We start from the raw sequence: 70,078 nt of genomic DNA, 5'->3' as shown, positions 1-70,078 counted from the left end.
GAAAGAGAGGGGGACAGAGAATCTGAAGCAGGCTTTACACTATCAGCACAAAGCCCAATGCAGGGCTCAAATCCATGAACTGTGAGACCATGACCTGAGCCATTTGGACGCTCAACCAACTGAGCGACCCACACAGAAGCAATAGTATAGGACTTTCAAGGATTAATTACAAATATGTTGTGTCTTGCTCCTTCTGGGATCACTCACTCTGGGAGAAGCTAGTTGCCATATTATGAAAACACTCATGCAGTTCTCTTGGGCAAGGAGCTGAGGTGTCCTGAAAACAGCCATATGAGTGCGCCATCTTGGAAGCAGATCCTCCAGGCCAGTCCAGCCTTCAGATGAGTATAGAGTCTTGGCCAACATCTTGACCACAACTTCACGAAAGAGATGCCCTGAGCCAAAACCACCCAGATAAGCCACTCTCAGATTCGTGATTCTCAGGAAGTATGAGGTAATAATTGCTTGATGCTTTTAGCTGGGGGAATTTGTTATGCTGTGATATCTAATATAGTTGGACCACACTTGCCTGGGACCAATGTCTGCAGCCAATTCAGTCTTCATTTATTTACTCAATCACTCATTCACTCATATACCAAATATTTACCATAAGCCGACCATTTGTCACATACTACATTTGGGCACCAGGTCATTCTGCGCTGAATAAAACAGACCACAGATGCTGCTATGATATAAGCTATATCCTAGTGGGGCGGGGGCTGGGGGTTGGAAAGAAAATTTGGTGAACTATGGAGGAAATAAACAGGGACCAGTGATTCAGACAACAGGGTGACCCCTAGGAAGGGTGATTAGGGAAGGCTTTCTGAAGGGGTGACATCCAAGGTGAAATCTAAAGGGTAAGCAGGAACAAGCAATGAGAAAAGGTGGGCAAAGGATCCAAGGAGAGGGACAAGCAGGTGCTAAGGCCCTGGGGCAGGACAGGTACTATGGCTGGAGCACAGGGCACACGGGGGCAGGGGGAGCAAGATGGAACTGCAGAACCCAGCAGTGGCTGAGCCCTCTTGGGCTATGTAGACCAACCAAGAAGAGTGGGTTTCATCTGAAGGGGATGGGACGGCGTACTAGCTACTGTTGACTTTTGTTGAAGTGCTCTCTTGCTGATGAGTGGAAAAGAGGAAAGACAAGGCACTGGGGGACCAGGAGGAACAGGGATGTCACCATCACACTGAGAGGAGAGAGGGTGGTTGCAATGTCAGGGGGAAGAGGGAAAGTAAGCAGATGGAAAGTGCTAGAATAAGCATTAAGTGACAGAGAGAGGATCCCTGGTGACATGGTCTGGTTGCAATAATCCTGGGAATATTGTTGCCTTTGATCAGAATAAGATAGTGGGGGGGAGTGGAGGGGAGGGGGGAGATGGGCATGGAGGAGGGCACTTGTGGGGATGAGCACTGGGTGTTATATGGAAACCAATTGACAATAAACTATTTGTAAAAAAAAAAAAAGAAAGAAAGAAAAGAAAAAAGAAGAAAAAAAAAGATAGTGTGGGAGAAGAGCAGGTCTGGGAAGACAGTGTTTAGGGGGAAGTTGATAGACCTAGTTGTGCATGATGAAGCTGAAAAGCTGGCATAGCCCAGGCAAGATGTTGGGTCCCGAACCTTGACCTGCCTTACTACTGTTTCCAAGGTAAACTCAACCCAAACCCATCACATCAGAAAAACAAGCCACTCTGAGTTAAGACAGACTTGCCTCCCTACCTCCAGACAAGGACCTTCCCTCATTTCTGCACCTTGAAGAGGCCCCCAGTCACCACTGTGAACCCAAAGGAGATGCTAGCAGCTTGTGTTTTGGAGGACCACCATCTTGTTACACAACCATCCCTTCTGCACCACTGGATGGAGAGCAGAGGCCCAACTTCACCTTTACATTTCCCCAGCATCTCTCAGTACCTCCAATCTCTGCACCCTCTTGCCATCCTCAGTACTCTGCCCTGCAAGTCACAGCAGAGTGGACTTGCCAAAGAAGAAAGTAAAAAGTGAGGTCCTTGTGTTGGTGATGGCTGCTTCATGTCTATGCCTGGAGAACAAAGAAACACAGCCTGAGGGATTTGTGCCCTGGTTGGGAACCCAGAGTCAAAATGAGATGTTTGAAGGCATCTGAGGTCACAGTGCCAACTTATGTGGCCAGAGGAGAGCAGGGGTCCCATGGGGAGAGTGTGTGGAGCGGCAAGTTGGGGAGGGGGTTCCTAAAATTACTGTGGTCACCACTGATGGGTGCTGTGGCCTCCACCCCAGAGATGATACATCCTAACTGCAAGGAAGTGACATGTCACAGGGGTGTGGGTGGCCCCCTGAAGAGGAAATGTTCTGATGTGGTTCCACAGTGTGAGGGTGAATGTGGATAGTGAGAGGAGCAGCTGTGGGCTGTGGAGAGGGACGGCAATCTCACACCAACACCAGACCTGGATTGGGACCTGTCCCCAGATTGAGAAGAGCCCAGGGCACCAGGTCGTGGGCTCTGCTCCGGCCCGTGCTCTTCTCTCCCCAAGCTTCCTCCACCATGACCAGCTCGAGTGACCATGGAAGAAGACTGTGGGGACCAAAGCCAGGCTGGACAAGGAACCAAAGAAGCCTAGGAAAGCAGAAGTGGGACGCGGAGACCAGAACTTCTGTGAGAGGCTTGAAATTGTTTCCCCTCAAGAGCCTGACATTGCTGTGGGTGACGTCTGTGCCGTAGGAATGACCCCAGGGGACGGGAGGGCATGGCTGCCTGCAGCTCTGCTCCTTCTGCAAGTCCCAGGTGAGTGGAGCCGAGCCTGGGCAGGGAAGTCGACCCTGGGTGGGAGGGAGGGTAGGGAGAGGTGGGGAGGAGACGCCCAAGGGGAAGGAAGAAGGATGTGGGAGGAAAGAGGGAGAGCAGAGAAAATTCCAGGAGTGGCCAGCTCCTGCCTCAGCAGCGACCAGGAGGATTCAGCGTGAGTCTTGTCCATTGTGCTGGACAGAGCAGCACTGACGAGAGGGGAACCTGGGCTCGCCATTACCTTCATTGTCATGGTCAGAAGTGATGTCTTGGAGCATCACACACACACACACACACACACACACACACACACACACACACACACACACCATGGACACCCTCTCCTTATCCACTTTGCGAGGAAGAAGCTCCTTCCCCTTCATCTTCTCCCTTGAGTCCCGCCAAGGCCTCCTCCAGGTCACGAGGGCCTTTGAGGGACCCAGGGGGTATCTTGACCCCAAAGCCCGTGACCCAGGCCCATCTGGTGAGGGGCCTGCACTCGGCTGTGTTTTCCAGGCTGTTTGTCTATAAGTGGCCCCACCTCCGTGTCAGGCCCCATGGGGGGATCCCTGAGCGTGCGGTGTTCATATGAAGAGCGGTTAAGAGGATATCCCAAATACTGGTGCAAACCAGCATGTTTCCGGAAGATTGTGGAGACCAAAGAGTCAGACAGAGAAGTGAGGAGTGGCCGCGTGTCCATCAGGGACCATCCTGCAAACCTCACCTTCACAGTGACCTTGGAGAACCTCGTAGAGGATGATGCAGGAACATATCGGTGTGGGGTCGATACATCCTGGTTAGGATTCTCTGGAGAGCCCACCCTCACCATCGAGGTATCTGTGACCCCAGGTGAGCTGTATGCACCCCTCCCCCAGCGCCAGCACCAGGGCCCCTGAGACTGGGGCTTATCACCCCAAACCTTCAGGAAAGCAGTGACACGTGGGACAGAAGAGTGAGGAGAGGATGGTGCTGGTGACGGGGACACCGGGGATGTGTACGCATGTGCTCTCATGAGTGTGTCCACATGTGTGTGTTGAGATGTGTGTACATTCGGGTGTACACTCCCACTCACACAAGCACATGCACACCCCTGGCTGTCGGAGACGCCTCTGTGTGCCACACCCTGACACGCTGTCATGCCTAAAGCTCTCCCAGGGAGGGGTCAAGGAGTGGTCCTGAGTCTGGGGACAGCTGCCTTCTTGTCCTGACAAGGGTCCTGTTCACTCTGAGGGGGACCTCGAGTCTCCTCCTGGACTCTCTCTCCTCCCAGTGGGGAACAGAACTCCTTCAGGTATTTCCTCCTCACCCTTACAGGCTGCCCATGACCCCGGGGCCCTAGAGAACATCACATGTCATGGATGGTTCCTGGGGCACCAGCCTCACTGCTGTGACTCTGAAGGTCTGCAGCAACCTTGAGGGGGGCCCAAGAACAAGCCTGAAACCCTGATCTGGGGCTTCTGTGACCATTTGGGAACCACCCTGCCTTCCAGCTTGACCCTCCCCCTCTTCCTCTGGCACCTTGTCCCCACAGGAGGGAACCCAGAAAAACCCTTGAAAGTGCTCCCCTCAGACAAAGGAGAAGGATGGGAAAATATGTTCTCAGGTCTTATGGCCCCAAATACACCAAATAATTCTTCTTTAATAGAACCTTGTTTTTGTTTCCGAAGAATCAAATGAAGGTCATCCTTCTAAGTGTGTAGATTTTTTTAATTAAAAAAAAAAAAAGGTTATTATTTTTGAAGGAGAGAGAGAGATAGCATGAATAAGGGAGAGGCAGAGAGAGACACACACACAGACTCTGAAGCAGGCTCCAGGCTCTGAGCTGTCAGCAGAGAGTCTGACGCGGGGCTGGAACTCACAAACCATGAGATCATGACCTGAGACAAAGTTGGACGCTTAACCGACTGAGCCACCCAGGCGCCCCTAAGTATGTGGATTTTTATCTCGTGCTCTTATTCTGATGTTGTCTCTGGTTCCTCTGAGGTCCTTCTTGTAGGTCTTAGTTTCTCTCTCTCACACATGGGGTATTTCCCTCCCATGCCCTCTGTGGGTTCCTCCTATTCAACAGCGAGGAGCTAAGCATCCACAGATGTCCCTGGGGACATGAGGGAAAGACCTTTTCCCCATTGGCCTCAGGACAGGCCACTTTCTATGGGGTCCACCGGCTGTGTGTCTGCCTCCCTAGATCTTTCTTTCTGGTCATTCCGTCCCCCAGAGAGGACTGTGCTGACAGTTCGGGGACCAAGAGCTTTGAGTGCCATGGTTTCCGTCACTCAGTGCAGACTGTTTCATGATCCTCACCCCAGACGTCAGCCCTACCTAAGGACCCTGGTTCCCTCAATCTGGATCTATCTCTACAGAGTAAACATCAGCCCGTCCTCTGCTGGGGTGCACACGGTGTGGCTGTGGCTGAGCCTGGAGCTATGTGTTCGTTCTTTCCACACACTCAAATCCCTGGTGAGCAGGATGACCCACCACGTGAAGGTGCCCACCTGGCCAGGATGCACCTGCAGCGCAGGCCAAGGGAGGACCAGAGACCCAGTCAGGCCTGGGTGTGCTAGGGGGGATGTGGAGCCAGGACATCTGTCCAGATGGCCTGAGTGACCAGGTCAATGTGAGTCAGAGCCACATAGCTGACCGAGTGGGAGACGGGGGTGAGGGTGGGAGGCCTGACATGCGCTTCCTTCTCAGGCAGCACTAAAGCCCCCAGCATCGTGAGGTCCACCAGCCCCCCAAGTCTTCACACGACCCTGCCAGCACCCATGGGGAGCACTGCGATCCGGCAAGAGACCCCCAGTCCCAGCCAACATCCTGGGTAAGGGGCTTGCATGTGGAGATCTGTGACACCTGGCTGACCTCTAGACCACCCGGGGAGCCGAGGAATGAGGCCCTGCACCCTCGTTATTTACCAAGTCCACACCTAACCGGGAAGGTCCTTCTGTGGACACAGCCCTGAGCCACTGAGCCACAATCCTGCTCTGACAAAAGCAGAATTCACACAAGGACTAGGTCAACACACTCATCGAGATAAGTGTGCGAGCTTGTGATGAGTGCTTGGAGAAAATCCGTCAGAGGGGTCGGGAGGGCCCCTGCGGGAGGGGGACGGGAGCGCTATCCAATACACAACCTCCAGGGAAAGGACATTTCACTGGAGAACTGCAGGATTTGGGGAGCCCGCGCTCAGGTGTCTGCAGAAATGGGGCTCCGGGAAGGGGGAAGGGCAAGTGTCAAGAATTTTACAAAAGGCGCCTTCAGGACTTGGCCCAGGCCAGGTGCTCTGGGAGCCGGTGGCCTCTGCACTGTTCCCCTGTGCCCTCCCCCCAGCCCTGGCCAGAGTGGCATCCTGTTGATCACCAGGCCTCTGAAGAAAGTGAAAGCTGAGCCATGTCATTCGTCCCTTCTATCATCAGCCACTGAATTAGGTGCCGCACAGGCACCAGATTAAAGCTAACGTTTCTGATCCCTCGTGGGAGATACTATTTATGGGAGAACAGACACCAGACAAATAACCCCGATACCGATTTCTAGCCCACAGACAGGGTAACCCCCAAACGCAGAAGGCTGAGGTAGAACCCTCTTCCCTGCCCAGGATCCACGTCACTCCCTGCGGCCTCCCTCACATCACTCCAGTGGCCGGGCCCTTTTCCGTGTCCACCAACCTGTCTCAAGGGCACCTGTTATCCCGATGGGCACGGGACTGGTCTGCTGTGTGGGGCTGCCCCGCCCATGGACCCACCTGGGACTGATTTCGGTATAGTTTGTTGGGGCCTCAGGACATGGGCACAGGGACAGAAGGAAAGCGGAGGGTATCAGGGCCTCTCCCTGAGGATGTGGCTCACCGTCCGTCACCGTGTCCCCCACAGGTCCCCGCTCAGCAGCGTCTACTTCCTGCTCCTGGTCTTCCTGGAGGTGCCCCTGCTTCTGAGCATGCTCAGTGTGGTCCTCTGGGTAACCAGACCTCAGAGGGGCTCTGGGGGGCAGGCGGAGTCAGCCGGATTATGAAAACCAGTAACACCTATTGCCCATGGATGATCTGCTCCGGAGAACACAGCACCTTTCATGGATGAGAACGGCCTTCTGATAACACATCCAGCTGTTATCCACATTTCCATCAGAACACTCTGTAAACACTTTTGGTAACTTTTTTCTTGCAATGTATCATAGACACAAAGGAATAGATCCAATAAATGCATACTCCTTTAAATACATTTTAATGTTTATTTATTTTTGAGAGAGGCAGAATGTGAGGGAGGGAGGGGCAGAGAGACAGGGAGACACAGAGTCTGAAGCAGGCTCCAGTTTCTGAGCCGTCAGCACAGAGCCTGACGCGGGGCTCGAACCCACAAACCATGAGATTGTGACCTGAGCCGAAGTTGGAGTTGGTGTGCTTAACCAACTGAGCCACCCAGGGGCCCCTCCCACATTTTTTTTTTAAAAAACGAACTGAACTCAGTCGCATTATAGGAGTTGTTATTCTTGTTGTTATTGAGCTGCATGAGCTCTTTATATATTTGGGATATTAACCCCTTATCTGATACATCATTTGCAAATATGTTCTCCCATTCTTTTGGCTATCTTTTCATTTTATTGACTGTTTCTTTTGCTGTGCACAAGTTTCTAATTTGAGGGGTGCCTGGGTGGCTCAGTTGGTTAAGCATCCAACGCTCGGTTTCAGCTGAGGTCCTGATCTCACAGTCGATGAGCTGGATTCTGCGTCTTCCTCTCTCTCTGTCCCTCCCCTTCTTATACTCTGTCTTTCAAAAAATAAAATAAAATGTTAAAAATTTTTTTTTCATATTTTAAAAACTAAGCTGTTCTTCAAGAGTTTTAGCTACTGGGTTATAAATCAGGTTCCCAATTAAATTACATCAGGTTAAGGCTAGAATTTGCTTTATTACTAATGAGGAAACCCAGTCCATCAGGCTTGTCTCAGCCTCCTGCCCTGGGCTTATTTTGGTCGACTGTCTATCTAGCATCTGAAGCTTTACTCAGGGCACTAATAATAACGTAGAGTGCTGGCCACATCCTAGGATTGTATCCTCAGAACTTCGCATGTCTTTCTCACTTAATTCCTATAACAATTCTTATGAGCCCAGTTTACAGATAAAAAACTGAGGCTCAGAAAGGTTTAATAAGTTGCCTGTGGTCACACAGCTTGTAAGCGGCGCTTGGGGTTAGAGCCCAGGTGTGTCTGATCCTACAGGCTGCACTTTTATGCCCTTGGCTGTAATGTCTGAGCAAATGCATCCCTAGGTGTGCCAAGGTTGCTCACCTGACACCTGACTAAGAAGGAGGCACTGCTCTCTGCTGCCGGGGCCCACTGCTGGGGTAGAGAAACATTTCTGGAGCTGACACCCAGGCTATTGTACCCCTTGGACCCAAAGCCCAATAGGTTCAACGCATCCTGCTCTGACTCTTCTGCAGACACATCTCATCCTGCCCCTCCTCATTCCATACAGCCGTCTCCTCTCTCCTACATAGTGGGGAATTTTGTGCCCTGTGACCAGGCCCTTCTAAGAAATTACACCCACTTTGCTGAATAATTAAAAGCAGGAAATACTCTATAAAAGGAAGTGAATGGGTAAGAAACGCAAAGGCGGTCCAGTCAAACAAAGCGCAAGCTGGGGCTCAGGCAGAGCTCCGAGAGTCCAGCTTGGATCCGAGTGTGAGCTCCAGTGGTGGGTGCAGAGGGGCAAGGCGCCGGGGAGGCAAGACCATGCGGCTGCCGCTAGTTCTTCTCCTTCTCAGGCTCCCAGGTGAGTGCAACTGGGGCCATGGGGACTTTGTACTACTAGGGCAGGGCAGGGGATGGAGAGCTATCCCAGGCTGAAGGGGAAGTGTCAGATTGGGGGAAATGAGTAGTGGCTTTTTTCGTGTATTCAGCAAAAGCATGCTGGGGTCTTACTTTGTGGCACACATACACCAGGCCCTGAGGAAGTGAAGGGAAAAGGGAAACAGGGCTGGCCATTAAAAAGAGAACCCCATGGGATGCCTGGGTGGCTTAGTTGGTTAAGCATCCAACTTCGGCTCAGGTCGGCTCAGATCATGATCTCGCGGTCTGTGAGTTCAAGCCCCGCGTCGGGCTCTGTGCTGACAGCTCAGAGCCTGGAGCCTGCTTCCGATTCTGTGCCTCCCTCTCTTTCTGCCCCTCCCTTACTCTCACTCTGTCTCTCTCCCTCTCAAAAATAAACATTAAAAAATTAAAAAGAGGACCCCCAACACTCAGTGGATGAGGCATACAGATTAACAGCAAACAATGGCAGGACAGTGAGGCATTGATGGTACTATGCTCAGAGGTCCAAGCAAGTCTGGCTGAAGGAGACACGGAAAGCCATATAGACAGCACTCGTTTGATGAGCCTTGAAGAAAGGGATCAGCCAATCAAGCAGAGAATGGAAAAGAGCATGCCAGGGAGAGGGAACTGCTTCGCCAAGACATGGAGGCTTGAGAAAACATGGTGCATTCCTGCACTGGGGGACCCACGGTGGGCAGGGGGCCTTGGGGCGGCTGGTTGGTCATGAGGTTGGAAATGCACAAGACAAGATTACAAAGGCCCTTGGAGGTCATGCCCAGGAACCAAGGCTTTCAAAGAGAAAATTGCTCAGGAACCCAGGTGGGATGATGGGAGATAAGTTGTGTGTTTTTTTCCTCTGTGGAAAGCCACTGCACAATGAAAAGACATGAGGGACAGTCCAGACGTTTGCAAAACATATGCTGTATGTGTGGGTCACACAGTCTTCTCTCTGGGCCAGTAGGCTGACAATCTGGCAAAACAAGACTGGTCCACAGGGGTCCCCCACAAAGGGCATAGCTAGGGAGTTGGGAGATTGGAGTTCCAGTCCTGACAGGGGTGTGTGACACAGGCAAGTCCCTCATTGCTCTAAGACCTGGATTTCTGGTATGAATAGAAAGTCCCTGAAGCCCTTCCTAGCTGTAATGTTGTGGGACTCTGCTATTCGGATCAGATATAAATAGATGAAGGCTGTCATTCTCAAAGTATTTCTGTCATTGTGGATTTTATCAGTGACGTAGAAGCCCTGTGATGATACCTGTAGATGAGTGAGGAAGGCAGTGGCTTCTCTGTGACTTTTACGCTCCTTAGGCAGGACTCCAAATGGCCCAGAATTCCCAAAAGACAGCAATTCAGAACGCCCGTATTTCCCCCTGGACTCTACCTGTACATTTGAGTTCAGAGACCTCCATCTGCTCCCTCTCTTAATCCCAACATCCAGCTCAGCAGGAGGCCAAGGGGAAGGGTGAGCTACCTGGGCTTGCACACACAATACACTCATGCAATGAAGTCAGATGCACACACTCCCATTCACATCTGTATTCTCACACACTCACACAGAGTTACACACACTCATGTGCACACACAGGCTCACATAGTGTGTCTTATATGCACACACCCACACAAACTGTCTTCTCCCCCAGATGAAGGCTGGAAGCACAGTGGCTGCTCTATGGCTCAGGCAGGGTGGGTGCTGCAGAGGTGAGGCAGGGTGTCCCTAGTCCTCCTTCAACTTTCCGAGTTAATGAGGGAAGGGGGTGAAGTAGCCAATGATACAAGAAAAGCCACCCCATTAGCAGATGGCCATTAGACACTCTGGGGTTACTTCTGTGAAATGAAGAACAAAAGTGGATGGGGTGAAGTCAGAATGACCCAACTTCCGGTAGGACGTTCTTGTCTGCTGAGTTTCATGGTTCTGCAGCAACCTAAAGGGGAAGGCAGGGTGCTGGCATAGTTGGGTGCTCAGTAAGCATTTGCAAGTGGAAGAACAAGACCACAGACTTGTAGCCCAGAAATTACTCTTTGGAGCCTGAGATGATGCAGTTGCAGGGGGACATGAGCAGGGACGCCTACTCCATCAGTGCAAGGCAAGGTGGGATCCACTCCCTTTGCACATCCCAGACCCTCATGAGCCCCTCTGCTCTGAGCCCTGCCCTTGGCTGCCTTTGGCCCATTTTGTGTGTCATTTGGCATTTGCTCTCAACCCAGAGAGCTCAACTATTGTCTCGATTTTGACACAAGACTATTCACCAAGGATTGTGCATACGGGGCCAACTTCCCCCAAGGATTGATATGAAGGGTGAGGATTTCTATCTCAGGGTCAGGGGAAGGAAAATTGGAGATTCAAACAGCTTAGGCTTTGAAAACCCGTCAGCCCTGCTCCTGAGTCCTGCTCCGAGCTGACTGCTCTCCTACCATCTCCTCCTTCTTTCAGACCAACTCTCGACAAAACACAAAGACTTGATGAATAGTTCCACCCATTACGGTCTGTGTTTATAAAAACCCCCCACATATTTCTTTTTCAAACAAGCCCAATCACATTATGGATGCTTCACTGCCAGATTAAGTTAGCAAAGCTACAGTAGGAATAGTATCTCTCTTCCATTGTTTGTGATTATTGGCAAATACCATCTATACTGAGTCTCAGCGCTCCAGGCTCCAAGCTGTCAGCACAGAGCCCAACGGAGGGCTCAAACCCACGAACCGTGAGATCATGATCTGAGCTGTAGTCAGACACTTAACTGACTGAGCCACCCAGGGGCCCTTTCTGCTGACTCTTGCATTTGATTTTAATTTACATCATTGCTGTCTCTTAGCAACCTTGTTCCTAATCGAGTCCTTCTGATTATTACCATTTTTTCTTAGTTGTTTTGTTAATGATATAAACATTTTCACATAATAGAATGTATGATTTAGAAAGGGAAATTCGGGGGCCGCCTGGGTGACTCGGTTAAGCATCTGACTTTCAGCTCAGGTCATGATCTCACAGTTTGTGGGTTTGAGCCCCGTGTCGGGCTCTGTGCTGACAGCTCAGAGGCTGGAGGTTGCTTCGGATTCTGTGTCTCCCTCTCTTTCTGCCCCTCTTCTGCTCACACTCTGTCTCTGTCTCCCTCTCTCTCAAAAATAAATAAACTTAAAAAAAAAAAGAAAATGAAATTCTGCCCTCCACCCCAATTCCAGCACTGACCACTGATAAGAGTTTGCAACAACTACGGTCCTTTTTTTTCCCTACGCATGCGCTATAGGAAAACCACAGAAATAGGAGCCTACACACTCTGTTAGGCAACTTTTCAAAAACCTGATAATATCATATCTGGGACATCTTCCCTGTTATTACCTGTGATTTGTCTTCTTCTCTTAAACGTGGTATGGGTGGACCATAATTTATTAGCCTAATGTCCCAGGAATTGCATTTGAATTGAATTTGCTTCCAAGGTTTACCGTTTGTTATGTTAGCACTGCAATTAGAAGCCTTATACTTCAGTGCCCACTGGTGTGGAAATTATAGTTCATGCCAGAATCAAAATGATTATGGCCAAAAATCTTGACGGCCAGGTCCTTTGTAAAAACAATCATAAGCTTAGGGCACCTGGGTGGCTCAGTCGGTTAAGCATCTGACTTCAGCTCAGGTCATGAGCTCACCATTTATGGGTCTGAGTCCTGCATTGGGCTCTGTGCCGACAGCTCAGAGCCTGGAGCCTCCTTCAGATTCTGTGTCTCCCTCTCTCCCTGCTCCTCCCCTACTTATGCTCTATCTCTCAAAAAGTGAATAAACATTTAAAAAAAAATCATAAACTTTATTGGTACCTTCCAGTATCCAAATACTACACAAGGCATGGGGATTGGGAGGGAGGAAGAGAGAAAAAACACAAACACAAAATCTCTGCTCCTCAGGACAGGGTGTCTAGTAAGGGAGACAATGAGAGAGGCTGGTAATGGTAACAAAATACCAGTGCAGCACTCAAGTTCCGATAAAGGTATGGGAACAATGGGAGGAACCAGTTCTGATTGGGAAGGGGAATAAAGTGACCAGTAGGCGGGCTGGGCTCGAAGAAGGGTTTCCAGGTGGAAGGTAGGATGTGAGCCACAACGTGGTCCCCGAGAGAGCACATCAGAGTCAGAGGAAGGGAAAAGTGGGGGCACCAGGTTATAGGATCCAGTGGAGGCAGGGAGGGGCAGGAAATGGTGCTGGACAGAGAGAACTTGGATCTAGATGGAAGAAAAAACACTTGAGTGCCCAACTAGAGTTTTAAATCATTCTGAGACAGTGGCGAGTGGCTACAGTGGAGATCATGAGATGTTGCTCATGACAAGTGTAGTTGAGGATGGGCTAGGGAGAGTTTTAGCACGTAACTCCAGCAGTGATATGCAGAGGGCATAGCAGAAGGGGGTGCAGCAGGCGCTGGAGAAACCTCTCTGGATGCCGCAGCCATGATCTAGGCACCAGATGAGCTCCTGACCTGGTGACAGGCTCCCGCTGATGGGGCAACCTCTGAAAGAAGGTCTGCGGTTTGACATGTACCCTAGTGTTACAACAATCCACAGAATGGAAAGTAGCACAGCCATTTTGCAAACCGAGAAACAAGACCCAGGGAGGTTAAGTAGCTTGCTCAAGATTTCCCAGGGAGCGTGTGGGAGACGTGTCTTTCTGTGTCCAAATTCACTCTCTTTCTGCCGTGTCATGCTGTCATCACGAAGGGTAAGAGTAGGGGAGGAAAGAAGAGAATCATTTTGAAAAACATTTTTGAGGCAGAGTTGACTACATTGTTTACCAATCAGTTGTGGAGGATAAGGGTAAGGCAGGGTCAATGAAGATGCCAAGATCTCTTCCAAATGCGCTAGTAACACAGTTGGGTTTTTGTTTTTTTTTAATGTTTATTTTTGAGAGAGAGAGAGAGAGAGAGCAAGGGAAGGGCAGAGAGAGAGAGGGAGACACAGAATCTGAAGCAGCCTCCAGGCTCTGAGCTGTCAGCACAGAGCCCAACGCAGGGCTCGAACTCACAAACTGAGATCATGATGTGAGTTGAAGTCAGGCAACCGACTGAGCCACCCAGGCGCCCCATGACGCAGTTGATTTGAAGAGCATAGAGTTTGTTCTGCTGATTGAATACTACTTTTATTTCCAAAGGCTGCTGTAACAAATTACCACACACTTAGTGGCTTGAAACGACAACATTTGCTACCTTACAATTCCGAAAGTCAGAAGTCCAAAATAGTCTGACTGGCTGAAATCAAGGTGCAGGCTAAGTTGGATTCCTTCCAGAGGTTCTGGGGAAGGCCCCTCTTCCTCACCCTGTTTGGCTTTGAGAGGCCACCTACATTCTTTGGTTTATGATCCTTTTATCTTTCTTTAGAGCTGACAATGTAGCATCTTCCAATCTCCCCCCTGACTCTGACACACTCTTTTTCATCTTATAAGGACCCTGGTGACTACATCAGACCCGACTGAATAATGCAGGATAATCGCCCCACCTCAAGGTTGTTAACTTAATCACATCTGCAAATTCCCTTTGGCCCTGTAAGGTGACACATTCAGACATTATTGGGATTAGGACGTCATTGTCTTTGGGGGGTATAATTCTGCCAACCACAAATGCAAACCTTGAGCCAACTACAATGGCATCAGGGAGAACGTTCAAAGTGTGAGAAAATGCATCTTCCTGGTACAACAGACCTGACTCTCTCTGCCTCATGTAGATGTGCCCACCTCCCTGGCCTGGTCCTGAGGCTCTCAGGCTAAGACAGTCAGGAGAGGCTTCCATTGTGTTTCTCTGCTTCTCTTGCTTGTTCACTCCCATGTGATCAAGGCACAAGTGGTCATGGCCAAGGACAGAGTATCTGCCCGGCCACATACGGTCAGCTTAACTAGAATCAGTCCCCAGAGCAGCAGAATGCCCTTTCCACTTGTGCTTGTCCTTAACCCGTCCCACTCTGAGTAGACCTTTGCTAGCTAGCATGCTCTGTGAGTCCTCCACTGGAGAGAATACTGAAGAAGACCAAATTCAGGGTGGATTTAGTTCTGTGACTATTGACTTTGGGGTAGACATGTACAGTGTGTGTATGGAAATGGTAGACTAGTGCTAAGGGGAGAATTTGGGAAACAAATATGGGATTTGGGGGACCATCAGCATATCAGCAATAACCGAAATCATAGAAATGGAGAATCCCTCCATGCGGGTGTAATAAAGTGGGACAACATGAGACCCAGAAAGGGGACCCTGAGCAACCCCTGAGGTGTTCTCAGGCTGGTTCATACCGACTCACAAGAACTGACTCGGGGCCTCTCCTCAGCTGTGTGGCCAGTCACATTGCCTCGACTGTCCGAAACCAGCCAGGACGGGAATAGTTACACTAAAGAAATTGGGGAACAGCTACAGATGGAGATTTCCTTCCCCAGAGGCTTAGTTGTTACGTATTAATTTACCAACACACCATTGTCTGCACCAAGATTTAAAGAGGGAAGAAGAGAAATCAGTAGAGGCCTCTGAGATGAGCGGTCAGAGAAGAGGTTAGAGAGGGCCGAGTCAGGAAGACAAGGAAAGACCGTGTCAGAGAGTCAGGAGTTTCGCTGCTGAGAGCAGGGTCTGGAAGATGAAGGACCCAAGAGGTTGGGACATCATTACCAAGAGAGCTGATGGGGAAGCTGGATGGAGGAGGCGGATGTTCAGGACGAGGTGGGGGCATGGCCGAGAAGGCAAAGACGCTGGCTCAGTCTCTGGACACCAGCCTGGGGCCACTTGAGCCCAATGGCTCCAGGTAGCAGTAAATGTTTCTTGGGATTCTGTTTTCTAGGCTGCTTCTCCATCGAAGGCCCAGAGTCTGTGAGGGGCCTAGAGAGGGAATCTGTAACCGTGCGGTGTGACTATGAACCAGGATGGGAGACCTACAGGAAGTGGTGGTGTCGTGGAGCATACTGGGATTTGTGCAGGATTCTCGTTCAAACCACAGGATCCCAGCAAGAAGTGAAGGAAGACCGTGTGTCCATCAGGGACAACCAGAGTCACCGCTTCCTTACAGTGACTATGGAGAAAGTCAGGCAAGATGACACAGACACTTATTGGTGTGGGATCAGAAAGAGTGGACCTGACCTCGGGGCACGTATCAGAGTGACCATTGAGCCAGGTAAGAACTTTCTTCTGTACGCAGTGAGGCCTTCGTGCTCAGGACAGGAAGACAGAGTGCTCCTGCTTCCTCCTCCCCGAGGGCAGAAGGGAAATAGCTGAGTGCCTGAAAACAGTCTCCATCAGTCGCTGAGGTTCCCTGAGGCATCTGTTGATGCAGAGCAGGGCTGGCTGGCCCTGGGGTGGGGGTGAGGACATGGACCCTGCCTTGGATGTCCATGGCCCAGGCCTGCTCTCCTGGGGACTGGACAACCCTGGCCACCCCACATTATCTGATCAGAAGCCTGGCTGGACCTTAGACCCCCACAGGCATTACTCTAGGAAAAGGTCAGTCTCTGATAGTCACACTCCAGACCTGCCAATACACAGAGAGGGGCAGAGGGGCCACCTGGGGAAGCCAAGAGGGTCCCAGCACTGAACCCCAGAAACTTGGCCAGCCCAGCGTGGCTGCGGGCCCCCAGCCTCTCTCTTCTCTACTTTTTCTCAGCTGCATAAGAACAAGCAGGGAGTTAGAGGGACCCAGGAAGGGGCTGGTGTACCAGTGGATGCTTTAAGGGGAAAGGAAGACTTTGACCATTCAGCTCATGTCAGGGGACGCTGCTGGTTTTTCTGGAGTCTCCTCAGGCCTGGGACTCAACTAAAAAACAGGTCATGGATACTCAGTGCCAGGCTGGTCTCAGGAATCCATGACCAAACAGGCCACCATAAATTGTCTTCATAGCATCTCATGAAGATGTTTGATTTATCACAACCTTTGCTCATGATTGAGCCAGACGTGCCCTCTTGTTCACCAGCCCTCCTCCCCCTTACCACCCCAATAACTGGGGCACCTCATTTCCAGAACCACCTGTCCCTGAGCTCATCTCAGGCACCACTTGAGCAGAAAAGACCAGGGACTTCCCCTCCCTGCGGAAAGTCCCACCTAAGAGAGATAAGCAGAGAAGAGGTGGGAAGATTTATGTCTCTCCCCACAACCCAGTAGAGTGCTTCTTCCTGCTTCATGTTTATTTCTTCTTGCCACACTTGAAAGTGATGGAAAGTGGCGGTGCTGCGATTCAGATGACTCAACAGCAGGGAAGAAGCATGGAGACTGTATCCAGAGACCCAATGCCCCAGTGCAGGGGCAGGGCAGCTCCCGGGGAGGGCTGGCAGAGCACTGTGAGCTGCGCATGAGTCCCTGTCTGTGCCCATAACCTGTGGCCGACTCTGCCTGTGTCTAGAGGGAACGCTCCTGACCACCTTGGCGAGCATGCTATCCAGGACGACTGCCAATGGCCGTGCTGGGGTGTCGTCCGTCTCCCACAGCAGGTAAGTGGTTGCTATCCTTACCCTGCCTCTACTTGGGGCGTTCCTGCCCATCTCACCCCTCACCCCTGTCTCCCAAGGCCAGCCCTCCCTGGAAAGCCACTCTGTAGAAGCTTTCTCTATGAGCATCATCCTCACATTTAGTTGTCAGCAAAAAAGACCTGATGATCTAGTACGGGCCAAGGGGAGATAATACAGGATCTCCACCGTGCAAGGCACCAGGGGCCACCAGGCAGGAATGTGGGTCAGCAGCCTGGAGCTGGTATTTTCAGGAGCAGCGAAGTCACAGAGGCAGGCACACAGCCTGTCATGAGGGACCCTACTGTGCCCATAGGCACTCTGGGAAAGGGGAACCACAGGAGGGACAATTAGAAAGAAACATGGGCTCATGGGTCGCCTGGGTGGCTCAGTCAGCTAAGCATCAGATTCCGTGTCTCCCCCTCTCTCTCTGCTCCTCCCCCCCAAAATAAATAAACATTAGAAAAAAATAGGGGCGCCTGGGTGGCTTAGTCGGTTCAGCGTCCGACTTTCGCTTAGGTCATGATCTCGCGGTTCGTGGGTTCGAGCCCCGCGTCAGGCTCTGTGCTGTCTGCCAGCTCAGAGCCTGGAGCCTGTTTCAGAGTCTGTGATTCCCTCTCTCTCTGACCCTCCCCTGCTCATGCTGTCTCTCTCCTAGAAATAAAATAAAACAAATATATATATAAAGAAAAAAATAGAGGGGCTCCTGGGTGACCCAGTTGGTTAAGCATTAGACATCAGCTCAGGTCATGATCTCACAGTTCATGAGTTCAAGCCCTGCATCAGGCTCTGTGCTGGCAGCTCAGAGCCGGGAGCCTGTTTTGGATTCTGTCTTCGTCTTCTCTCTGCCCCTACCCTGCTCTCATTCTGTGTCTCTCTCTCTCAAAAAAATAAACATTAAAAAAATTTTAATAAAGACAAAAAGAAAAGAAAGAAAGAAAAGAAGGTGGTTCCGAAACAAAGCAAAACCAAAAAGTTGAAGTTACTTCTGAGATGCCCTCAAGGTTGGACCATTGAGAAGGTTCACAACGGCCTTCAGAGTGGGGTTGCGGGGGCCCAGGGTCACAGTCTTGGCCATGCTGGCCAGTGCCCCTCTGTGTCAGGGCATCGAGCATGACGGTGCCTGAGGGGCCTGGGGCTCTGATGGCTCTCTCCCCTCTTGCAGGACCCACTACATCCTCCTGGTGTTCGTGAAGGTGCCCATCTTGCTCATACTAGTCGGTGTTCTCCTTTGGTTGAAGGGGCCTCAGTAACAACAGTCTAACTACATGAACTTGTCCTTGATCTTCTCACCAAAGACACAGCCGCTCAGACAGAAGGATGAGCAGAACCTTCCGACCCCTGGGCCCCATTTCCAGAGGAGACATGGGCTGTGGAAGAAATACTTCTGAGTCCTTAGGACGCGGTGACTGGGCACTAAGGGGCTGGCCAGGCACCCTCCCTGCTCTGTACAGCTCAAGGTCACAGCTCGGGGCCCTCCTGAGGAGTCAGGGGGTGCTGGAGAGCCAGTGTCTGTTCCACTCCTTCGGGTAGCAAATGCCCCCACCCCACGGGGGCTTATGGTCAGAGCTGCTGGGATGAAGCCTAAGCCCTGTCCTCTCTGCTGGAGAGAGCCGGGACAGAGCCAGAGACTGAAGCACAGAGAGAAGAAACAGGGGTGTGGGACAGAGACTGAGAGATGGAGCCCGGCCCAGGTGCTGCTCTGCTTCCTTCCTGAGATCAGCTCAGCACACCTTGTGTGTTTTTCTTAAGAAAACAAGGGTGTTTTCTTAAGCCAGCCACGTTGGGTTTGGATGACTTGTGCCCACAAGAACCCTAACTGATGCACGTGCACATGCACACACACACTCACACCCCAAAAAGGTGGTGGGTTCCTGGTTCTGGGGCATCCCCTCTGCCCCGGGGGGACACTCTGAGTGCACCGAGCAGAAGAGGGACCAGGAGTCTCTCTGGGCCCAGCTCCAGTGCTGACCTTCCGCCCTCCCCCACTCCTCCTCTGTCCCGGCTCCCCGAGCTCCCTGCCCCTCACCCCTCTGGGCCTGGGGCTTCCTGGGTGCTGCCTCTGTTCCTCGGGGCTGCTAGGCCTCAGAAACTACCTCAAGGTTGGGAATGGCAGTCAGGAAAACTGTCTGGGGGAAACAACGTTGCCTCTCCTAAATGACAATGTTTAAATAATCTTAATAATTACTTTCTTTAAATAATCTTAATGATTAAAAACGTCTGAAATAGGGCACCTGCCTGGCTCAGTCAGTGGAGTGTGAAACTCTTGATCTCAGGGTTGTGAGTTCAAGCTTCACATTGAGTGTAGAGACTACTTAAAAATAAAATCTTCAAGGGGTGCCTGGGTGGCTCAGTCGGTTAAGCATCCGACTCTTGGTTTCAGCTCAGGTCACGATCTCACAGTTTGTGAGTTCAAGCCCCATGTCAGGCTCTGCGCTGACAGTGCAGAGCCTGGTTGGGATTCTCTTTCTCGTCCCTCCCCTTCTCATACTGTCTTTGTGTCTCTCAAAATAAACAAATAAACTTAAATAAAATAAAATAAAATCTTTTAAAAAATGTCTGAGATAAACGATGTTTTTTTTCATTTGTCCATTTGGATGGATTTGGTCACTTTGTGCCTGATGGGTCATGGGTTGGTTAAGCATTTGACTCTTGATTTTGGCTCAGGCTGTGATCTCATGGTTTGTGAGTTCGAGCCCTATACTGGCTCTGTGCTGACAGTCCAGAGCTTGTTTGGGATTCTCTCTCTCTTTCTCTGCCTCATCTGTGCACTCTCTCAAAATAAATAAATAAAGTTTAAAAATAGATCTACCATCAGCAAATTTCAAGTAGACCGCACAGTATTACTATTTTTTAATACAGCACAGTGTTATTAACTACAGTCATCATACTATACATTAGAACCCAGAATTTATCTTGTAACTAACACTTTGTGCCCTCTGAGCAGCATCTCACCATTTTCCCCGTGCCCCAGCCTTTACTTCTCTGTGGAATGTTTCCTTCTGAACACCCAGGGCACATGTCCACCCTGCCCTTTGTTCTAATAGGTAGGCCCTGACTCTCAGCCTCAGGAGACTATGGGAAGATGCCTCACCAGTGGATAAAGGAGAAGTGAATCCCTGAATCCCTGTACCCAGTCTGGAAGATGGGACACTGTCCCCTATTTGGAAGCTATAGTGCCCTCTCTTTGCCCTTCGGCTGATGAGAAACCTTCTCCCACTTTATACTTGGTTTCGGGCTCTGGTCAGTGGCAGGCCTGAAATTCCCCTGGGCCCAGAGAAAATAGACTTAGAGTCAGACTGAGACCCATTGAGTCACTCTTTTGCGGACCAAGGTACACAGTCCACCAGCTCCAAAGGTCCACCTCTGTGAATACTTCCCTGGACCCAGCCTCCTAAAGATACGACCAGACTCAGGTGACAAGCATATCCTGGGAGGCAAAGCCAGCTGGCCCCCATGGATGCAAGGCTACTGGCAGTTGCTGCCCTGATGCCGGGTTTGCCCACAGTGTCTCATTGTTGATATTCAACAACCCTTATGTCTTTGTGAAGATTCTGTGGTTGGATTGCTACTCTCGTGACGTCATCAAAGAGAATACATTGGAGTAGGTGTCTGTCATCTGTCCTGAACACCTCCCCCAACTGCACACACACACACACACACACACACACACACACACACACACACACCACAAACTTCTGGGAACCGCCCCTTTGTTTCCCATGAGAACTGTCAAGCAAAACTTGTCTCTTACACCCACTGTCCAGGGTAGAGAGAAAGACAGAAATTATAAATTAGGCATTGGGGCAGGGTAGCATTTTCTAGTAAGTGTGTTTCCACTAGGAGCCTGGTGTCAAAGCCCCTGTGCCCTTCAACAGCTCTAGACAGGCACAGCTCCTCATATGCTCACTTCACCCAGAGTTAGGGGAGGCAGAGAAATGGAGAGAGTGGGAACACATTGCTCTTTTAAGAAGCAAACACGGTTGGGGCGCCTGGGTGACTCAGTAAGTTTAGAGCCCAACTCTTGCTTTCAGCTCAGGTCATGATCTCATGGTTTGCAGGTTCAAGCCCTGCATCAGGCTCTGTGCTAGCAGTGTGGGGTTGCTTGGGATTGTCTCTCACTCTCTCTCTCTCTCTCTCTGCCTCTCCCTCTACCTCTCTCTCTCTCAGAATAAAAAATAAACGTAACAATATATATATCTTGGGGCGCCTGGGTGGCTCAGTCAGTTAAGCATCCGACTTCGGCTCAGGTCATGATCTCATGATTTGTGAGTTCAAGCCCCTCATTGGGCTCTGTGCTGACAGCCAGCTCAGAGCCTGGAGCCTGCTTCGGATTCTGTGTCTCCCTCTCTCTCAGCCCCTCCCTTTCTCATGCTGTCTCTCTCTCTCTCTCTCTCTCTCTCTCAAAAATAAACACTAAAAAATAAAATAAAATGAAACAATATATGTATCTATATTTAAAAAACATATTAGAAAAAAAGAAAGAAACACAACTTCTCCTTCCTCATGAGTCTCCTTCTCCGTGAGTCCTTACTTCTTCTCTCTCTCTCTCTCTCTCTCTCTCTCTCTGGAGGGTCTGTACTTCTGAGCAGCTTTGCAACCACAGAGGAAGTTCACCAAGTGCAGGGCAGAGCTGGGCAGGGCAGGAGAAGCAGTGGCGGGAAGGACACCACGGTGGAAAGGGCCCTTCCCAGCACCTGGGGCACTGGATTCATTCTACTTGATGCCAGATACGTCCTGATGTGGAGCAAGAGGAACGTTCCGTCATTGCTGACGGGCATGTAAAACAGTTACAGGCACTTTTAACCGTTGGGAAATTTCTCACAAAACTCTCAAAAACATACTAGAACCATATGACCCAGAAATCCTTCGTATTGACTCAAATCAACTGAAAACTTACAACCACACAAAAACTTGCACATGGATTTTTATAGCAGCTTTCTTCCTTTTTTTTTCTTTAACATTATTTATTTATTTAGAGACAGAGACCTGCGAGTGGGGGAGGGGCAGAGAGAGGGGGGAAAGAGTGGATCCCAACCAGGCTTCGCACTGCCAGCACAGAGCCTAATGTGGGGCTTGAACCCCCAAAACTGAGATCATGCCCTGAGCCAAAACCCAGAGTCAGGTACCCAGGCGCCCCAGTACGTCCCCAATTCTAAAGCAACTGTGGAGGCAGCCCCTCCTTCCTCTGGCTGACCCTGAGCCCCCTCTGGGGGTGGCACCTAGCCTCAGTTGCCCCTGGGGTCTCCCTCCAGCCTTGAGGAGCTCTGAGGGGTGACACAGACCACACCTGATCCCCAAAGCCTCTGCCGTGGAACCCTCAGCACATCATCTAAGACACCAGAAACACTGTCCCCTTCGTCAGCCACACATGGCGTCTGCCACAGACAGAAATACTTATAACGAGGAAATGAGAAGCTAGGGCAGGCTGCATTTAGAATGAACCGAAAGCTTACTAACGGGTTTTCACGACTTACCAAGAAAAGTCGACCAAGATAAGAGAGAAGAAGACATCTCTAGTTCAGGCACAATGAGTAACAGGTACCTGAAGACAGGAAGTTGGGAGGCAGACACCATTGATGGTTAACATGATGGCATCTGATACTGGACAGACCTGAGTTCACATCCCAGCTCTGCCATTTCCTTGCCTGCCATCTTGGACCTTTTGTTTTCAGTAACCATCAGTTTCCTCACCTGTGAAAGGGGGATGAGCACAGATCCTGTCTCACAAAGCAATCTTGATCATGAGGATTAAAGAACACCCAGCTGGCCAAGCGTTAGCTCAATAGCTCTCAGTCCACTCTCCAAGTGCTTGGGGAAGTCGGTGAGAAACCAGGATGATGCAGGCTCTTTGAGACATCTTTCCAGGCAGAGGAGAGAGGAGACCCCAAAGTTCTGGGTCTGGTGCCAGCCCAGGGTGAGCCACCTGCATTCACACTCAGAACTGGGAATTTGAATTTTATGTAATCCGCCTCTGCAGGTAGCAACAAGAAGTGGGCAAGACGGGCGCCTGGGTGGCTCGGTTAAGTGTCCGACTTCAGCTCAGGTCGTGATCTCATGGTTCATAGGTTCAAGCCCTGCATCAGGCTTTGTGCTGACAGCTCAGAGCCTGGAACCTGCTTCAGGTTCTGTGTCTCCCTCTCTCTCTACTCCTCTCATGTTCTCTCTCTCTCAAAAATAAATTAAAAAAAAAAAAAAGAGGGGCACCTGGGTCAGTTGAGCATCCAACTTCGGCTCAGGTCATGATCTCATGGTTCATGAGTTTGAGCCCCGCATGGTGCTTTGTGCGGACAGCTCAGAGCCTGGAGCCTGCTTCGGATTCTGTGTCTCCCTCTCCCTCTGTCCCTCCCCTGCTTGTGCTCTGTCTGTCTGTCTGTCTCTCTCTCTTTCTCAAAAATAAACATTAAAAAATTTTAAAAATAGGATAAAATAAAAATAGATTAAAAAGAAGGGAAAAAGAAACCTGGCCTCTGGGGCAAATCCAGACTTGCCCCACCAGCAACCCAGAGTGATGACTGCTGTAGACGAAGAAAGCCCTCCCCCACCCCGAGCCATTGCTGGGTCCCTTCCTGGGAAGTGGGGCCTGGGCCCCTCAGCCAGCCCCAGGGCCATCTCCTGGTCCTGGACCCTTGTCCCAGCCAGAGCCTGGTGAAGGGCGGCCTGGGAGCCACATGCCGTCACCAGTCCCCTTGTGTCCCATCTCCCTTCTGGCACATTAGACTCTCTCCAATAATATATCATTTGCACACTCTGCACACCAGTATTGTGCACCAAGCAGGCAAGAAGCACTTCAGGGGACACCGTGGGAGACCCCAGATGAAACAGATTCCCAAGGACCCCCCCACACACACACCTCTCACAGGGAGAGTGGATAAACAAGTCCTGCTCAGCAATAAAAGAAACAACTGGGGTGCCTGGGTGGCTCAGTCGGTTAAGCATCTGACTCTTGACTTCAGCTCAAATTGCAATCTCGATGTTCATGGGATTGAGCCCCACACTGGGCTCTGTGCTGACAGCACGGAGCCTACTTGGGATTCTCTCTCTCCCTCTCTCTGCCTCTCCCCTGCTCGTGCACTCTCTCAAAATGAATAAATAAACATTAAAAAATAAAATCCACATTTTAGGTGAATTCCACATAAAAAAGGGAAAAAATCTATAATTTAAAAAATTTCTTAAATGTTTATTTTTGAGACAGAGACAGAGACACACACACACACACAGAGAGAGAGAGAGAGAGAGAGAGAATAAATACTTTAAAAAATATATCCTGAGAAAGAGAGAGAGAGTGAGCAGGGGAGGAGCAGAGAGAGAGGGAGACACAGAATCTGAAGCAGGCTCCAGGCTCTGAGCTGTCAGCACAGAGTCTGACACGGGGCTCAAACTCACAGACTGTGAGATCATGATCGCAGCTGAAGTTGGACGCTCAACCAACTGCGTCACCCAGGCACCCCTTTAATGGTTTTTTTTAAAAGCCCATCCAACAGACTTTATATTCTTCATCAGATCATCTCAACAACAGAAGTCTTCAGAGAATTAAATCTATAATTTAACTAAATTAAGGTCCTACTGACTCTTATGGTGGCTTCTTTCTGTGCTCAGTAATATTATAGCAGGATCTTGCATTTGGCTAAATTTAATGTGGCCAAATGCAGATTGAGGATGCTTCCCTCTGGGAAGTATTTATGTTTCCTTCTGCTGGTTATCATTTTAATTTAAGTTTTCCTGTTTTGAGTTTCCCTATGTGTGGGAAGGGTAAGTTTGAATCCCAGACCCATGCTTACAATTCTCAAAGGACATTATTCATATTATCATGATTGTCAATAATGTTGTCTCCTTGAAGCTGCAATAAAGGCAGTTTATTGTTATTATTAATTATGATTACAATTTTAATCATTTCCCTTTGTTCACAAGCAGGTAATTCCTAATCTGCTGTTTTCCTGAGGATGTAGACCCTTTAAGGATTCTGGTCTTAAATGGTGTCTTAAGTACAGCCCCTCCCATTCAGTAGCCTGAGTCTATTGTGCCCCAGACTCCAAGTTCATTCCAGCACACTGGCCTCCCTGTAAGAGCACTTGGCTGAGAGAGGCAGAGCTTCCTCTCTGGTTTCACTGGTCACTATCCATTTTGGAGTTTTAGTTTCTTTGTGTGGCCTTTGGGGATGCCCTTGGAGTTGGCTGATACAAGTTGCTTCCTACTCTTTGCATCATGGACTCAGCACTGCCTTCATCATGTGGCAAACAGTGATCACACCCAGACTCAGGGCTTCTGGGAAAGAAAATCAGGTGATGGTTCTGAGAAACCTTCCAGGAGCCCTGACCACCAGGTCTTCCATGACATCTCATTGGTGGGTTCAGACAAAGGTGACCACCTTGAACCAATAACTCATTCGCAGCCAGACAAGATGGCGGCTCCATCTTGGAGGAATGGAAGTTGGGCAGGAGGCCACCCAGTTGTCTGCCACAGAAACCTTCCTACAACCCACTCTACTCTCTGGCCCATCTGATGTCTTCTCGGATCCCTGTGCCTTGGTTTATGTGAACAAGACAAATTCCCTGCTCTCACACCCACCTCTCAAGGCCTGGGGCTCTCTGTAAGCTGCAATTTTGGGACTGTGACCCTTTCCTTCTCTCTTGGCTTTCCCAGATCAGTCTCCTGCTGGGCAATAGCAACTCCCTTTTTGCAAACAGAAGACTCCTGGAGGGGAGAAGCTTCTCACAGCTCGAGTCTTACCTTAGCCATCCTCCCTTTCCAGGTGATTGTGATCCTGGTAACAACTATTAATACTTTATTCAGCTGCTAATTTCTCTCCTAAATTTTTCCAGATTTCTGAGGGAACAAGTGGCCTTTCAGCACTAAACGCCCTTCAAGCTAACTCAGCTCTCCTCCCCGTTCCCAGGGAGGGTATGTCCTCAGCTGACATTAGCAGAAGAAAGATGGGGCATTGCTGGCAAGGGCCTGGGAGCAGGAAGAATCAGAAATTCTACGAGGCACAGCCCAGAGTCCCCAGTTAGAAAGTCCCCAGTGGTAGAGTCTAGTCTGATCCTTTGACAGAGACACCTAATTGAGCCTCAGAGACATCACTGCTCATTTGCTGGTGATCATCTCTTTATACAGAGCAGCCAGAGACAGCACAAGATGTCATCTGACATCTGACCCTCAAGTTGACGCAGCAACTGGAGGACGTTTGGACGTGTCTGCCAATGTCTCATTTGGTGATGTGTACCTTCTGTGGGCTCTTGGTGTGCTGTGATTTGGTACCCATTCCCACCAGCCTTGGGAAAAAAACAAACAAACATAGATTATATTATCAGGATGATAAAGAACAGACAGCCCCTCTTCATATTAGAGCCATAGTTGATACCCCAGAATCATATGTGTCTCCATCTCCCAGCATATGACATCATGTTCCAAAGATAAGATGGGCACCAGTGAAACTGATCCTGATAAAACAAATATGGGAAGGGGAAAAAAGTCCCTCGCTAATCAGACCCTAATTGTCAAACAGGAAAGAGGAGCAGAATGGTCATCTTTGAGACTTTTATTTAGGCACAAGGAAAGAAAATGACAGCCTTGGAGAGGAAGAGGGGGCTGGCCACGGGCAGAAGTGGTAGTGCAATAAAGAAGCTTGCCACACCTGGAACTTCTCATGCATTCTGTTAATTAACACCAAGACAAAGCTCATGGTCAAGTTTCCGAAACTTGACCCAGCTCTGTACATTTCTGTCATGATCACCTTTTTTAATATGTGAAATTAAGAGGTGCCTGGGTGGCTCAGTCGGTTAAGTGTCCAACTTCGGCTCAGGTCATGATCTTGTGGTTCGTGGGTTCGAGCCCTGCGTCGGGCTCTGAGCTGACGGCTCAGAGCCTGGAGCCTGCTTCTGATTCTGTGTCTCCCTTCTATCTCTGCCCCTCCCCCGCTCACATTCTGTTTCTCTCTCTCTCAGAAATAAATAAGAAACATTAAAAAATAATTTTAATATGTGAAATTAAGATACAGCTGGAGGCGTAGGAGGAAAAGGTAGATGAAAGGAGATCTGGGCTGGGAGCTGGGTAATTAGCAACCAGACCAACATGGTAGCCACAAGCTACATGTGGCTACTGAACACATGGCCATGTGGCTGGTCTGACTGAGATGCCCTGTAAGCATCAAATATACACCTGGTGTTGAAGATTTATTATGAAAAACCAATTTTTAGTACTCCATATCATCAAATGATAATATTTTGAGCATACTAGGTTAAACTGAATGTACTACTGAAATTAATTTCACTTTTTAAAAAGTCTTTTTAACGTGTTTACTAGGAAATTTAAAATTGCACGAGTGACTCCCATCATAGATCTACTGGACATTACTGGGGGTAAGATCCACTTGAGGTTGGGATTTGCTGCCTTTTATACACCAAGAGAAGCTGGAGAAGGAGGCTTCCAAGCCTTCCCCAGTGCTGCTTGGGAAAGTATCCAGGGAAAGGGGGGCTTCTTGATGGCAGGAGGAGGGGATATGAGGCTAGAGGGACAAGTTTGGGTCAGAGAGTTAAGACCATCCAGGTAAGAAAATGAAGATCTGAGAATAAAATCAGGATGGGTACTGTAAGGATTTCCTAGTTTTTCCTCTCCTGGGTAACTCTCTTGAATCCCATTAGACTAAAAAAGAAATCTTTTTAGATTAAAAATAATTTTTAAAAAAGAAACAAATGCCTTGGATTGCACATCAATTAGTAAGACTGAGTTCATCAAGCACCCTGAGAAAGCCTGGGGGGTTGATCATATCAAGGCAGACACCCCCAATCCCGGATAATGGAGCAAAAGAGTGGTATAGTGAGGTCAGGACATGTGGATACTGGTCCTTGTGCTGGTGTGACTGTCTCCTCTAATGTCCCCTCCTCTGTCCTCCAAGTGTCCCATACAGGGAGGGCACAGATGTGAAGGCTTCTTACAGACTTTTCATCTTAAATTTCTAGAACACCTGATCCCTCTCTCTGCACGTCAGGCACCAACAAATGTTTGTTACTGGTGGTGATGAGCAGAAGGAGGAAGAGGAAAGCTATGAAGCAGGAACTTTGCTTATTTCGGCTACTTCCACATTCACTGGGTGCGGGCAGCCCCTGGTACCTACAACAGTTAGTAAATAGATAATAAATAAGGGAATGGGGAAATGACAGAAAAAGGGGTGCCCGTTTGTATGAGGCGGTCTGACTTTGAGAAGAACAAGGTAATTTATTAAGTTTTTATTTAAATTCGAGTTAGGTAACATACAGTGTAGTATTAGTTTCATGTGTACAATGGAGTGAATAAGCACTTCCATACATCACCCAACGCTCATCACAAGTGCCCTCCTTAATGCCCATCACCTGTTTCATCCATTCACCACCCCACCTTCCCTTGGTACCCACCAGTTCTTTCTCTATAATTAAGAGTCTGGTTCTTGGGGGAGCCTGGGTGGCTCAGTCAGTTAAGTGTCTGACTTCAGCTCAGGTCATCATCTCTTAGTTCATGAGTTCGAGCCCCACATCAGGCTGTCTGCTGTTAGCACAGATCCCTTCAGATCTCTATTCACCTCTCTGCTTCTCCTCCATTCACATTTTCTCTCAAAAATAAATGTTAAAAAAAAAAAAGAGAGAGAGTCTGTTTCATGGTGAGAAGGACAAGGTAATTTAAATTATATCTCAGCGTTGAGGGGACTGAGAGGCAGTTTAGAAGAACACATAGAATGTTTTCCAGGCCCAGAGGACAAGTGTCATGATTTGACTTTACCTTAATAAGCCAAACCAACCCTCTAAACCAGAGCCTTTCAACCAAGGATGACTTTGCCCCCTAGGGGACATCTGGAGAAGTCTGAGACAATTTTGGTTGTCACAACTGGTGTGTGTTTAGGGAAAGCGCTACTAACATCTACTAGGTCAAGGCCAGAGATTCTGTTAAACATCCTACAATGCACAGGACAGAGGCCCACGGCAAGGAATTACCTCATCCAAACGTCAACAGTTAAACAAAATCAAGCATTGAGTTACCATAGGAGCAAGCAACTCTATTCCTAGGTATATACCCAAGAGAATTGAAAACGGACATCCATGTGGAAATTTGCACGTGAATGTTCATAGTAGCATTATTCATGATAGTCGCAAAGTGTGGAAAGCATCTAAAAGTCCACCAATTGATAAATGGATAAACAAAAGGCAGTATATCCATATCGTGGACTAGTACTCAGCCATACAAAGGAACAAAGCACGATACACGCTACGACATGGGTGAGCCTTGCGAACATGATGCTGCATGGGAGGAGTCAGATGCCATGCGGGGTCCAGAACAGCTCGGTCTATAGAGACAGAAGGCAAATGAGTGTCTGCCAGGTATGAGGGGAGTAAAAGTGGGGTTCGTGCGTACGGGGATTTTTTGTTTGTTTGTTTGTTTCTCTTGGAATAACAAAAATGTTCTGAAATTAGATAGCCATCGTGGTTGCACAACTTTGTATGTACGCTGAGAACCACTGACTTCTATCCTCCCAAAGGGTGAATTTTATAGGATGTGAATTAGACCTTTAGAAGCAATCACTCAACAACAAACTGAGTAGCACCAAGTCTGAAAGATTCTAATCTGGACAAAAATGTGAAGCCGACAGTCGGTTACCTGGTGATGGACACAGAAGAAGGGAGAGACCAAGGGGGCCGTTGGAGGCCCATCTGACTGTGGAAGGGGAGGCCCCGGTGCAGGGAGACCTGCTCTCACCCACGCTCCTGAACTACCCTCTGCCCACTCAGGCGACCTGCGGATGAGCTGACGTCAGAAAACTGGGGAAGGGCTTGAAGGCGTTCAGATCCTGGAAGGAATGTTCCCCAGATAAATCCCTTGGGTTGAGTATCATAAAGCTGAGCCTCTCTGCTTGACTGGATGGATTTTGGGCTCTGGTTCTAGATCTGCAAGGCTGAGGACCAGACTTGGGCAAATTCACCACAGTGATGTTTCTGGAAAAGACTGTTAAGGACTCCATGCCCTCACACTGCTCACACACATTCTCCTTTCCACCCCCGCAGGTTAAAAAGCTATGCCGAGCTTGAACTTCACAAGGAGGGAGAAGCCCACAAGAGAGAGTCAGAAAGAATCCGTGGACAGGCGGTCAGGGGTGCGAGGCGGAAGTGACATCACAGGTCGCCACTAACATGGGTAATGTGAGCACACGCCAGGTTGACACCTGGCACTCCTCTCTCAGTGTCTGTCCCACCGTCCCTCCCACAGTTGTGGCTGGCGGGCAAGGCTAGTCAGGAAGTCAGCTTGAAGAAGGTGACTCGCCTATATCAAGCCTGGTCCTGCCTGAATCCAGGCTCAGTACAGTGTGGATTAGTGAAGGGCTATGCCCCGTCACTTCCCCAGACCTCAGCTTTTATATCTGTGGAATGGATGACGCATAACCTTCTACGTCCCTTCCAGCCAGATTTCTCATGACTCTGAGCCAGGATAGGACACCTGTTTCTAGACACCTGATCCAGGCATCTCCAATGACTGACCAGGCTGTGATTTTATTTATTATCTATCCACCCCCTACTAGGGGACAAGGTAGAGAAGGAAGGGACATCATGTATCTTCATTGCTTTCTCTTTGGTGCGAAACACAGGCTGCCTTCCACCCCTGCACATAATAGGTGTTCAATAAATATTTATCAAATGAATGAATGAATAAATGAATGAATGAAAATAATACTGCCATATATAAAAGAATGAGATGGGGCACCTGGGTGGCTCAGTTGGTTAAGCATCCAACTCTTGATTTCATCTCTGATCTTACAGTTCATGAGATCGAGCCCTGCGTTGGGCTCTGTGCTACGTGTGGAGCCTGATAGGGATTCTCTCTCTCTCTCTCTCTCTCTCTCTCCCTCCCCCCCCCGTCTCTGCCCCTCCTGTGCTCACTTGCTTTTGAAAACAAATAAATTAAAATTAAAAACAAAAAAGAATGAGGTGGATTTATACATGCTAATATGAAAATGTCACGCATATATGCAGTGAAAATAGCGATCTTTTCAGAAAGAAATACTTTTAACGTAATAATAAGTTTACTGAAGGCTATGTAACAAATAGAAAACAAAAGTTACTTTTGTGGAAGGAGATTAGTATACTGGAGCCACGGAAGGACAAAGAGGACTTTTTATTATATACTTTCTTGCACTGTTAGAATTTTCTGAGCACTCTGGATTTTTCCTTTCACCTTCTTTTTCTTTTCCTTCTGTATTTTTATGTTCAGAGACATTATTTGGGTATAGAATTATAGGTCTTTTCTGAATTAACGATATTTTAATTAAAAGCAATGATTTCTCAAGGGGCGCCTGGGTGGCGTAGTCGGTTCAGCGTCCGGCTTTCGCTTAGGTCATGATCTCGCGGTTCGTGGGTTCGAGCCCCGCGTCGGGCTCTGTGCTGACTGCCAGCTCAGAGCCTGGAGCCTGTTTCAGTCTGTGACTCCCTCTCTCTTTGACCCTCTTTTATTTCTGAGAGAGAGAGAGACAGCGTGAGCAGGGGAGGGTCAGAGAGAGAGAGGGAGTCACAGACTGAAACAGGCTCCAGGCTCTGAGCTGGCAGTCAGCACAGAGCCCGACGCGGGGCTCGAACCCACGAACCGCGAGATCATGACCTAAGCGAAAGCCGGACGCTGAACCGACTACGCCACCCAGGCGCCCCTAAAAAATTTTTTAAGTAATAAAATTAAATAATAAAAACAATGACATCTCATTTCTGTCAAATTGGCAAGTTTGTTTAAATAATTTTTTCAAGTACCATTCCCAACTGCAATGGGATATGCTAAGGTATACTCATGTAACAGTTGTGTGTCTGGTTGGAACTTGGCCACCATCCTTATGATTTGTTCTAATATGTTACTATAAAACACTGACTCTTGCAACTTGCATAAGGCAGCTGAGGCTGACCCCATCACCTCATCGCTCTGCAGTCAACCCATGTGCTCTGCTGGCCTCTGCTGGTGGAGAGGGATGAGTTCTGCTCCCTCTTACAATTTATTAAAAGAAAGGTCACAGGGTCAGGGCGCCTGGGTTGTTCAGTCAGTTAAATGTCACTAAGGCTCAGGTCATGATCTCATAGCTCCAGGGTTCGGGCCCCACATCGGGCTCTGTGCTGAGCCTGCTTTACATCCTCTGTCTCATTCTCTCTCTGCCCCTCCCCCACTCATGCGGGGGTCACATGGGTCTTATAGACTTGCTTAACAGTTACTATAAAGAAGAAGGAAAGAAGGAAGGAAGGAAGGAAAAACAGAGAGAAAGAGGGAGAAGAAGGGAGGAATTCACACAACTGGAGAACAGGTTTTGGTTCAAGGCCTCTGCTTGGTGCACCACGGATGATGTCAGCAGTCCTGAGAGTAGACACTGCCTTTCCCTTTCTGCTTTCCTCCCCAGACACATGGAGCCCAGGATTTGCCCTTGACTTGAGTGTTAGGATGTGTTGTGGATTCATTTGCCCCCGGTGGCTCAGATCTGCATGTAAGGCAAAGGGGAGTCCAAAGGGTCAAATTGAAAGTTACTGAGGTCTAACAAGCGATAAATCAAAGGAATGGCAACAAAGTCTCAGCAGCGAGAATCCAGGAGGGGGTTTCTGGAAAGAATCTCAGAGGCAACAAAATGTGTAGCACAGAGGACTGGGGTGCAGGGGGGTGGGGGAGTAGGGGAGTGGCAAGAACCTTTATAAAGAGCTTGCTTCTGAGCAGCCTGGTGAAGGAGAAAAGCACCAAAGGGCCCTAGACCATCCTTGGTTATGGCTGAGCCAACAGACTCAAGTAGCCTTGAATGTCGACAGCAGAACGTGGAGCCGGTAAGGGCAGATGTGAGATTTAACACCTATTCCGTCTGACATCAAATCTGCCACACCGGCTACAGGAGGGGCAGCTGCCCTTCCCTGTGACATGCTGAAGTCAGGGTGGGGAGAACCCAGGAATTGAGAAGAGGCGATTGGGTGCTAAATAAGGGAACTCAAGTTTGGGGAGAAATGGAATTTTCAGCACAATGACATCCACGCGGCGGATGGTTAGGGGAACTGCAAAGCCAAGCAGGAATCTCCCTGTCCTTACCCTACTTCAGGCTCTTCCCCTGCTCAGCGGCATTGACCTGGAAAACACAGAGTTCCCTCCACACTGGCCTACAAGCTGGAGTAAACACGCTCAGCTTGGAATCCAGGATGTGTGATTACAGACATGGCCACCAGGTGGAGACACACAGTTGTCCAATCCCTAGGTCTTGATCCAAGGGGGAGCCACACTAAGGGGTTCCTCGAAACAGCGGACTTGCTGGGCTGTAAGGTTTAAAAATAAACATAGTCTTGAAATCATTTTCTAAACCCTGGTAAGTAGGCCCTGGGTCATCTTTCAAAAGGATTCGGGCTAATGTAGAAATACCTTCACATCCTTGGACCAGCCATGAATATACAAATACTTAACCTAATGTTTTTAATCCTGCAAATATTTATCAGGCTGGCACTCTGTGGAGGGGAATCTGAACTGCAAAGGAAAAGCAAGACACAACTGGAGAGGGGCCATCCACCGCCCCTGGACACACAGCAGGACAGAGCCTGGGTCCCAGGCTTACTCCAACGGAAGTCATGTAAGCAGCCTACTCACAGAAGGTTCTGGAAAAAATTATGTACAAATATTAATAGATTAAGAAACCAAATGTGGCAAAATGTTTTTTTAAAATAGGTGAATCTGAGTAAAGGACATATAGGACTTTTGGGTACTGTTTTCACTTTTTTTTTTTATTGTTTCCAAAGAAAGGGTTTTTAAAACACTAAGATCCAGGAGCCCTGGGTGCAAGATCCAGACTTTCTTTTTTAATGTTTATTTATTCATTTTTGGGAGAGAGAGAGAGAGAGAGCGAGCACGGGAGGAGCAGAGAGAAAGGGAGAGAGAAAATCCCAAGCAGGCTCCATGTTGTTAGCACAGAACCCAACGTCGGGCAGGATCCCAGGACACTGGGATCATGACCTAAACAGATATCAAGAGTCAGACGCTCAACCTGACTGAGCCACAGAGCGCCCCAAGATTTAGACTTTCTGTGACCCCTCTGAGTGGTATTTGTCACTTCAGGTAACCTCTCTGGCCAATGGTTCTTCTTCTGTAGAATAAAGAAAGTCATGTGTTTCCACTGCTGTAAACTTTCCACTGTATAAATAAATCTTAGCTCACCCATTCCCAGAAAGAAAAAGAAAGAGAGAGAGAGAAGAAAGAAAGAAAGAAAGAAAGAAAGAAAGAAAGAAAGAAAGAAAGAAAGGAGGAAGGGAGGGAAGGAGGGAGGAAAGGAAGGAAGAGAGATAGGAGGGAAGGAGGGAGGGAGGGAGGAAGGAAGAGGTAAGTAAGGAAGGAAGGAAGGAGAAAGGCAAGAAGGAAGAAAGAAAGAGACATTGATTTTATATTTTATTTTATTTTACCCCAACATATGCAAAATATTACCATTTCAACATGTAATCATTGTGTTAAATTATCCGTGAGTGATTTTACTTTCTGGTTCCCTGTGCAGCCCCAAGTCAGGGCCCAGCCCCACGCCTGGCCAACACCCCCCTTCTCCCCCTTCCCTCCCCAGGCCAGCGTTTCCTAGTGTTAGGCTGGAAAGCATTCTCTTGCTCCTTCCTCACTGTTCACTCAGAATCTCTGGTCCGGGCACATGTCTTCTTCCAGCAAAGCCTTGAAGGTTTAGGAATTACAGAGGCAAAGCACCCTTTATTCTCTGCCTCCTGCTGTGCCGTGCCCCCGCCCCCCGCCCCCAGGACAGTGAAGGCCACAGGGCTAGTGGAATGGATGAAATGCATGGGTCGGCATTTCAAAACAATTTTTCCCTCCACAAAGTATTTTTTCCTTAATTCCATTTTGTGTGTGTGTGTGCATGTGCGTGTGTGCGTGTGTGCACGTGTACAAGTGTGTGTGCATGTACCTATGTGCATGTGGGTGCTGGGGGGAGGGGAGAGCAGTGGACAACTCCCTAGTAAAAGAAAGATGTTCCTCCTGACCCCCAACTGCAGCAGGAGGCAACCACTCAGAGTTCACAGGTTAAGCCACTGACCCTTCAGCACCTTGACTCTGAGGACTGGAGAGAGAGGTCAACAGGGGACATGCCGGGAGCCGCACTGGCCTCTCTGGATGGCAGTCACAGCAAGGAAGTGACAATGTTTGCAGCTCCTCCCATGAGATATGAAAACTGGTATCTCCTTCTGCTACTATTGGCTCATGTTGGATATAAGCCTGCTGGTATTGACCAGGCCTCACAATATTCCATATCAGACCCATATTCTGAATACAGATACCTCATAAGGAAAAGCATATTCCTGCCTTTACAAAAGAGATTTTAGATGAAAGCTCTATGGACGATTGTCAAAAGGCTCTTCCTATGGGCCTTGCAGATCCAAGACTTAGGGGGTTAAGAACACAAGAATTACAACTGAGCCTGGCCCTGAGACTAAGGGCCTATTTTGGGGTTAAGAGCAAAACATAGTTACCACACATATCTTTGCTAATTGGTGAAACATAACAGTCCCTTCCTCAAGGCCTACTTTCCACAAACACCCTCTCTTACACTGGCAGCTGGGATGAGGATAGATAACAGTAGCTAAAACATAACCCAGGGGCAAAAGACTGACCCATTCAGGGCCCCCATGATAGTCTCCACAAACAAACCAATTCAGAAACATTCATCCACTTGAGAGCCAGACAAAATACTCCTAACTTATCTATATACAATTTGACCTATATGTTATCCTATTTTTCACTAAGAACATTCTGTTATTTCCTTGGTCGGAATAATTCTACTATTGTTATCACAAAAGACCTCCCATTGTAAGAAATTCCTTTCTATGACTTCATCTGGTTGCTGAACCTTTAAATAAAGACACAAAAACCGACAGGACAGAGATGCCTGCCTGGTGATCAGAAAGAATCTCCGGGGCTCTCTCACTCTCTTTCTCTCTCTCGCCGACACTGTCCATCCTTCAGGGACCCCTGGACCTGCCGGAGCCGGCCTCCAGCAGGGACAGACTATAAACTCCCAGTGGGCGGGGGCAGCATTTTCTATTGGCTGCAGTCATTATTTTTTTTCAATGTTTTAATGTTTATTTATTTTGGAGAGAAAGAGAGATAGAGCATGAGTGGGGGAGGGTTAGAAAGAGGGAGACACAGAACCTGAAACAGGCTCCAGGCTCTGAGCTGTCAGCACAGAGCCCGACACGGGGCTCGAACTCACAAACCATGAGATCATGACCTGAGCAGATATAGGATGCTTAACCAATTGAGCCACCCAGGCGCCCCTAAATCCCAGTAGATTAAGAAAAATAGATATCATACGATGTATTTTCTCTAACCACAACAAGGTAAATAAGCTAGAAATCAATAACAAGAGTAAAACTAGAGAATTTACAAATTTGTAGAAACCAAACAAAACAGTCTTTCACAACCAGCAGATCAAAGAAGGAATTACAAAATATTCAAAGATGAAGACAGCAAAAACACAACACACTAAATGTGGAATGCAGCAAAAGTAGTGCTAAGGGGGAGATTTATAGCTGAGAGGACTTATATTAAAAAGTGAGAAAGATCTCTGGGGCGCCTGGGTGGCTCAGTCAGTTGGGTGTCAGACTCTTGATTTCAGCTCAGGTAGGGATATCACCCGAGCCCTGCATCGGGCTCTGCCCTGAAAGCATGGAGCCTGCTTGAGATTCTCTGTCTCCCTCTTTCTCTGCCCCTCCCTCTCTCCCTCTCCCTCTCTCTTTATCTCTCAAAATAAATTAATAAACTTAAAAAAAATTTTAAATGAGGAAGATCTCAAATAAAAAACCTAACTTTACAACTTAGACAACTAAAGAAAAAAAGGAAAAATAAACCAAAATCTACCAGAAGAACAGAAATAATGAAGATTAGATCATAGATAAACAAAATAGAGAATACAAAAAAAAAAAGAGAGAAAATCAATGAAGCCAAATGTGTTTCTTTGAAAGATCAACAAAATTGACAAAACTTTACCTAAATGGACTTATAAAACAAGAAATAAAACCCAGAAAATTGAAATTACCAAAATCAGAAATGAAAGTGGAAGCATTATTACTGACTTCATAGGAACAAAAAGATTTACAAGAAATTGCTATGAATAACTGTACACCAACGAAGTGGATAACCTAGGTGAAATGGGCAAATTCCTAGACCCTAGTAAGACTGAATCAAGAATAAAGACAAAGGAGGGGCACCTGGGTGGCTCATTGGGTTAAGCGTCTGACTCTTGACTTCAGCTTAAGTCATGATCTCATGGCTCATGGAATTGAGCACCACATCAGGCTCTGTGCTGACAGCATAGAGCTTGCTTAAGATTCTCTCTCTCCGGGAGGGTCAGAGAGAGAGGGAGACAAAAAAAAAAAAAAAAAATCTCTCTCTCCCTCTCTCTGGCTCTCTCCTGATTGCACTCTCTCTCTCTCTCTCTCTCAAAAATAAAGAAATATTTAAAGAAAAAAAAATGGGGCACCTGGGTGGCTCAGTCAGTTAAGCATCCAGCTTCAGCTCAGGTCATGATCTCACAGGTCATGAGTTCGAGCTTGAGCTCCATGTCGGGGTCTGTGCTGACAGCTTTGAATTCTGTGTCTCCTTTTCTCTCTGCCTTCCCCCATTCATATTCTGTCTCTCTCTTACACAAAAATAAAATAAACATTAAAAAATTTTTAATAAAAAAATTAAAAATAAAGAAAAAAATGAATGAAGAGAAAGGCTGAACAGAGTAGTAACAAATAAGGAGACTGAATCAGTAATCAAAATTATCCTGACAAGGGGCACCTGGGTGGCTCAGTCGGTTAAACATCTGACTCTTGACTTCAGCCCAGGTCACGATCTCAAGCTTTGTGAGTTTGAGGCCCATACCAGGCTCTGTGCTGACAGTGTGGAGACTGCTTGGGATTCTCTTTCTTCTGACTCTGTCCCCCTCTCAAAATAAATAAATAAACTGAGAGAGAGAGAGAGAATAAATACTTTAAAAAATATATCCTGAAGAGAAAAGCCTAGAACCAGGCTATTAAACATTTAAAGAAAAACAAGTACCAATCCTTCCTATACTTTTCTAAAAACCATAAAAAGAAGCAACATTTCCAGACTCATTGTATGAGGCCATAATTGTCCTGATACCAAAGCCAGACAAGACACTGCAAGAAAAGAAAACTAAAGCCTAATATCCCTTAGGAACATTGATGCAAAAATCCTCAACAAAATACTAATAAACCAAATTCAGCAAAATATTAAAAGGATTATACACCATGACTAAGTGGTACTTATTTTTGGAATGTAAAGATGGTTCAACATAAAAATTGATCAATGCAACACACTATATTACTAGAATGAAGAAGCAGGGAAAAAAACATGATCACTTCAATTGATGCAGGGAAAGCATTTGGCAAAATCCAACACTTTATCATGATCAAAATACTCAACAAACTAAAAATAGAAGCAAACTACCTCAACATAATAAAAGCCACATATAAAAAATCCACATTGATCACTCAATTGTGAAAGACTGAAAGTTTTTCCTCTAAGATCACAAACAGGGCAAGGCTCCCTACTTGTGCTTCTTCTATTTCATATAGTGAAAATTCTAGCATAGCAATTAGGCAAGAATAATAAATAAAAGACATCCAAATTGGAAAAGAAGAAGTAAAAAAAAGGAAAGGAAGAATTAAAATGATCTGTTTGTAGGTGATATGATCTTACAAATAGAAAACCCTAAACATTCCACCAAAAACAAAAAGTTAGAACTAATAAATGAATTCAGCAACGTAGCAAGATACAAAGCCAACACATGAAAATAAGTCACATTTCTACACGTGGATTGGAAGGCTTGATATCATTAAGATACAATTTCTATCAAAATTCCAATGACACTTTTTTGCAGAAATAGAAAAAACCAACCCCACAATTTATACAGAATCTTGTGGGATCTCATGGGAACAGACAAAATAGTCTTAAAATAGAAGATCTGGAGGACCCACATTTCTTATTCCAAAACTTACTACAAAGGCACAGTAACTAAAAGACAGTAATGCTGACATGAAAGTCAGGCACAGAGACCAATGGAGTAAAATAGAGTCCGGAAATAACCCCTCAGATGTGCGGTCAAATGCTTCTCAACGAGGGAGTGAAGGCCATTCAATGGGGAAAGGACTGTCTTTTCAACAAACAGTGTTGGGAAAAAATGGATATACACATGGAAAAGAGTTAAGATGATCCTCTAACTAAAAACATATACAAAAACAAACTCAAAACGAATCAAAGATCTAAACATAGGACCTAAATCTGTAAAAAAAAAAAAAATTCTTAGAAGGAAACACAGGTCAAAACTCTCACAATACTGAATTCGGTGATGATGTTTTGCATATGACTCAAAAGGCACAAGCAACAAAAGAAAAAAATAGACAAATAGGACATCGTGAAAATTTTAAAGTTTTGTGCATCAAAGACACTACCAACAGAGTAAAAAGGCAACCTACAGAATGAGAGAAAATATTTGCAAAGTGTATATCTGATAAGAGATTAATATCCAGATATATAGACAAGTAGCATTCAATAATTAAAAAAAAAATTCAAAAATGGGTAAAGGAGTTTAATAGACAGACGTTTCTCCAAAGCAGATATACAAAAGCCCACCAAGTACATGAAAAGATGCTGGGCATCACGAATCGCTGTGGAAATGCAAATCAAAATTATAATGAGATACCACCTCATAACCATTAGGATGGCTGCTATCAAAACAATCAAACAGGGGTGCCTGGGTGGCTCAGTCCATCAAGCATCCAATTTCAGCTCAGGTCATGATCTCATGGTTTGCGGGTTCAAGCCCCGCGTCAGTCTCTGTGCTGACATCTCAGAGCATGGAGCCTGCTTCAGATTCTGTGTCTCCCTCTCTCTGCCCGTCCCTCACTTGCCCTGTCTCTCTCTGTCTCTCTCTCAAAAATAAATAGAACAGCAACAAATTAAAACAAACAAACAAACAAACAAACAAACAAAAAACCCAACAACAACCAAAAAATGAGTGTGAAAGGTTTCAAAGAAATATTTATACACTATGCTCATAGCAACATACTCACAGTATCTAAAACAGAAACAAACCAAGTGTCCGTTGGTGGGTAAAAGGATTAAGCAGAGTGTGATATATACTCACAATGGAATATTATTCAGCCTTCAAAAGGAAAGAGCTTTCTTTAATAGAGGTTGCAGACATATAGCAGCCATCGCTTGAATAACTTTTTTCTTCTCTCTCAAGAGATTTTAAATTTTGTCGATATGTCTGAGTATTAAAAATAAAGTTATCCAAGAGTCCAGGGAAACGTGCTCTTGGTCCTGGAGCTATGGGCAAGCTTCTGCTCCCTCTGGGCCTCAGGGTCCTTTCCTGTGAGACCAGGAAGACTCGATCCTCAGGGCCTTTGCATTCTCCTGGCCTCTCTGCCAGTGCCCCCCACCCCCACCCCAGCCACCACAGTCCCATACACTTCCACGGAGCTGTGATTTAGAAGGTATTCATAGGTACCATCCTACATGGGTCATGTCTTTTCCTGGAGCCACACAGGACTGAGCCTCTGCGTGGCTGGAATGAAACAAAGAGGAAGGATGTGCCGGGAGCTGGGTGGGGGGGTGGGGGGTTCTCTACAGGTCCCCGTTCCCGCTCCTCCCCAAGGAAGCCAGCCAGGCCGATGGCACAAAAGGGACAGCCTGAGGGAGCCCAGCCGCCTTGCTGGTGACCGTCGAGGCGAAGAGGCTGAGGGGGACATGGGTGAGGGCCCAGGGGGCCTGTGGCCCATAGAGACCTCCAGACGATGGGGCCAGAGACACAGGCCTAGGTCTTCTTAATCGCGCTGTACTCTGGTTCTTGTTCCAGGGTCCTCTGGGAGCGAGTCTCTTTGGCCTTAGAATCCTGACTCTGGGAGTCAAATGCCACCGAGGAGTAGTGAAGCTCTTCCGGAGCCTTCTGCAGAGAGAGAGAGAGACTGGAGGCTCAGGGAGAGACAGGGGAAGCACTGGTCCCCAGCTGAGGATGGAGACAGGGGACACCCCAGGGGACCCTGAGGGTGGCGGGTCCAGGCTTCCCCACTGCCCTTCCCCACCCTTGCTTCACCTCCGACCTGTTGAAACACATCACAAAGTCCCAGACACCAGACCCGAACTCTTCCACTAACGAGTGGGTCTTGACCTCAGTGGGGTGGGGGCTGGGGCAAGCCTCTTCCATGCTCCACTTTACAGTCGTGGCACCTAAGGGTTGACTCACAGGGGGGCCATTGATTAAAAACCTGAAACGCAGAGTTGCTACCAAAGAGACGATGGCGCCAAAACAACGGGAAATCACAGGCTTTAACACCGGTGTGTGGTATATAGTAGGGGCGTAATAAACGCTCCGCTTTACTGACTGTTGGTTGACCATCACTGGCCACCCCAACAGCCCCTTCATCTGCCGCAGCCCCCAGCTACAATGGCACAAAGCTCTGGCAGGATCTACACTTGCCCTACGTTCTGTGTGGCCCTGTGCTGGAGAGGCACAATGTCACCAAGCCAGCCCCTCTCTTCCCTCCCTGTCTGCTGTCGCCACGTGGCGTGCGGGGTCGTGCATCTCGCAGAGCCCAGGACTTCCCACCACACCCTCCCCACCGCCGGCCCTCGCACTCACCACAGTGCTGTATTCCACCTCTTCCTGCCTCGGCTGTGCGGGCTCCCCCTGGAGTGTTAACATCTGCAGCTCCAGATTCGCATAATAGGGCTCACTTTGCAGCGTATCCTGGGTGGGCAGGAGGTGTGCGGGCTTGGCAGGTGTCCAGGGATCCCCTCTGTGGTCCAGCTCAGAGGGACCTCTGTTCCTGCCTGCCTGCAGGCATCACCCCTCCCCTCAACGCTCTAGGTGCCCCAGCCCCCGTCTGCGCACCCCCCGTGTCTCCTCCATCCCCTGCTCTGCTACCCTCTGGGCAGCATTTGAATGCCTCCCAAGTCAGCATAGAAGGGCCCATCCTCACTCCACTTTCTATGGGGCGTGGGAGTGGGGACAGATTAGCCAGAGCTAATTCGCCAGCCACCCAGCCACCAGGGATCATTCTCCCTGCTCTGGGCAAGCACCCAACTCCATCCAAGGACAATGCACTCAGACCTCCACTGGCCAGTGGGACGGTTGAAGCCCCCAACATCCCCTGTTCTCCCCCCAGCCACCCCAGCATGCCTGCGGGCAGCCTGTCTTACCTGACTAGGGGCCCGGAGTGGCTCTGGGTTCTCGCCAGCTAAAGAGACAGAAGAGTTAGGAGCCTGAGTCCCAGAACAAAACAGGGATGAGGGTCCCTACGGTCCAACTGGAGGAAGGCCTTTCCCTAGAGACTCTGGCGGCAGGGACCTGTCACTTCCAGGAAGGAATTGCCGCGAGGGTGAGTGGGTGAAGAAGGAAATGAGGAATGAATGCGCGAGTGGAAGAGAGAATAAATGAACCAGCAGGAAGGCACAGGCTTGGGGAGGGCGGCCAAAACAAAGCTAGTTCTCGAAACAGTCGCTCAAAAAGAAGGCTCCCAAGTGGGAGTAGACCGGAGAGGGACACCTGTTTAGAAGCGCCTATCAGCAGGATGAAGCAGTTCTGGAGATTTCTTTCACAACAACATCACCAACCTGTAAACTTAAGAATGGTTAAGATGGCTGGGTGGCTCAGTGGGTACAGCGTCCGACTTTGGCTTTTTGGGTCATAATCTCAAAGTTCATGGGTTCGAGCCCCACATCGGGCTCCGTGCTGACAGCTCAGAGCCTGGAGGCTGCTTTGGACTCTGTGTCTCCTCTCTCTGCCCCTCCCTTGCTTGCTCTCTGTCTCTGTCTCTGTCTCTCTCTCTCTCAAAAATAAACATTAAAAATTTTTAATAAAAAGAATGATTAAGATGGCAAATTTTACGGCATGTGCTTTTTACCACAATAAAAAAAAACCAAAAACACACAGATCCACAGCCTCTCTCCTAGATGTGTGGAATCAGAACCACTAGGGATGGGTTCAGCAAATCTGTGTTTTAAGAAGCCCTGAAGAATGTTTAGGGACTGTGCTTACAAGACCTCAGTACTGAATCAAACCATGAAAGGTCACTGGGGTCACCCGCTCCGATTGCCCTGGCCTGGGGGTCTGTCCCGCACACACAGGAGGCCCCGTGGCTCCGGGACCACAGCTCAGGGCACACGACCTCTGGCCACTGGCATCTCCAGCGTCGCTCTGCAGGAGTCCTGCCTCTGAACACGGCTCTATGCACCTCTGGCTTCTTGAACCTGGAGACCCAAGAGCGGGCGGGCAGCGGGCCATGTACACACAGCCGGATGCTTTTGGTGTGGCTGCACAGCCAGGCAACCCCACCCCTCCCCTGCACTAGATGCACCAGGGACAGACACTGCCCGCCCCTCAGGGAGCCCCAGAGTGGAAGGTGAGACAGAGGCACTTAGGACAGAAGTGCTCGCTGAGTGCTCTCGGTCGGCTTAGCGGAACTGGCTGCTCTGAGGTGGAAACATTCTGTTCCAAACACGGCGTGCGGGCTTCTGCCACCCTCCCTCTCCTCCCTTTCCTGGTGGAGAAGAGATGGGTGGACATTGCTGGGGACGGAATGTGGCAGTGAGAAAGCTCGGCTGTAGCCGGCTGCACAGGAAGGTGGGATGTAGTTCTCTCCTGGTCACGACACTGTCCCCCAGAGCCCAGCACGGGGCCTGGCACCACGGTGGGGACGGCTGTGCTGTGTGCGTGAGCGAGGGAATGAATGGCCGATGAATGATGACTAGCGGAGGGGAAGGACGGCCAGCGGGTATGACGGGGCAGGCATCAGGCTGCGACAGAGAGTGAAGACAGCGTGGGGACAGAAGCTGAGACTTGCAGGGATGGGGAGGGAAAGTCAGCATCTTTTTTTTTTTTTTTTTTTTTTTTTCTGAGAGAGAGAGAGACAACATGAGCAGGGGAGGGTCAGAGAGAAAAGGAGACACAGAATCAGAAGCAGCTCCAGGCTCTGAGCTAGCTGTCAACACAGAGCCTGACACGGGGCTCGAACCCATGAACCGTGAGATCATGACCTGAGCCGAAGTCGGACGCTTAACCGACTGAGCCACCCAGGCGCCCCAACATCTTTGAACACAAGGCCTTTATCCTGTTACAGTGGGTCTGTGAAGCAAAGGGCAATCCCTCCACATCATTAAACTCCGCAGTAAGAGACTTCTAGAACATTGCACAGCAGGGAAAATGATATTGTAGGTTAAGTGCAAATATCTGTGTGTGTGTGCATTGTGTGTGTGTGTGTAGAAGAGGGATTATGGTATGAAGCAAACCATAAGCAAAAAATCATATCTGCATAAATAAACATTGAGAAGCAGAGGGGAGGACATACCTCAAATGTCAGTGCTTGGTTTTCTCCGGGTGCTGGGAATTTTCTTTCTTATTATATTATTATGGGCAGTTTACTTCCTTCTTTGTGCTTTTGCTTATTTTTTGAATGTTCTACCACAATCTTTTTTAAAAAAATTGTTTTAATGTTTATTTATTTAGTTTTGAGAAAGAGAGAGAGAGAGAGAGGGAGGGAGAGAGCACATGCAAGCAGGGGAGGGGCAGAGAGAGACACACACACACAGAATCCCAAGCAGGCTCCAGGCTCTGAGCTGTCAGCACAGAGCCTGACATGGAGTTCAAACTCATGAACTGTGAGATCATGACCTGAGCCAAACTCAGACGCTTAACCAACTGAGCCACCCAGGTGCCCCTGTTCTACCACAATCTTATATCCCCTTTTTCAGAAGGGAGGTTCTTGGGGCCCCTGGGTGGCTCAGTTGGTTAAATGTCAGACTTTCGGCTCAGGTCATGATCTCACAGGTCATGAGTTCAAGCCCCACATTGGGCTCTCTGCTGTCAGCACAGAGCCTGTTTGGATCTTCTGTCCCCCTCTCTCTCTCTGTCCCTCTGCTGCTCATGCTAGAATGCGTGTGCATTTACTCTCTCTCTCTCTGTCTCTCAAAATAAAACACATTAAAAAAAAAAAAACCTAGAAGGAAGGCTCTCTAGGTGAAAGGGCAGAGAGAGAGCTGGGACCCACAGGCCTTAGGCAATCCAGGCCGTGAAAATCCCCGAGGGAGGCCCCGCCTGGGGTGGGAGGAGGGCGGGCGCTCAGAAGTGATGTGGGAGAAGCGGATGGGGAAGAGGAAGTGGTATCCCTCCCTGCGTCAGGCACACACATGCTGAGGCTGACTCCTCTTCTAAAGTCCTGACCCCCACAGAGGGCCCCCTCCCCGATCCCAAGTATGCACGAGGTCCGGGAGCACCCACCCCGCGGCTGTGGGGCATGCACCCCTCCTCCCAGAAGGCTGGACAAGGATTCCCCTTAGAGGCAGCTGCTCATGGAGTCCAGAAGTTTTAGAACAAAGAAGGAAACATAAGGCTCCCACTGCAACTCGGGCAGAGACCTGTGTCCCTGTGGGTGACAGCTGGGCTTCCAGCCAGCAACAAGGTCACACCTGCGTCCATCTGCTCTTCTCTTTACTGAGTTCGCTCGTTTAGAAGCTATTGAGCACCTACTTCCTGAGTGCCGGACAGGGTGCTGGGTGGGCCACACATGCTCTCCTTTAGTCTGAGCCCAGAGAGGAGCAAGGGGGTCCCGGGAAGCGTGAAATATCTGAGGTGCCCTCATGGCCAGAGATACTGAACAATACGTTAATTTAATGAAAACTGTGTGCCTTCTCTGGTTTGGGTCCCTGATCTTGAGGAGTAGCCCGGGCCAGCGGGAGACGGGCGAGGAAGCAGGCGGGGAGAGTCTGGGGTGAAAAGGGTATGAGGGTGCATGTACACAGGTGCAGCCAGGAGGGGCCCCCAAGCTGCTTTTGTGGGGAGTGGGGGGACAGGAGAAGGTCCCAGAGGACAGGGAGTCTGAGAGCCCCAGGCCCGCCAAGAGTAAGCCGGGGAAGGAGGGTCGATGGAGGAGGCGCCCCAGGGGCCCGGAGCAGATGCAGAAAGGCCTTACTGATCCGTTCCCACCAAGGTAGAGGAAGCTGGGAACAGTTGTCTTCAAGAGTGTGAGGGTGGGCAGGGTGAGGGGCGGCAATGCCCTCCAGGGCATGGGAGGTCACAGAAGGGTCTTAAACAGAAGAGGGTGACCGCTTCCAAGGGACAAACTTCCAGGGAGCCCCCTCCCACCGCCTGTCTCCGCCATACCAGGGACACCTCCCTTGGGGCCTGGCCTCAAGGGTCACCCAGGACATGTGGTCCGAGGGAACACACTCGATGCCCACTCTGGGGAACAAAGACACAGAGTCTTGAAAACGAGAGGGACACATGCTTTGGGCCTGTGGCCCCCACCCCCCACCCAGCAGGGGGCTGACTCACCTTTGACCTGCTTGCGCTTGCGAAGCATCCTCCAGGCCAGGAACAAGCTCCCCCCCAGCAGAAGCAGCAGAAGTGCCAACAAGGAGAGCAGTACTTGGAGCCTGGAGGGGGGCACAGGGGGTGTTGAGCAGGCAGGAGCTTGCATCCCCGCCCCCCGCACCTATTTGCAGTAGATAGAAAAGGTCACATTAAAAAACAAAAAGTAGACAGTATATCAGTGTACTTAAGAAACTTCCAGGGGCGCCTGCGTGGCTCAGTTGTTTGAGTTTCTGACTTCTGCTCAGGTCATGAACTTACGGTTCAGGAGTTTGAGCCCCACATCGAGCTCACTGCCATCAGTGCAGTGACACTGTCTCCCTCTCCCTCTGCCTCTCTCTCTCTCTCTCAAAAGTGAATAAACATTTATTAAAAAGAAAAAAAAAGAACCTTCCAGAGGCTTTTTATTCAGATACAAGAAAATATAAAGATACTTTACTTTCCCCCTCCTTTCACACAAAGGAGGCTGTACTTCAACACTATTTTTGTTACTTAGTGATACGTGGACATCTCTCCACATCTGTGCTTAAGAAGACCCTCGCTCTTTTCCACAACTGCATAGTATTCCACTGCAGGGACAGACATAATTTAAGTCTTGCTTCTGATCGGCACGTCCCCCAGCCTTTTGCTATTACAAACATTACTACCAAAAAATGGCCTTGGGGCACTGCCATTTCACACGTGAATAAGCCACAGCAGAGGCCCTGGGAAGCTGCCTTTGGGTCCCTTGCTTGCCAGGCCTTTCCTCCCTGTCTACCTTGCATTCATAATGTTCTAGTCTTTTTCCTTTTTTTAAATGTCTGTTTACTTTTGAAGGAGAGAGAGACAGAGCATGAGCAGGGGAGGGGCAGAGAGGGAGAGGGAGACACAGAATCTGAAGCAGGCTCCAGGCTCCGAACTAGCTGTCTGAACAGAGCCTGATGCGGAGCTTGTACCCACGAACTATGAGATCATGACCTGAGCCCAAATTGGATGCTCAACCGACTGAGCCACCCAGGAGCCCCATGTCTTTTTCTTAAAGATGCACGTTTCCCCCCACACCAACTGCATAGGCTCCAGGCCTCACGAAACCTAGTTGTGCCCCCTGTGTGTGTATCTGCAGTCAGTTCTGGAAGTGGTGTGTTTGGGGCCTGAATTTCACCTTGGCTGATGTTAAGATAGTCACTTGGACTGACGGGAGGCCTGTGGAAGGGTTTTGGGGGGTCATATAATAAGGAATCTGAATGGGGCGCCTGGCTGGCTCAGTCGGTAGAGAATGTGACTCTTGTTTGTGAGTTCAGCCCCACGGGGCGGGGGGGGGAGTGTTTGGAGATAACTTTAAAAAAAAAAGAATCTTTTTTTTTTTCCCTAGGAGAGAGAGAGAGAGACAGCGTGAGCAGGGGAGGGTCAGAGAGAGAGGGAGACACAGACTCTGAAATAGGCTCCAGGCTCTGAGCTAGCTGTCAGCACAGAGCCCAACGCGGGGCTCGAACCCACGAACTGCGAGATCATGACCTAAGTGAAAGTCGGACGCTTAACCGACTAAGCCACCCAGGCGCCCCTAAAAAAAAAAAAGAATCTGAATGGCCTTTGTGCCTGGCTTGTGGAAGGGAGGCTCTAAATCCTAAGGATGTTCCCTAATAGTACGCTTGCCTCTGTGATTCAAGGATCCCTAGGATCACGGATTATGCCTGACTTTATGCTAAGAGATGAGTGAGTCGGGACTAGGTTTGGTCACCAGAAGGTCCAACCCCATGACTATAGAGACTTGGGGCTCCAAGCCAGCCTGAAATTCAGGAAGTAGAGGGGGGCTGGGGATGGAGGTCAGTCATATGGACAATGATTCAATCAATCATGCCTACATAATGACATGTGCCCCCTGTGCCCCGCCTCTCCTGGGAGTCAGCAGGTAACCTCTGTGCCCAGGATCCTCCCAGATCTCACCCCATGTGTCTCTTCATTGGCTGGTCTTGGCCTTTATCCTTTAGGATAAAACCACAAGTATGTACAGCTGGCTTCTGTGCATTCTGTGGGCTATCTACCCAATTATCAAACCCAAAGTGGTCATGGGAACCCCCCAATTCATAGCCAGTTGGCCAGAAACGTGATGGGCGGGGATCCCCACACTGCTGTGGCTTCTGAAGTCAGTCAGTCTTATGGACCTGAGCCCTCAGCCCGCGGGGTCTATGCTAATGCCAGGTGGTCAGTGCTGGAATCAACTCGTAGGACAAAAGGTGGGGCCCGGTTAGGGAGTCTGAGACCCTCAGAGGTGGTTTACAACTGCATGCATTTTTCTGAGCAGTCCATAAGCATTGTCGGATTCTTCTGGTGGGTGTGACCCCAAAAGATCAAGAATCACAAGTTTAGGGGCACCTGGATGGCTCAGTCAGTTGAGCATCTGACTCTTGATCTCGGCTCAGGCCATGATCTCATGGTTTGTGGGTTTGAGCCCAACGTTGGGCTCTGTGCTGATATAAAGAGCCTGCGTGAAATTCTCTCTCTCCCTCTCTCTCTTTCTCTCATTCTCTCTCTCTCTGCCCCTTTTCCGCCTCAAAATTAAGAAATAAACTTAAGGGGCGCCTGGGTGGCTTAGTCGGTTGAGCGTCCGACTTTCGCTTAGGTCATGATCTCGCGGTTTGTGGGTTCGAGCCCCTCGTCGGGCTCTGTGCTGACTGCCAGCTCGGAGCCTGGAGCCTGTTTCAGTCTGTGACTCCCTCTCTCTCTCTCTCTCTCCTAGAAATAAATAAAACATTAAAAAAAAGAAGAAGAAGAAGAAGAAGAAGAAATAAACTTAAAAAAGAAAAGAATCACAAGTTTAGAAGGAAGAACCAAGACTCTGGAGTCACGTAAATCTGGGAAGCATGCTTCCCATAGCTACACAACCCAGCAGATCACTTAATCTCTCTGAGCCCAGTCTGCCCCTCTGTAACATGAGGGCCATGATGGCCCAGGGCATGGTGACATGAGAACATGCACATAGGGCATTCAGCACATCCCTGGTGGGAGCATCAGCCCTTACTAGAAGTTCCTTTCTGCCATCCCCGCTGTGTGCCCTCCCCTGTCCCTGAGCAACTCCTGAGGGGAGAGCCCACCTCCAGGACAAGGAACGGGGGCCAGGGCGCCTCACCCCAGGCCCTGGCTCTGCTGGAATTCCTTCTGGCTGCTCGCACTGTGGGTGGCTCCCACGGCGCTGGAGACAGTGGATGCGTATGAGGATGGTGTGGTCGTAATTCCAGCTGTGGTTGTTGAGATCTGGGTTACAATGGTGTTTGCGGGGCGGGTGGACGTTGTTGCTAGGCGGGGGTGGGGGGGAGACACAAATCAGACCCAGGATAACTCTATCGGACTCTCCCGCTACCTGCCAATACCTTTTGGGTTTGATTTCACACAAAATGCTCATTCAGGGTGGAGGCAGGACCGAGGACCCCGTGGAACCACAGTCTCCCTGGGGTCCGAGACCCGGGCACTGCCCCCTCCCCAACAGTTCTGATTCCATCCTTCGGAGGAGGGTCAGGGCCCTCTGGAGAGCCCCTAGGTCACCCCTTCGCTCCAGATTCGTCCTCCTCAAGCCACAGCCAGAAGCTGCCTGCCTGAGATCTCTGTCTAAACTGCAAGCCTGACTGCAAGTCTGGCTGGAGCCCTGCTGCGCTGGCACCTTCACCTTCACTGTTCGGCCCGCCTGCCTCTCCACTCGGCTCCCACCGTCCCATAGAGCGGCTCCCTCTCTCCTTTGCACACTCCGCCTTCTTGGCTGCCCCTTCCCAAGACTGAGCAGAGGGGTCAGCTCCTCCAGGAAGCCTCTCTGTCTCCTCCGACTACCTGCCTCTCTCTCTCTCTCTCTCTTTCACACACACACACACACACACACACACACACACAGAGTTTGCTTCAAGTCTCTGATCTGATTCTTGCCTCAACTATTTCCCTCCTGAGACCTTTCAGGACCCCTGATGTTGGCGCTGGGGGAGGGGTGCATACAGCTCACCTGGGGTCACAGACACCTCGATGGTGAGGGTGGGCTCTCCAAAAGTTCCTAACCAGAATGTATCGACCCCACACCGATATGTTCCTGCATCATCCTCTACGAGGTTCTCCAAGGTCACTGTGAAGGTGAGGTTTGCAGGATGGTCCCTGATGGACACGCGGCCACTCCTCACTTCTCTGTCCGACTCTTTGGTCTCCACAATCTTCCGGAAACATGCCGGTTTGCACCAGTATTTGGGATATTCTCTTAACCGCTCTTCATATGAACACTTCACACTCAGGGATCCCCCCACGGGGCCTGACACGGAGGTGGGGCCACTTATAGACGAACAGCCTGGAAAACACAGCCGAGTGCGGGTCCCTCACCAGATGGGCCTGGGTCAGGGGTGCCCTGGGAGTCACCCCCCAAAGTTGCCCCATCTCACATCAGCCACCCCCATCAGCTGGAACCCTCCCTTCCTCTGTTTTTCTGTCACTCCCAAGATTTTTTATCACAGCAGTCCCTTTCTCCAGACCCCAGCCTCCCTCCCAGCTGCTCACTGTCACCAAGTCCTATCCCTGTGAACGCCAGAAAAACAAGCGAATCCCCCAACGAAGGAGGTCAGGAGAGGAACACACACATATACACCCCACCCAGGAGGAAAGAACGAGTAAGGTCAGAGCAGAAATCTGCGAATTAGGAAACAGAAACACAGTGGAGTTAGCATATTCATAAGAAACTTGATTTTTCATATGGGAGAGACAAACACTCTAGAGGTAGCCAAGTCAAGAAAAATAAGAGATGCATATACACAGGTCATAAGAAAAACAACCAGGGTAATTTGCTAGCCTCTACAAATAAGTCTGTAAACTTAGATGAAACATATGATTTCCTATACTTCAGAAAATATAAATTACCTCTATTGGCAGGAACATATTTATTTATTTTTAATTTTTTTAATGTTTATTTATTTTTGAGAGAGAGAGTTCATGAGCGGGGGAGGGGCAGAGAGAGAGGGAGACACAGAATCTGAAGCAGGCTCCAGGCTCCGAGTTGTCAGCACAGAGCCCGAAGTGGAGCTTGAACTCACAAACCTCGAGATCATGACCTGAGCTGACTGAACCACCCAGGCACCCCCGGTCTTTTTAATGTAGACCAGTCAAGATGCATGTTATCAAGGTGATAACACACTTTCCTGGTGATAACTGTGTGAGGTGCTTTGTATATCAAAACATCACATTACATCCCAATAAATATGCACAATTTTTATTTGGTAATTATACCTCAATAAAACTGGTAATTATACCTCAATAAAACTAAAAAAAAAAGTTCTTTGTCTTCCAAAAAAGGGAGGTAAAAACCCAGACAATGTCATAAATTAGTTCTCTCAAACCTTCAAGGGACAAACAATTCCAATTGCATTTACCCATTTGCAGAAAACATAGAAGCAGGAAAACCTACCTGATCCTCTTTATGAAGGCAGCACAGTATACTGAGACTAAAATCTGACTGAATTTCTTAATATGATTCACCACCTTCATAGTTCAAAGAAGAAAAAGTGATCATCTCCATAGATAATAAAAAGCATCCAACAACAAACATACTGTTACTATTTTTAAAAAAATTTTTTGGGGCGCCTAGGTGGCTTAGTCGGTTAAGCGTCCGACTTTCGCTTAGGTCATGATCTCGCGGTCCGTGGGTTCGGGCCCCGCGTCGGGCTCTGTGCTGACTGCCAGCTCAGAGCCTGGAGCCTGTTTCAGTCTGTGACTCCCTCTCTCTCTCTGACCCTCCCCTGCTCACGCTGTCTCTCTCTCTCTCTCTCCTAGAAAAATAAAATTATTAAAAAAATAATAATAAAAAAATTTTTTAATGTGTATTTATTTTTGAGACAGAGAGACAGAGCATGAGTGAGGGAGGGGCGGAAAGAGATGGAGACACAGAATCTGAAGCAGGCTCTGAGCTGTCAGCACAGAGCCTGACGTGGGGCTCGAACTCATGGAGCCGTGAGATCATGACCTGAGCCAAAGTTGAGCCACCCAGGCGCCCCCTCTTGCTAATGTTTTTTATTTTTTTTAAATATTTTATTTATTTCTAGGAGAGAGAGAGAAAGACAGCGTGAGCAGGGGAGGGTCAGAGAGAGAGGGAATCACAGACTCTGAAACAGGCTCCAGGCTCTGAACTGGCAGTTAGCACAGAGCTCAACACGGGGCTCGAACCCCTGAACCGCGAGATCATGACCTAAGCGAAAGTTGGACACTTAACCGACTAAGCTATCCAGGCGCCCCTCTTGCTACTGTTTTTAAAAACACTTTGTAGCGGCGCCTGGGTGGCTCAGTCAGTTAAGCATCTGACCTTGGCTCAGGTCATGATCTCACGGTTCGTGGGTTCGAGCCCTGTGTCGGGCTCTGTGCTGACAGCTCAGAGCCTGGAGCTTGTTTCAGATTCTGTATCTCCCTCTCTGACCCTCCCCTGCTCACACACTCTCTCTCTCTCTCAGAAATAAATAAAACATAAAAATAAATAAATAAATAAATAAATAAATAAATAAATAAATAAAAACACTTTGTAAAGAGACACAAGCAGACTCCTTCTTCACGCTTAATGGGAAAAACTGGACACACATCCTCGTCAGGGACAAGTCAAGGATGGTCAGTGCATCATTCTGGCTGGACTAGCCTGTGGCTGATGAGAGACACAAACGGGACACACGGATATCCAGAAGGAACCACAAAATCCCACTGCAGGCAGTTCCCATGAAAACACAAGGACACCCAGACGGTAATGGACAGAGTACTCGTGCGAGGGTGACCCGCTTCCAAATTAATACACAAAAGGAATAGCTTTCCCGTGGTCAACTAGTCAGCAAATAGAGTCAAAGAAAACACACAATTTAAAATCAAAACAACCAAAAGGACTTTTAAAGACCCCAGGGATAGACCTGTCTATGCGGCACGTGCCTGTGTGCAGAGAGCTCCTCATGGGCACAGAAGCCAGATGCCTGGACCCGGGAAGCCCGCTGCTCCCTGGAGAAGCTCTCCTCCCCTCCCTTCCCTCCCCATGACTTCTCTGCCCTCCTCTTCCTCCCCACCACCTTCCCCTCCCCTCTGTCCCCATCTCTCTGCCTTGAGGACACCAGGCCCCTCAAGCCGCCTTGGCTACACGCACCTCCCTGCGCCCACCCTAGATGGTGGCATATTCCCGCCAGTCATCACCCCTCCTTCACCCCTGCACAAAACACACACCCCTCCCCTCCCCTGGGGGTGCTCAGCCTCTGCGCTCTCCTCCCCACTCTGCTGCCGCCTGGTCGCCCCTCCTTCTTCCTGGAATAATCCATCCGAAACTTCCCTCAAAGCCCTTCTGGACGCCCTGCTGCGGCTCATGGAAGGTCAGGTGAATGCTCTGTCTCATGCCTCCACGTACGATCCTTCTGTCCATCCACCTTACGTGGTGGGCAGAGTGCGCCCCTCTCCGAGGTCTGTGCTCCCCCACCCCGCACCACCTCCTTCCCCACTGAGCCTCCCTCTCCTCTGGTGGCCCCTCACCTGGGACCCAGGCAAGCAGCAGCAGAGCCCACAGCAGCCACGCAGCCTGGTGCCACAGGCTCATCTCCTCCGCACAGACGTGCCCGGCGGCTCCGGCCCCTTCACGGAGGAGGGTCAAGTCTCCAAGGTTTCCACTTCTGCTTTTCTTCGCGCCCGCTGCTTCCTTGTTCGTTTTGTTAGGTTCTGTTCCTAGGGCTGGTCAGAGAATGAAGGGCACAGAGAGCACAGCCACCGGGGACAGGGATCGGCTGAGAGCCCCCTCCCCCCGGAACCATGCCCCCTCCTACCTATCCCAGTGGTGCCAAAGATGCCACAGATACTTCCAGAAATGAGACCCCTGCTCGCTCACAGTGCCCCAGACCTGAGACACCCCTTCCATCACACCCCCAAGAGCACAAGGCCGGGTTTCCTTCCAGCTGGGCTCAGAAATTCCTCCTGTTTCCTTGAGGTCCAGGTGAGCACCCAGTGGGGAGGAGTCAGGGCCAGCATCCTCCTCCAGCCCTGGTGAGGCCACACCAGGGAGCTCCCCTTCTGTGAGCCCTCAGCTCAAGGCCCAGACCCTTAAGCTGGCACAGTGACCTCAGAGTCCTTGAATGGCTCTTAGTCTTAGAAACGTGTCCTCTGGCTGTGACCTTCCTTCCTTTGCAGCCTCTACTGGTCGCAGCTCAGGGCGGGGCACAGAGTGGGCACTCAGCAAGCTTTCAGGGACCCCTCCTTCCCTGATGCACATGGAATTCAGACCCTAAATGCACACATGCACATTACCTGTGACAAGTGCCCTCAACTTGCACAGAATGGCCACGCGAACATAGGAAACCAATCCTAATGTGTGACATGTCATCAGATAGCCTGCAGTTAGTTATTCACTGAGTGCCACCCATAGGGAGCCCTGCGCTAGGTCCGCAATCCCCAGAATGCCCTTCCCTCTCTGCTCCTTTGGGGATTTTCACTTTCCTCCTCCCTTCTGGCCACAGGAGCACTTTCCCCGGGAAACTGCAAGGAACCAAGAAGACTTGCCCATTCTCCTCTGGAAGGTTCCAAGCACAGAGTTCGATGGGCATCAGAAGAATATCTATGGCAATGCAGTCATAGATTAGCTAAAGCTCATGAAGATCCAAGATCAAGATCTTGAACTGATCTTGATCTTGATCCTGAAAATGTAGGAGAGGCATACTTGGTGGCTTACTTGGTCTAGTAACTATAAAGTGTCTCCAAAAATCCCCATTTTCCAATTCAACCACTGAAAGACACTGCCACCATCTTGAATGTCAAGGTTAAGAGGGGGACACTCCAGACTGAGAAGCAGGAGCCTAGGATCTCCTGTGGCTTGTCCACTCAGCGCTGGTATAACCGACGGTAAAATCTGTGTCTCCTGCAAAACGCCAATGATCACGGCTAATCTGTGGGAATAAACAGCATAATAATTATAAAAATACTCAAAGGTGAGGTAGTAATGTTCTTAGGTCAGTTTTTTCCTCCGAAGGAATATATCTTTAAAGAAAAGCAATAGGAGGGTTCCTGGGTGGCTCAGTCAGATACGTGTCCGACTTCAGCTCAGGTCATGATCTCACGGTTCATGGGTTCAAGCCCCACGTCGGGCTCTGTGCTGACAGCTCAGAGCCTGGATCCTGGTTTGGATTCTGTGTCTCCCTCTCCCTCTGCCCCCTCCCCCACTCACACTCTCTCTCTCTCAAAAATAAATAAAAACATGTTTAACAGTTTTTAAAGAAAGGGAGTAGGAAGATAGGACTCAATAGGGAGATGTATGCTTCACAAATAAGCTATGGGATGCGATTCTTCTGAGGGGCACAGAGAAACATCTGGGCCACTGGAAGAGGAAGGGCAAGGGCCTCGATCTCCACTACAACCACCCTGCTGGCCCCAACCTGCCCACAAACGCCAGGGAAGAAATGAAATGATGCAACCTCGCCATGTGATATCAGAAAATTAGGGAAGTGACACCTTCCCCACTGCTCCCTGACAACCATGAGCAGACATGATTTAGGGGAAGACCAAGCCTGAGAGCCGGGGCCTGAGCCCACACTTTCCCAGGCAGAGACCAGCAACTGCAGAACCTCTCATCAGCTTCAGAGCCTCTCCCCAGTGTGGACACACACACTCCTAGGCCAATGGGGACAGGGGTGGACACTCTCTGGGCAGACACAGCAGCAGCCGCCTCTGCAGTGAGTCCTGTGAACAACAGGGGCCCCAGGAAAGCTGTAGGGCCGTTCGGCAGAACTTCCCTTTCTAAGGGGGCACAATCTCAGAGCCGCCCTCTCCCTTGGGCGGTCAGTGGTTCCCATCATTCTGCCTCTTCCTCTCCAGAGCTCAAGGCCCACGGGGGTCTCTGGGAGCCCCTCACCCACAGCAGGAGCCCCTCAAGAGTGACCAATGGGCCAAGAGGCTGGACACCGAGGGCTGCACAGCAGGAAGTGGCCGCATGACTGGCTGGCAGTAGGAGAGAAGATGACAGTTGGGTGAGCCTGGGGTGAGAGGAGAGAAGGAAACCAGCACCTACTATGGGACCAGCACTTTGTCTCCAGGGCGTTAATGTCTTCACGATCCGAAGACAAACAGAAAACTGTGCATGAGAGGCAGTGGGGGCGGGGCGGCCAGGAAGGAGGATGAAGCAAAGGAAGCATCTGGTTTCCCAATCCAGCCCTGCCCGCCTCTCCCTGGCCTCCCCAGGACTGCCCACACCCCAGCTTCCTCCTGCCCATCTCGGGGGAAGGTACTCCAGCATGGCCAGACCCTCCAGGGTCCCAGGCAGCTTGACCAACCCATATTCCAGCGAATTCCACAGTCTCAGGGCCACAGTCCCCAACCAGCTGGTCGTGGCCCGTAACACGCTCTCTCGCTTGGCCCTGGGCATGCTGTGGTCTCGACTGAGCGGAAACTGTGGACGAGCAGATGAGTGTCAGTCCCGGCCAGAGGCTGGAAAGTGCCCTCTATTCCCCAGGGGGCTTCCTGGCCACCGAGCCCCTGCTGTGTGCCGGTCCTGTCCCTCCTCACAGGTACCTGGACCCGCAGAGAATGTCTGCCCTCCGCAAAGGTCTTGCAGAGTTCAGTGGGAGCATCTGTCTGGGGACTCCTTCCGGCTCTACCCGCAGGGCAGCCCCAGGGCTCCTCAAAGTCCCATCATAGGGACGGGAGCATCAGCAGCAGGAGGGACGTGGGGGACTCTTCAAGGTCACTCATTCATCTTCAACCTCTTCCATCATTCAAGGCTGCAGTCAAGTCTTCCCCTCAGAGGACATCCCTGCCTCCTCCAGGCCCCTCTGGGCTCCCTCCTACGTCCCTGTGTCCCCCGCAAAGCCTGGTTCTGTGTTTGCTCACCCACGCTGGGGTGACATTGAGCGCCTCCCTTCTCGCGGTAAGACCCCATGAAAGCAGGGCCCCCACGGGGCCCCCACAGCCCCAGGCTCACGTGGCCACCATGCTGCCCAGGGAAGGGAAACCAGAACTGGGGACAGGTAACAGGGAAGCCAGGGCGTGGGGCTAGAGCTTAAAACGGGGTGAGCATGCGAACACCCATCCAACTGAGCCTTCAAGACTTGTGCTTTTACCCTGAACTGCCGCTCAACAGAAACTAAGTCCAAGCAGAGACCGTCAGCCTCCATACCAGGGAAGGTAGAGGCCGCGTCCAGGGCTCCATGACCATCCTCTCCCGACCCCCCAGGGACACACAAAGCGGGCAGGTGGCTAAGGGGCAGCCTCCCCCAGCACTGGCCTCCTGTGTTCTCCTGAGTCACAGCTGATAATCTGGGAGGTGGGTGAAGGGAGCCAGCCAGAGGGCCCCTGACTGTGACACGTGGGCTAGCATGGCGGGCAGGTCTGGCTTCGGTGTCCCGGACCTGAGCTGGATTTCAGCTTCCGGTGTGTCCTCGGTCAGTCAGCTTTCCCTTCTGTGAAATGGGAACAGTACTGCCCGCCCTGGCCCCCTCATGGGAAACTCACAATGACCACAGAGATGTGAATGCACCTGTCCATCACTTAGGCTGCTGTTTACTGAGCTCATGCCCTGAAACGTGTTCGCCTCTGCCTCTCACACCCAGAAAGATGAGATAACTTACCGGCAACAAGCCCAACCTCTGTGGGCCATGCCATGCCTCTCGAGTGGGTGACTTCTCAGGGCAGGGGGGTAGTGGGTTCTAGAAGGCAGTGGAGGGCACCCAACTGCTGACCCAGGAGTGTGATGGGGAAGAGGATGTTGGGCCCCTGAGTGCTCATTCCCCTGCCCGCCCCCATCACCACCTTCTGCTTCCTCCTCCTTCCTCACCCCAGGGCAGCCTTAAGCCTCTTTCCTTGTAGAAAGACATCAAACAAACAGTCCTGTGGGCTCTTGGCCCTGCACTGATAGGGGGTGGGTGGGGGTGGGATGAGCCAGCAAGACGTCCGTTCAGAAACTCCTAAAATTGGCTTCAGGGGGGCACATTTGGCCTCGAGCTTGAATATGTGAGTGTCTGGCACTCTGGAAATAACCCCCAACTCAGGAAGGTCAGGAGCTTCCTCAAACACGCACACACACATTCCTGTAACCACCTGACTGCTCCCTTCCTGCCCCGCTTATCTGTCCCAGTCACACAGCAGCCTCCCCACAGACATTTCCAGAAGCTGGTAGAATGTGTGTGTTTCAAAGGGCCACTTCAGGCCAGCCCAGAAGGTCACCCGCGGCACTTTGCTGTGGGTGAGCCCGAGCTGTATATGCGGCCGCTTCTGTTCCAAGGCAGCTGGTGAGTATTACACGAGCCGCCCGTCAGCAGGGGTGAAGCCAGATGCATTGCCTCAATTTGCCTGAGTCTGGGGTGTCCTTTTTAATTTCTTTCCGGTTTTCTGTGCCTCCCTGAGATCCAGAAAGGTCTGGCTATTTCCATTAACTGAGTCGCTTAGAATATTACAAAATGAAGAGAGTCGGAAAGAGGATTAAAGAAAATTAAAGCATTTAACAAATCAAGGTTCTTGTCATGCAGCATGCGCATGTGGGCGTGCACACGTGCACACACACACACACACACACACACACACACAGCAAGAAGTTGAACTGTTCCTCAGACAGTTATGACGTTTATAAAAATACACACTCATGGTGTGGGCTGGCAGTGGGACCCAGGTGCAGAGCAATGGGAAGGACATCTTTTCTCCTTCCCAGTAGGGGATGTCCCATAAACTCTGTGGCTTTAAGAACCAGCTCACTTAGCTGAGAGAGCATAAGAGAGCTTGTGTCCTGCTTCGGGTGAACCCCACTTCCCTCCCTCTCCCTCTGTCTCTCTGTTTTTGCTCACTTGTGCTCTCTCTCTCTCAAAAAAAAAAAAAAAAAAAAAGGAAGAAGAATAAGAATTGACCATATAGACTTCTGGGGCACCTGGGTGGCTCAGTCAGTTGAGCATCCAACTTTGGCTCAGGTCATGATCCGCAGTTTGTAGGTCAAGCCCCATGTGGGTCTTTCCACTGAAAGCATGAAGCCTGCTTCCGGTTCTCTGTCTCCCTCTCTTTCTGCCCTTCTCACACATGCTCTTTCTCTCTGTCTCTCAAAAATGAGTAAACATTTTAAAATTTTTTTAAAAAAAGAACCAACTCACTTAGAAATAATGTCAATCTTAAGTTTGAAGAAGTGCTCTAATAAAATTGGGTTCTGGTAATGGTTACACAACTGTAAATTCGCTAGTAATTATTGAAGCACACATATAAAATGAGTAAATGTTACGGCATGATACCTAAATTTTTAAAAAATAAGTTTGGGGGCGCCTTTTAAAAAAAACATTTAAAAATAAAATGTTTTTATTTTTATTTATATTTATTTATATTTATTTCTAGGAGAGAGAGAGAGACAGCGTGAGCAGGGGAGGGTCAGAGAGAGAGGGAGTCACAGACTGAAACAGGCTCCAGGCTCTGAGCTGGCAGTCAGCACAGAGCCCGACGCGGGGCTCGAACCCACGGACCGCGAGATCGTGACCTAAGCGAAAGTCGGACGCTTAACCGACTAAGCCACCCAGGCGCCCCAAAATAAAACATTTTTAAAAAAATAAAAAATAAAAAAATAAATTTGAAGCCCGTGGTGGATATGAGCCCACAGACCTCCCCACCGCTTCCCCACCACCATCTTGATCTCTGTATGTCCTTCTTGATTTTTCATTCCCTCATCAGCCCCAGTCTGCCTCAGATCCTTCCTAGCACTGATCAAAGGTTAGTATTTCAGAGTTGGCTCCCTCCTTCCTGTAAAGTGAAAGGAAACAGGGAAGGCCGTGAATGAACCAAGTACCAAAGTAGCTAAAAACTTCCAGAAGAAGGAATGGGTGTCTCTACCTCTCCCAGGAATTCAGCGCAGTAGTGGAGGGGCCGCTTGTCAGCAGTGCTGAAGGCAGGATCCACTGCCCTGGCCTGGCCTGGCCTCTGGTGTGCCCAACTCATTCCACTGCACCCTGAATTCCAGCACCTTCCACGCTCCCACTCCTGACTGCCCCCCCGCCCCCGACTGCACCTTGGTTCCATCCCGATCCGTCCCTGCCTGTCTGTTCCATCTCTGGTTGGCCCCTGGGGACACATGAGGGCCCTAGAGAATGGGGTGGTGCACGGACTGCACAGAATAGGGCTGGGGTAGCCTTCGAGCAAGCAGGCTGTTGGACCAGGGAAGTCCAACAGTCTTGGTCCTAATCCCCAAGGTGGCCGGGGCCAGGGAATACAAATCAGGCGGCGGGTCCCAGCAGGCCAGAGGCAGTGCCGTCTGCTTCCAAAAGAGAAGTCGCGCTCCCTAGGCGGCCTGTAAATTCAGAACCGACCGGCCGTGAGCAGCCCTTATCGCCACCTGTCGGTGGTTGTCGGAACTGCCGGCTTTCTTGGGCGAATAACGTTCCCATCTCCGTGAGCCAGGAAGTGGAGAGGCTTCCGAACCCACGTCCAGGTGTGTGGCATTGATCCTTCCAGACCCTCCAGCCAACAGACCAGGAGCAAGGGGAAGGCTCCAGCCCCTTGGAAAGGAAGTGTGGGGGCTTCTGAGAGGCAGGGGGGCCCTCTGTGGTGGAGAAGGAATAGGGGAAGGGAGGACGAGGAGAAGTATGGAGAAGGGAACAGACAGAGAGCCCAGCTCTCAGACCAGGCTGCCCAGGAGGGCTGGCGGACGCTGGAGCTCAGGCTCTGGGGTCTCCGGGCGCCTGGTTCCCAGCCAGTGAGACCCAGGGGACGTTCAGATGCCGACCAGATAGTCAGCCGAGGCCTACCTGGGCCTGCCCAGCTGCCTGTTAGGTTGAGCAAGCTCTTGGCTCCATTTCTTGCCTCCGCTGGACTGTTATAGAAGACGGGCAGGGCTGAGGCTGCAGGTGGGGGAGGGCAGCAGCCTCACCTCTGCGACTGAGAAGGCAGGGGCAGGGAAACGCATCAACCTCCCTGCCCTCTACCTTAAAGCTCTGGGGCTAAGGCCCGTGCACCCCAAGACTCCCCGCTGACAGGAACTCCTTTCTGAATGTGTGTTTTGGCCACAGTTGGAGAAGAGACCCAAGGATGAGACCTTCAATGCTGCGGAGTTTCCAGCTCTAGAAAATAGGAGACTCGGCTTTGGTGGTGGGTGGCCTCAGGGGTCCGAGTGCACGAGCCTGTCTGTGCAGGGAGGGGACGGATATGGACAGCACAGCACTCAGGGCCCCATGGTTGAAGCAGAAAGAGGTGTAATCCTGAGACAGCTTTCCAGTCCTATGGACCGCACTGGTTTATGCAAAAGCTGGCCGGGGTTCTCAACCGTGGGTGAAAACATCAGACTCACCTTGGGGAGCTTTTGAAAAAAATACCCATGCCCACGCCACCTTTCCAGTCTCCTTCCCTTTTTCCCTCCCCAAGTGCACCCTGAGGTTCTGACTCCGTTGATTTGGGGGAGCCGTGGGACTGCCCACCTGCCCTGAGGAAGACAGAGGAGGCAGGAGGCAGGATGCTGTAGGAGAGAGCAAGGAGGTTCAAGACAGACCCCTGGACATGCCCAGGAGTGGAGGAAGGGCACAGGTGGCAGCATTTGATTTCAGAGAGCCACTCTCTAACCCCTGGATCACCAAAACTCTCTCCACAGACAGAGGGCATTTGCACAGCGGAACTCGACATAACAAAGCCCAAGGCTGGCGGATCCGGTGTTCCAGCCCCAACCCTTCCGCAGGATCAGATCCACAAAGTTGGCTCTGAAAGAGAATGGATGCTGACCGACAGAGATGACGAGCAAGGACTCTGGGTCTCACAGCCTGACTTTGAATCTCAGTCCTGACACTGACAAACTGTGTGATCTTAGCTGAGGTATTAACCTCTCTGAGCCTCAGCTTGTCCACCTGTATGTAAGATGGGGATAATATGGATGGCACTACTCCCCAGTGTCTGCGCTCCATCAAGTTTTGAGGTTGTTGTCTACGCTGGCTTTATCACATCATGGCCATCCTGCCGTGTTTGGGGGGAGAGGGGGAGGGAAGTGACGTGAGCCACAGCCTGTGCCTATTCCTTAGTATCCAAAGTCAACAGAATGGTCTCCCTGGTCCTCACTCTTCTACATGACAGCTCAGACTTCTTTGAACCCTTCTTTTCTAGACTCTTCTTTCCCCATTGCCTTGGGTGTCCTCTTCTCATCTGCCCCTCATTGTGCTAGGACAGCCATATCCTTCCAGACACCACTAGGCCAACCCCAGGCCCACGTGACCTCGCCCTTGAATGGGCTGCCTAGAACCAGAGGGCTAGGGCATGTCCCTCCAGGTTGACTGCTCCAGCCAAGATCTGAGCCACCACCATGCTTCTGAATCCACCAGGGGGCGCTCTATGTCCAGGCACTGTTTATTGGTTTATTTGATAACCAATGACTACCTATATTGTGCCAAGCGCTGGTCTGGGAGATGGGGACAAGAAGATAAAACTATGACAATTCTCCTTTCTGGGAAGTTCAGCGTGTGATTGGTAGCACATAAAAAAAGACAGGAAACAAAGGATTATTTTAAAAGGTAGAAGTGATACTCGAGTCAAGGCAAAAATCCCAGTGGCATGGGTGCGAAAGGGCCTCTGCCTTCTATCAGACACAGGAAATGGTGCAGACAAGTGGCCTGGGGGGTCCTGGATCCCAGCCCTGAGACCCTGCCCGCATCAGTCAGTCCCATTTGATTTCTGTCCTCCAAGAATTCTGGGAGGAGGATGAAGAGTCCTTGAAAATTCCAGAAGGATGTCTGGCCTGACCCCAAAGAGAGCCTCAGTCCTTGTTACAACAGGCCTTAGGTCATTTGATTCTTCCCCTTTCTACCTCACACACCCTGCCCCCAAGGCAGTCCCCAAAGGGTGACGAGATGATTGGAAACTTCCTGCACTGTGGGCCAGTCACCCAGCTGCCCTGAAGCTCCCAAACAGCCTTCACAGGACCCTCTGGGGAGTCAGGAGTGGGGACAGTATATAGCTTATCTGGGTCTTCACCGCACGGCCCCGGACTTGGCTGTCACAGCCACTGGGGTCCCAGTTAGGAACACAGATTCCTGGGGCTCATCTCAGACCTCCTGCGCCCAGATTCTCCGGGGCTGGGACTGGGAATCTGTCATTTCAACAAGCTGCCCAAGATGATATCTACAATCAAACAAGATTAGGAAGCTTTACTGTGCAGAACTGGGGATGCTCGGGATTCGACTTGTGCTCAGAGGCGGTGGATAGGCTAGGCCAGATGAGAGCAGGACAGGACTCTGCCTTACACTTCCCAGCCAACTACATAATATCTGCTGAATGACATGAGCCCCAGTGCAAGTGGACTTAAAGAACTCTCTGGTATGTATGTGTGCTGGGCATGGAGAAGCTGTACGCTTCCCCCAGACAGCCTCTGGAGTTCCCTTGGGCTCCTGGAGGTCGGGGATGTGTCCCATCCAGAAGAAGGACCTTGGAGTCCTGGTGAAGAGTTCCCTGCTGCACTCAATGTGTCTCTACATGCTTGAGCATTAGAAGTATTTGTTAAAGCCTCGTGTGAGCGACAGAATGATATCTAATGGTTGTGTCAGTCCAGATCCTTTCAAAGCTGTGTTAAGAAAAGTTCAGGGAAAATTTTGAATGAAAGAAAGGAAGGGAGGAAGGAAGGAAGAGACGCCTGGGTGGCTCAGTCACTTGAGCTTCCAACTCTTGGTTTTGGCTCAGGTCATGATCTTGTGGTTTCGTGAGTTTGAGCCCCTCAGGCTCTGGGCTGGCAGCATGGAGCCTGCTTGGGATTCTCTCTCTCTCCCTCTTTCTCTGTCCCTCCCCAACTTGCACTCTCTCTGTCTCTCTCAAAATAGATAAACTAAAAAAAAAAATGTTTTTAATTTAACATTAAAAAAAATAAAGAAAGGAATGGTCAGGGCACTCCTGGGTAGTTCAGTCAGTTAAACAGCCAACTCTTGATTTCAGCTCAGGTCATGATCTCATAGTTCCTGAGTTTGAGCCCTGTGTCTGGCTCTGTGCTGACACTGTGAAGCCTGCTTGGGATTAAATCTCTCCCTCTCTCACTACCTCTCCCCCACTCACATGTGCTCTGTCTGTCTCTCTTTCTCTCAAAATAAATAATTTTTTAAAAATTAAAAAAATAGGGGCACCTGGGTGGCTCAGTCGGTTAAGCATCCAACTCCGGCTCAGGTCATGATCTGACAGGTCATGGGTTCAAGCCCCGCATCGGGCTCTGTGCTGACAGCTCAGAGCCTGGAGCCTGCTTCTGATTCTGTGTCTCCCTCTCTCTCTGACCCTCCCCTGCTCACGCTCTCTCTCTCTCTCAAATAAAAAAATAAAAATAAATTAAAAATAAAAATAAAAAAATAGTTACTGTACAGGACAGGATAGCTCAGGCCACCTTTGTGTCACAGATGAGGTAGTGACCGGCAGCATCCCTGTTTACAGCCGGGCAGGCCCGTGTCATGGCAGACTGTGGGTTGGGAGGGAGGAGGAACTGGGAGACCCCAGTGAGGGAGAAGTGAGCCCCAGGAGAGAAGGTGGAAATGAAGAGGCTAGGACCTCTCTAAGGATCAAGATTTAAAATCTGCACACAGAGGAAGCTCCTAAAGGAACGAATGACCCTCAGAATGATAAACCCCAGGACTTCTAGGATTAGTGTCAAGATTCCTCCAAGAAGTGCTGACTCTGTCCCCAGGTCCCCACCTCCTGGCCAGACGAAGGGTGGCCAGAAAACCTTCCCTGATCATAGTTAGGACATCCGAGGCAGGGTGGTCATCTTAAAGGGCATTTCCTCAGCACCCAATTCCTTGTACCCAGGAATTCCTGGGTGGAGGACCTCCTAGGGTGGGGGACCTCCCTCCTGCCCTGCAAGGCTGAACTTCCTTGAGGACCATGATCAGCCAGAAACCTGTCAGGAGGACTAGCTGTCCCTTAGGCCCTCCAGTGGGAGCACGACACTGCAGTCAGATGTTACCTCTGGTTCCTGTGTCCTCGGAAGATGGGATTCTCCAGAGTCCTCCCAGGTGACCTTGGGCCCGGACCAGCTGGTGCTGCTCACTCCCGGGTGGCTGACACAGTAGCGTCCCTGTGACCCGAGGTGGGCAGATGCCCGTGGCTTTTATGGCTTCCCTAGGGGGCAACTGTGGGCTCATCGTTGGCATCCAATCACAGCTCTCTTGCCTCATCCGGGATGCGGAGGGGGCAGATTCTTTTATTGAAACATGGAAGACAAGGTGGCACACTGTCTAAAGAGAGGGACTTCACTCTTCCCGTTAGCCCACTGTCCGTGCACCCTTGACCCAGATCTGTAGTCCATATCTGGGAAGGGGACACACAGATCTCAGTGTTCTTGGCCTATGGACAACAGATAATTGTCTCCACTTATTGATGCCATCTGCTCTCCTAGACGAGGGAAAGAATCTCAACATGGTGCCAGGGAGACCCGGCCCCCATGTGGGGGTATCCCTTCGCCTGCCCAAGAGAACCAAGACTGCATGTGTGAAGGATACACTCTGAAGCCTCTCCCCAGGGCCTGCTGTGTTCCTCAAGCGGCCTTGGTTACTGTCTGTGCCACCTCGCCCAAAAACCCCAGGGTGTTAGGGGCCGAACTCCCTCCCCACCCCATTCCCTATGGTGAAGTCCTAGTACCTCAGCATGGGACCTGACTTGGAGATGGGAATCATTACGGAAATAATCAAGTGAGGTCATCAGGGTAGAACTTAATCCAATATGACTGGTGTCCTTATAAAAAGGGGACATTTGAACACAGAGACACAGAGGAAAGACGGCATGAAGAGCCACAGGGACAAGACGGCCATCTGCAAGCCCAGGAGAGATGCCTGCATGGATCTTTCCCTTGGTGGAGCTTGGAAAGACCCAACTCTGCCGACACCTTGATTTAAGACCTCCAGAGTCCGGAACTGAGATGACAGAACACATTTCTGTTGTGGGAGCCACTCGGTCTGTGGTGCTTTGTTAGATGGCCTGTACAAATACGCCAGGCTCCCTGCTCACCGGTCCCCAGGGGAAGGGAACTTCTGAGGACTCAGACTCTCCCCTCTTGACGTCCATGACCATGACCAAGGGAGGGACGTTCATCCAGCTCAGACCACCCCCTCCGCTCCTCTCTGCAATCTGAGACACAGCCTCTCCCAGGTGAGCCCCCATCCCCCAACACGGGTACCCTGACACTTTCACGTACATGGGGTGGCTTTGTCCTTGCAGCCTGAGAACACTGATATGGGAAAGTAGCTGCAGAATCACGCAGAGAGTGGGCGCCTCCTCCCAGAGATTCCTGGGGCAGGCATGTTGCTGAAGCGATCCGGGAGGTAAGGTTCACAGATCCGAGGAGGAGGAGGAAGAATTGTGTGCCAGCGTTCAAGGTGGGACTTTACGTCGGTGAGAATGATGGCAGGGAGCAGCCTTTAATAAATATTGAGGAAGGACTGATGAGCGAATGAATGAATGGGTCAAATATCATTCCCATGTCTGTATTCTCGGCAAATCTCACTCAGCGTTCTCAGAACTGCAGCTATTTAGTAAGGCTAGGGTGGGGCGTGGGCGGCTCCCATGCACCTACTTGCCAGGAGCACACTCTGCCTTACTGGGCCCTCCCTCTGCAACCTCCTCAAAAGTCCTCCCAAGGGGAGAATGCTCTGGAAAAAAACAGAGGCAGGGTAAAAGCTGCCTATCTTTCTTGGAGGGTGAGGCGTGAGAGGTGCAGCCAAGGGCTGCTGAGGCCTGGCCTTTGTGAAGGGTGGGCAGTGTCCATACCGGTGGATGGGGTCTGGGCGGGGGAAGTGAGGGAGTGCTACAGGGTGAGCACACCGTGGGCTTCCTTTCCTTTTTTCAGACCCAATTTTTTAAAATATGCAATTTATTTAAAAAATGCAATTTAGGGGCGCCTGGGTGGCTTAGTCGGTTGAGCGTCCGACTTTCGCTTAGGTCATGATCTCGCGGTTCGTGAGTTCGAGCCCCGCGTCGGGCTCTGTGCTGACTGCCAGCTCAGAGCCTGGAGCCTATTTCAGAGTCTGTCACTCCCTCTCTCTCTGACCCTCCCCTGCTCGCGCTGTCTCTCTCTCTCTCCTTGATATAAAAATAAAAAAATATAAAAAAATAAAATAAAATAAAAAATAAAAAATGCAATTTATTTTCATGGAGAAGGAAAGAGGAAGAGGAAGGAGGAAGGGATAGATGGAGGAAACAGTAAAACATCTTCCTGACCTTCATGTGCCGGGCCCCAGGACCCACCCCCTCCACTTTGTACTGTTATAGTGCCTTGTAACATTTTGTTTTGTTTTAAAGTTTATTTATTTTGAGAGAGAGAGAGAGAGAGAGAACACAAGCAAGGGAGGGACAGAGAGAGAGGGAGAGAGAGAGAATCCCAAGCAGGCTCTGCGCTGTCAGCACACATGTGAGCACCCATCCTGGGGCTGAATCTCATGAATCGTGAGATCATGCCCTGAGCCGAAACCAAGAGTTGGACACTCAACCAACAGAGCCACCCAGGTGCCCCTGACTCTTTGTGCAAATACAGGTAAATATGAAAATCCAAGGGGAGAGAGCATTGTGAAAACCTTCCCTTTTACGTACGGGATTGGAGTCTTTTGGAACTTCTGCTTTGCCTGGGGGGAGGGGGGAGTAGATGCTGGTATCTGATGCCAATGTCTTGATGTTGAGGTCATCTTGATGACCACACCCCCAGCACAGCCCTGGTTAAGGAATGGATGGAATCTTCTCCCACTGGGACGGATTCCTTTTTGTCCTTCTGCAAAACCCTGCTCCCCTACCTGCTCCCCCCACCTCCATGTGTGTGCACGTGCATGCTTGTGTGTGTGTGTGTGTAAGTGCCTGGTTTTTGCTTCCTCTGTGGAAAGAGAGACTGAGCCCTGCCACATCGGGTCAGCCCCAAGGGGTCCACATCTGAACCCCAGCTGACCAGGATGCTTCCCTAACCCTCAGACCTGACAGCCCCTGGGCTCGGTGGGTGGCCTCAGGCCACTGCGCCTCGTCCCCCACCTCCTCTCCGTGAATCCCTGGGGCTGCCTGATGGACACGGGCATACCGTTTCTTTCTGGTGCCCAAGTACAGACTGCTACAGACACGTGAGTTTCTCTGTCCTGGGTCTCCGCTCAGCACTCACATCAGGGCAGGAGCCCAGAAGGTGTTTGCACAGTGAGAGGAGCTGGCTGGTCACCCAAATGTGGTCAGGCTAGAGGTGACAGTCCCTAGGTTGGCCCGAGGCATCTGTAAACCTGCCTGGAGAAGGGGATTCAGGAAGTCCGTCCCAGCGTCCTGGCTGGCAGGAGCCTTGAGTTCCGGACCCCGTGCCCTGTGGGCAGCAGACTTCATGGCCACTGGAACGCCCCAGAGGAGTGTTTTTCAGCCCAGGACAGTCTGCCCCCAGGTGACGCTGGGCAATGTCTGGGGACAGTTTTGGTTGTCACAACTGGGTGGGGGGGATACTGAGTATCTGGTGGGCGGGGGGCTAGGTCTGCTCAGCAACCTACAATGCACAGGGCGGCACCCACCGCAAAGAATGATCCGGACCCAATGTCCGTGGTTTGAGGCGGAGAAACTTCTGGAGGCGGACCCAAGGCAGTGACGGGACTCTCTGTGCCCGGGGCTCCACTGCACCCTCCCAAGCAAAGGTAATGAGTCTAACGGTCCTCCCGGAGGGGGTGCCTCCTCTTGGGGACAAAGACCTACTTGCCTGGGCCCAGGCTTTGTGCAGGGCCCAGAGACACCGGATGAACGCTGCAGGTACTGGCCTGGGTCTGGGGCTTAAGAGCCTGGGAGGGCACAGGGAAAAGGTCACAAAGGACTGCAGTCACCGGAGGGGGTGCGGAGCGGAAGCGGAGGCTCTGGGCCAGTCCCCCTGGCGGGGGAGGGACCAGGGTGACCGCCCACCCCCAGCTAGCGGCGGCAGCGGGGCCGGCCGGTCGGGGCCGGCTCGTCCCGGCGGAGGGGATCGGGTTGCAGGGACGTCGGGGCGGGGCGCAGGAGGCAGCCTCGGGTTGGCTGGGGGCTGGGGGCGGGCCCCCGCGAGAGTGACGTCAGAGCCCCGAGTCGGTCCCCACCCCCACTTCCCAGCACGCCAGGTGCGCGGGGGAACTGTGGGTTGCGTGCGGAGGCTGCGGGCTGGACTCCGGAGCCCGCGCCTTGCACGCCGCGCCCCAAGCCCCGGAGGGCAGGGCCGCCGCAGGAGCGCTCGGCCAACGACTCCCTAAAACCTTTGCTGGCGCCGTCGGATGCTGAGGCTGACGTCTTTGTCCTCGCTCTGTGCGAACCCCTGGCTTGGAGGGGCCTGGGGAGCGAGCGAAGAGCCACTGGGATTCGGCCCCCCGCATCTCTGTTCCAGGAACAGCCCTGCGTGCACCCAGTTCTGCGCTAGACCTTGAGGCCGCGAAGGCGCGCCCTCAGCACAGCGTGTGTTTGGGGGTCCCCTCTCAAACTGCTGGAGGCCCCAATCCCATGGCTTAAGCAGAGCTGGAGGCTCTGGGTCCGTTTTACAGATGAGGAAAGCGAGGCAGTCAGAGGAGCTAGTAAGAACTAGTCTTACCTGAGGAGCATGGAGCCCTGTTGGGGGAGTGGGGGTCGGGGCGCTGGTGGAAGCGTGATCCACCTGCCGAATGCCAACCCGTATGGATCCAGGAAGGAGCCCACTGTCACCACGTCCACTTCAGCCCTTGGGTCTGACTTGGCAAAGGAGGGGTTAGGCTCTGAGCCCCCAGAGGCCAGGGCTCAGATCTTGCTTCTGTCCCCGGAGTAAGAAGGAGCTCGATAAACATTTGCTGTCGACTGAAAGCAGTCCAATTC

At 50.3% G+C, this 70,078-nt stretch overlaps 3 protein-coding genes across 7 annotated transcripts; 2 read left to right on the top strand and 1 right to left on the bottom strand.

Annotated features, from left to right (window-relative positions):
* Positions 1–2,352: 2,352 nt before the first annotated feature.
* CD300C (CD300c molecule) lies at positions 2,353–6,963 on the top strand. The gene is made up of 4 exons (XM_039229750.1): positions 2,353–2,757; positions 3,274–3,606; positions 5,449–5,572; positions 6,621–6,963. The coding sequence occupies exons 1-4, from the start codon at positions 2,697–2,699 to the stop codon at positions 6,757–6,759; spliced, it is 657 nt and encodes a 218-aa protein (XP_039085681.1). The 5' UTR covers positions 2,353–2,696; the 3' UTR covers positions 6,760–6,963.
* Positions 6,964–8,362: 1,399 nt separating this feature from the next.
* CD300LB (CD300 molecule like family member b) lies at positions 8,363–19,257 on the top strand. The gene is given in 5 exon segments (XM_039229751.1): positions 8,363–8,513; positions 15,341–15,670; positions 16,890–16,977; positions 18,158–18,233; positions 18,235–19,257. Coding segments are annotated over 5 exon segments (564 nt in total). The 5' UTR covers positions 8,363–8,473; the 3' UTR covers positions 18,265–19,257.
* Positions 19,258–40,021: 20,764 nt separating this feature from the next.
* CD300A (CD300a molecule) lies at positions 40,022–65,251 on the bottom strand. Of its 5 annotated transcripts, XM_039229807.1 has the most exons (9): positions 57,928–58,036; positions 55,041–55,254; positions 53,855–54,049; positions 50,334–50,666; positions 49,476–49,641; positions 46,334–46,434; positions 42,205–42,242; positions 41,645–41,752; positions 40,022–40,951 (listed from the first exon to the last, which is right to left on the bottom strand). In XM_039229807.1, exons 3-9 carry the CDS (start codon positions 53,916–53,918, stop codon positions 40,820–40,822), a joined length of 942 nt encoding a protein of 313 aa, XP_039085738.1. In that variant the 5' UTR covers positions 53,919–54,049; positions 55,041–55,254; positions 57,928–58,036; the 3' UTR covers positions 40,022–40,819. The 5 variants fall into 5 exon arrangements, with proteins under 5 accessions (XP_039085738.1, XP_039085740.1, XP_039085741.1 ...); XM_039229809.1 differs by lacking the exon at positions 57,928–58,036 and adding an exon at positions 65,235–65,251 and having other exon boundaries at positions 53,855–55,254; XM_039229810.1 differs by having other exon boundaries at positions 49,476–49,584; positions 53,855–55,254; positions 57,928–58,037.
* Between the last annotated feature and the right edge of the window lie 4,827 nt (positions 65,252–70,078).

This window comes from Hyaena hyaena, unplaced genomic scaffold (assembly GCF_003009895.1).
Source record: "Hyaena hyaena isolate Hyena2069 unplaced genomic scaffold, ASM300989v1 scaffold_39, whole genome shotgun sequence".
Taxonomy (NCBI): domain Eukaryota; kingdom Metazoa; phylum Chordata; class Mammalia; order Carnivora; family Hyaenidae; genus Hyaena; species Hyaena hyaena.
Note: the sequence above shows the minus strand (reverse complement) of the source record. Positions and strands in the feature narration are given on the sequence as shown.

Bases quoted from the DNA above. Each gene is read 5' to 3' on its own strand.
- CD300C (XM_039229750.1), top strand. From the start codon at position 2,697: ATGACCCCAGGGGACGGGAGGGCATGGCTGCCTGCAGCTCTGCTCCTT. The intron at 2,758-3,273 runs GTGAGTGGAGCC...TGTGTTTTCCAG, and splicing joins GCTCCTTCTGCAAGTCCCAG to GCTGTTTGTCTATAAGTGGC. The intron at 5,573-6,620 runs GTAAGGGGCTTG...TGTCCCCCACAG, and splicing joins AGTCCCAGCCAACATCCTGG to GTCCCCGCTCAGCAGCGTCT.
- CD300A (XM_039229809.1), bottom strand. From the start codon at position 53,918: ATGAGCCTGTGGCACCAGGCTGCGTGGCTGCTGTGGGCTCTGCTGCTG. The intron at 49,642-50,333 runs GTGAGCTGTATG...ACCCCCGCCTAG, and splicing joins CGAGGTGTCTGTGACCCCAG to CAACAACGTCCACCCGCCCC. The intron at 41,753-42,204 runs GTAAGACAGGCT...CTGCCCACCCAG, and splicing joins CACTCCGGGCCCCTAGTCAG to GATACGCTGCAAAGTGAGCC.